At 39.6% G+C, this 72,089-nt stretch overlaps 5 long non-coding RNA genes across 5 annotated transcripts; 3 read left to right on the top strand and 2 right to left on the bottom strand.

Annotated features, from left to right (window-relative positions):
- Positions 1-25,872: 25,872 nt before the first annotated feature.
- On the bottom strand, positions 25,873-29,826 carry LOC141547178 (uncharacterized). Its single transcript, XR_012483536.1, has 4 exons — positions 29,238-29,826; positions 28,911-29,034; positions 27,445-27,606; positions 25,873-26,189 (listed from the first exon to the last, which is right to left on the bottom strand). It is a non-coding gene; the product is annotated as an uncharacterized LOC141547178 (long non-coding RNA).
- Positions 29,827-29,832: 6 nt separating this feature from the next.
- On the top strand, positions 29,833-34,167 carry LOC141547180 (uncharacterized). Its single transcript, XR_012483538.1, has 3 exons — positions 29,833-29,865; positions 32,812-32,919; positions 33,626-34,167. It is a non-coding gene; the product is annotated as an uncharacterized LOC141547180 (long non-coding RNA).
- A 1,827-nt stretch (positions 34,168-35,994) lies between these two features.
- Positions 35,995-62,933, top strand: LOC141547181 (uncharacterized). The gene is made up of 4 exons (XR_012483539.1): positions 35,995-36,032; positions 38,932-39,039; positions 39,743-40,174; positions 62,825-62,933. It is a non-coding gene; the product is annotated as an uncharacterized LOC141547181 (long non-coding RNA).
- On the bottom strand, positions 38,139-42,004 carry LOC141547183 (uncharacterized). The gene is made up of 4 exons (XR_012483541.1): positions 41,476-42,004; positions 41,149-41,272; positions 39,706-39,866; positions 38,139-38,455 (listed from the first exon to the last, which is right to left on the bottom strand). It is a non-coding gene; the product is annotated as an uncharacterized LOC141547183 (long non-coding RNA).
- On the top strand, positions 42,071-46,405 carry LOC141547179 (uncharacterized). The gene is made up of 3 exons (XR_012483537.1): positions 42,071-42,103; positions 45,050-45,157; positions 45,864-46,405. It is a non-coding gene; the product is annotated as an uncharacterized LOC141547179 (long non-coding RNA).
- Positions 62,934-72,089: the final 9,156 nt, after the last annotated feature.

Raw genomic sequence — 72,089 nt, 5'->3', positions numbered from 1 at the left:
GAGAAGGTGCTGTCAGAGAGCAATCCAGACCTCCTCCTCTTCCACCCCCTGGGAGGATTCCCAAGGCCAAGCTAAGGACTAGCTCTGGAAGCCGGCTTGACTGGCTTGTCCAGGGTCTTCTGGGGCCCTTCAGCCAATTAAGGCTGCATCCTGCTTGGGAGTTAGTTTGGTTTCATTTTCTTGCCAGAGCCTGTACATCAATTCCCAAGAGGTATTGTTCCAGCTTTATCAATCAGTGCAAACATCTTTTGTGGCTAACCTGACCTTTGCCACTATCTATGGAATCAAATCAGACGGGGTTTTCCCATCTCCAATCTTGCCGTCTCCAGAGCACCCATTTGCTTTTCTAGCACTCTTACTATCCCCCTTCTTCATCCAGGGGATTTAGGTTCCCAGCTTCTGAAGAAAGGTTAGATTTTCAGAAACCGAAGTTTGACATTTCAGTCATATAGATTATAATGAGCACAAGTCAGGCAGAAGAAACTTCAAAGGGGGAATGGGGGGCTCTAGCACAAGCCTGTGGGGACACCAATTATTTTCTGGCTCAGCCTTCCCCTAGAGCTGAGGGGAAGCACCTGGATGCAAATCTCTAAGCCAGTCCCTTGTCATTCTGAATTGCCCTTCTGGTGTAGAATGGCTGCTCTGCTCCTCCAGGAAGATCCAAAAGACTTCAGCAGGGCCAGTTCCGAGCTTCTCTGGAACTTCTCTGGCTAGAACACAACAGCCCTGCTGCTTGTTAACCCCCACTACCTCTTTGCTCCCAGACTTTCAGACGGTCCCCAGCCTCTGATGGCAAAGGGCCTGCTTACAGTTTTTTCACAATCTCAAAGAAGAACAAATCTGCCTCCCTCTCTTATTCCCAAACCCAGATAGGATAGCCAGCTTTACCCATCAGCAGTATGGGCTAGCTGCAAATAAGGGAAAAATGTTGTTTACCCAATAAGTTTGCCAACAAGTATTTCTTTAGGATTAACCAGCTGGCAAATATAATCATCAGATAGTAAAGAAGAACCTGGGAAATATCACTAATCATGTGGGAGCTGAAAGAATGACAACTTGAAACTTTTGGAAACAGAAAAAAAAAACATTTTTTATTTTTAAAAACACATCAAACTCAGAAACATCATCTCTCCCCTTCCCCCCACCAGTACAATAAACTCCAAAGTATAGATATCAAAACTCCCCAACAATCAAACTCAGAAACATCATCTCTCCCCTTCCCCCCACCAGTACAATAAACTCCAAAGTATATATATCAAAACTCCCCAACAATCAAACTCAGAAACATCCTCTCTCCCCTTCCCCCCACCAGTGCAATAAACTCCAAAGTATAGATCAAAACTCCCCAACAACAATCTAAATCCCGTTTCAAGTAGATTTCCAAAGACATGTTTTCAATATCGCCAGAATCTGGTCACTCTGGCTTCAGTATCTCCTTTGCTTCAGTATTGGCTTATAGGTTGCCTGAAAAGATAAAATGTTAAAGCATAAGTGAAAGATATGTGTCCATTTGATATACTGGAAAAACCATCCACGAACTGCAATATTTGGGGGGGGGGTTGTATGTATATTTTAATCCAGCTATTCATTCTCTTCTGCCTATAAATCTCTTTTCTACTTCTAAATCCCTTTTTTTAATCTAAATATCTCTTTTCTACCTATAAATGGCTTTTCTTCCTATAGAGCTGTTTGCTACCTATAAATCACTTTTCTTCCTATAAATCACTTTTCTACCTATAAACTTTTCTACTATAAATCTATCTTTTCACTTATCTATCCATCATTATCTTTTTAACTATGCATTAAGTGTATCTATTCAATCTATTTGTTTATCTTCTCTATCCCATTCATCCATCACCAGGAATCTATGTATCTAGTCTATCAGTCTATTAGTCCACTCATCCATTCTTCTATTCACATACTACTCCCTTTGCTGTCAGGATCCAACTTGGTTGTTGGGAAGAGAACATCACCTTGAAGTCAGAAAACTTTGGGTGTTCTCCGGCATGTCACAATGAGCATCACACAATGAGGTCTCCATGGCCAAGGTAAGCAAGTCAACTGCTCATCTGATGAGGATTGTGCTCAGGCTTTATGCGCAAGTCTTCTTTTAACAATATTTTTTAGGAAACCTCTTTATTTAGAAAACATATGGACTTCCGGACAAAGGAGTAGTGGCAGTAGTAGGAGGTGGATGCGTAGAAGAAGTAGGAGTAGTATGAGTAGTAACAGTAATAGGAAGAGGAATAAAAGTAGTGATAGAAGTAGTAAAAAGAGTAGTAATGATAAAAGTAATAGTAATGGTAGTAGTACTAATAATAATAGGAGTAGGAATAATAGTAGTAGAAGAAGTAGTAATAGCAACAGTAATAATGATAGGAATAGGAGTGACACTAGTAGGAGTAGGAGTAGCAGTAGCAGTAGGAGTAATAGTAATAGTAAAAGTGGTAGTAGAAATAATAGTAGTAGTGGTAGTAAAAGGAGTATTAATAGGAATAGGAGCAATGATAGTACTAGTAGCAGGAGGAAGAGATCTAGAAGGAATAATAACAATAATAAGAGTGGCAGTAATTGTAGTAGTTGGTGGAAGAGTAATAGTAGTAATCATAGGAGTAATACTAATAGGAGTAGGAAGAGGAGTAATAGTAGAAATAGTAGTAATAATAATAGGGGTAAGAGTACAAGTAATAATAGTAGTAGTAAGAGAATTATCTGACCTTTACACAGTGCTTCACCATCTCCCGAATTCTATAGATCATCTCCTCAAATGCTACCCCTAAGGCTCAGACCAAGTCTTGTGGGAACAGCCAGACTCTCCCATCCTTGGGCCAGGGAGATGCATGTCCTGTTATTTCGGGTTCGGTACCTGTGTTCCAGGCTTCAGGGAAGAAACGAGATCTTTCAACATTTTGGCTTCTGATATTGTCACCCCACCAACCACAAAGAGGATCTGGAGTGGATGGTCACCGGGATGAGGGCGGCTCACCTCTAACAGTCACCACAACAAGGATGGGGTCAGCCCTCAGAAAAGAATGCCAGGTTAATGTTGCTACAAATGAAGTATATAAAATCCAAGAGAAAATATATGACTCATTAATGATCAAATACAGATCTTACATTAGGACACAATGTTGCTAGATTTTCACTGTGGAATCACAATTTTAGAACTGGAAATGTAGTTTCCTAGTGGTCATGGAGCTCAACTATCTCATTTAACATGTGAGGAAACTGAGGCTCAGGGAGTTTAAAGTGATAATATAAAGTCATGAAAGTAAGAAATAAACAGCAGAGCAAAATACCACTTGTTTAATGTTACTTTATTACAGTGTCTTTCCCCTACCCCATCCCACCACTTTTTTTTTTTTAAGAGTAAATATGTTTAGTTATAGGTTAGAAGATTGGATTATGGAAATATACACACACATATATGGACACCCATACACCCATATATAATGAACACTTAGAGGTAACACGATAGTATTAACAGGATCTGTTTGAATCTTGTCTCTGCCACTTACAACTTGTATGCGCTTGAACAATATATTAACTATACTAAACCTCCTTGTGTCTCAGTGACTTTCTTTGTAAAATATGGAAGTAGAAACCCTGAAATATTGCTGCCAGCTCAAAATCCACGATGCTGTGACTCTACTTGAAAACAAATACTTCTCAGAGGCTTATCCTCTGTGGAGCAAACATGATTGTATCATTCCCAATTTACAGAGGAGGAAATTGAGGCAAACACAGATTAAGTGACATGCCCAGAGTCCTACAGCTGGTGTTTGAAATCAGTTGCTGATTCAAGGGAGGTCCAACAGTGTTATCCACTGAACCAGCCAGCTGCCTATAATTTTAGAAAAAGTCTTCATCTATATGTAATTGAATTTAACAAGCATTTATGAAACCTCTAATATGAGCAAGTCATCTTTTTTCTGGGAACCAGCCATAGGATGAGGAAAAAGAAAATAGTTTCCGAACTAAAAGAATTTGCTTTTGTTTGTTTGTTTGCTTTTAAGTGTAGGCTCTCTATTTCCCAGATTATTTGTACTTCTAGTATATATATATAGGGCTAGTCAGCAACCAGGCCCTACCTTGATCTCCTATTAACACTGACTGCAGGAGGGAAGCTGCAGGTACATTATCTCTATGTAGATGCTTTACCTTCATGAACAGGTTAAATCCCGTTTTAAGTCGATCCCGAGGCTTAAGATGCGTTCAATATCGCCAGCATCTGGTCACAACTGGTTCAGTATCTCCTCTGCTTCAGCAGTGGCTTATAGGATGCCTGAAAAGGTAAAATGTTACAGCATAAGTGAAAGATATGTGTCCAATTGATCTACTAGAATAACCATCCACAAAATGCAATTTTGGGGGGGCGTGGGGGAAGAGGGGAAGAAAGAGAAGTCAACAATTTCCCAAGCCAGATAGAAAGCAACCATTTTAGCTTCTATAATATTGAAGAATAAAATATAATAGTTTAATACTGACGTGAAGGCAGTCTCAATCTATGACAGCAGCCCTTGGTATCATGCTGATGAGGGCCCAAATGGATCTCTCTCTCCAGTAATTTATTTACTGATTTACCTAACCCTCCATTGACTCCTTCATTATCTATGTATAATTTAAGGCAGCTATTCATTCTCTTCTGCCTATAAAACTCTTTTCTACCTATAAATCTCGTTTCTTCTCCTAAATCACTTTTTTAACTATATATATCTCTTTTCTACCTATGTATCGCTTTTTTCATATAAATCTCTTTTCTAACTATAAATCACTTTTTTTTCCTATAAATATCTTTTCTACCTATAAACTTTTCTACTATAAATCTATCTTTTCACTTATCTACCCATCATTATCTATTTAACTATGCATCAAGTGTATCTATTGAATCTATTTGTTTACCCTATCTATCCCATCTATCTATCAGCACTTATCTATGTATCTAGTCTATTAGTCTATTTGTCCACTCATCTATTCTTCTATTCACATACTACCCCCTTGGCTGTCAGGATCCAACTGGGTTGTTGGGGAGAGAACATCCCCTTTAAGTCAGAAAACCTTGGGTGTTCTCAGGCGTGTCACAATGGGCATGACACAATGAGGTCTCCATGGAGAAGGTAAGCAAAGCAAATGCTCATCAGATGAGGGTAGTGCTCACCTGGTATGTGGGTTTTTTTTCTTTTTAAAAATTGTTTGAGGAAAGCTTTTTATTTACAAAACATATGAAGGGGTAAGTTTTTAACACTGACCCTTGCAAAACCTTCTCTTCCAACTTTTCCCCTCCTTCCTTCCACCTCTTCCCCTAGATGACAGGGAAGATGACAGGGGATTCACATGTTAAATATATGAAAATATATGCTTAATCCAATGTATGTAAAAATATTTATACAATTATCTTGCTTATGCATAGATTGTCTTCCTAGTTCTTTTTGTTGACATCATTTTCCCCAATAGAATATAAACTTTGCGGGCAAGACCATTTTGTTTTTACCTTTATGTCTCCAGGGTCTAGTGAAATATACGACCCCTAGTAAGTATGTAATATATGTTTGCTCCTTGTTTAATTGAGCTTTGCTGATTGAGTAGTCTAAGGAAGATGGATGAGGTGGGCTACCAGATGAATGATATGGTCACAAAGGACACAGGGACCAGAAACTGGGGACATGAGTAGAAGCACCAGCGGGAAAGGGAGCCAAGCCCACATATTGCTCTTGGGATGGAGCCTAGGGTTTGGCTGCAAAGCAGAAGGAGCTAGGGGCACGGTTAAGACCCCAGACCGCTTCATGCGGTACCTTTCATCATGTAGAATTTGGAAAACACCCCATTGAACGCTGCAGATCTAGAATCCCCTTGTTAATTAGGCCAGGGTTGTCTGTACAAGACAAGATCTGTTTCAATCTCGCCTCTATTTTGCTGACCTGTTGCCTCAGTTTCTTTAACTGAGAGAGTGGATATTAGCACCTACCTCCCAGTGATGTTCAGGAGAGAATATGTGTAAAGTGCTTAGCACAGTGCTTGGTACATAGGAGTTTAATAAATGCTTGTTTCCTTAATAAATATTGGTAAATCGGAAGTGATTCGAAGTGGAAAAATGGCAGAGCTACCAAGGAAAAACTCCAACAGTTCTTGCCCTCAAGAAGGTGGTTTTCTGTAGATGAGACCCTCCAAGCCCAAGCCCAGAAGTGGAAAGCCCAAGATGGAGGATGAGAAGGTGCTGTCAGAGAGCAATCCAGACCTCCTCCTCTTCCACCCCCTGGGAGGATTCCCAAGGCCAAGCTAAGGACTAGCTCTGGAAGCCGGCTTGACTGGCTTGTCCAGGGTCTTCTGGGGCCCTTCAGCCAATTAAGGCTGCATCCTGCTTGGGAGTTAGTTTGGTTTCATTTTCTTGCCAGAGCCTGTACATCAATTCCCAAGAGGTATTGTTCCAGCTTTATCAATCAGTGCAAACATCTTTTGTGGCTAACCTGACCTTTGCCACTATCTATGGAATCAAATCAGACGGGGTTTTCCCATCTCCAATCTTGCCGTCTCCAGAGCACCCATTTGCTTTTCTAGCACTCTTACTATCCCCCTTCTTCATCCAGGGGATTTAGGTTCCCAGCTTCTGAAGAAAGGTTAGATTTTCAGAAACAGAAGTTTGACATTTCAGTCATATAGATTATAATGAGCACAAGTCAGGCAGAAGAAACTTCAAAGGGGGAATGGGGGGCTCTAGCACAAGCCTGTGGGGACACCAATTATTTTCTGGCTCAGCCTTCCCCTAGAGCTGAGGGGAAGCACCTGGATGCAAATCTCTAAGCCAGTCCCTTGTCATTCTGAATTGCCCTTCTGGTGTAGAATGGCTGCTCTGCTCCTCCAGGAAGATCCAAAAGACTTCAGCAGGGCCAGTTCCGAGCTTCTCTGGAACTTCTCTGGCTAGAACACAACAGCCCTGCTGCTTGTTAACCCCCACTACCTCTTTGCTCCCAGACTTTCAGACGGTCCCCAGCCTCTGATGGCAAAGGGCCTGCTTACAGTTTTTTCACAATCTCAAAGAAGAACAAATCTGCCTCCCTCTCTTATTCCCAAACCCAGATAGGATAGACAGCTTTACCCATCAGCAGTATGGGCTAGCTGCAAATAAGGGAAAAATGTTGTTTACCCAATAAGTTTGCCAACAAGTATTTCTTTAGGATTAACCAGCTGGCAAATATAATCATCAGATAGTAAAGAAGAAACTGGGAAATATCACTAATCATGTGGGAGCTGAAAGAATGACAACTTGAAACTTTTGGAAACAGAAAAAAAACATTTTTTATTTTTAAAAACACATCAAACTCAGAAACATCATCTCTCCCCTTCCCCCCACCAGTACAATAAACTCCAAAGTATAGATATCAAAACTCCCCAACAATCAAACTCAGAAACATCCTCTCTCCCCTTCCCCCCACCAGTGCAATAAACTCCAAAGTATAGATCAAAACTCCCCAACAACAATCTAAATCCCGTTTCAAGTAGATTTCCAAAGACATGTTTTCAATATCGCCAGAATCTGGTCACTCTGGCTTCAGTATCTCCTTTGCTTCAATATTGGCTTATAGGTTGCCTGAAAAGATAAAATGTTAAAGCATAAGTGAAAGATATGTGTCCATTTGATATACTGGAAAAACCATCCACAAACTGCAATATTTTTTGGGGGGGTTGTATGTATATTTTAATCCAGCTATTCATTCTCTTCTGCCTATAAATCTCTTTTCTACTTCTAAATCCCTTTTTTTAATCTAAAAATCTCTTTTCTACCTATAAATGGCTTTTCTTCCTATAGAGCTGTTTGCTACCTATAAATCACTTTTCTTCCTATAAATCACTTTTCTACCTATAAACATTTCTACTATAAATCTATCTTTTCACTTATCTATCCATCATTATCTTTTTAACTATGCATTAAGTGTATCTATTCAATCTATTTGTTTATCTTCTCTATCCCATTCATCCATCACCAGGAATCTATGTATCTAGTCTATCAGTCTATTAGTCCACTCATCCATTCTTCTATTCACATACTACTCCCTTTGCTGTCAGGATCCAACTGGGTTGTTGGGAAGAGAACATCACCTTGAAGTCAGAAAACTTTGGGTGTTCTCTGGCATGTCACAATGAGCATCACACAATGAGGTCTCCATGGCCAAGGTAAGCAAGTCAACTGCTCATCTGATGAGGATTGTGCTCAGGCTTTATGCGCAAGTCTTCTTTTAACAATATTTTTTAGGAAACCTCTTTATTTAGAAAACATATGGACTTCCGGACAAAGGAGTAGTGGCAGTAGTAGGACGTGGAGGCGTAGAAGAAGTAGGAGTAGTATGAATAGTAACAGTAATAGGAAGAGGAATAAAAGTAGTGATAGAAGTAGTAAAAAGAGTAGTAATGATAAAAGTAATAGTAATGGTAGTAGTATTAATAATAATAGGAGTAAGAATAATAGTAGTAGAAGAAGTAGGAATAGCAACAGTAATAATGATAGGAATAGGAGTGACACTAGTAGGAGTAGGAGTAGGAGTAGCAGTACTAGTAGGAGTAATAGAAATAGTAAAACTGGTAGTAGAAATAATAGTAGTAGTGGTAGTAAAAGGAGTATTAATAGTAATAGGTGCAATGATAGTACTAGTAGCAGGAGGAAGAGATCTAGAAGGAATAATAACAATAATAAGAGTGGTAGTAATTGTAGTAGTTGGTGGAAGAGTAATAGTAGTAATCGTAGGAGTAATACTAATAGGAGTAGGAAGAGGAGTAATAGTAGAAATAGTAGTAAGAATAATAGGCGTAAGAGTACAAGTAATAATAGTAGTAGTAAGAGAATTATCTGACCTTTACACAGTGCTTCACCATCTCCCGAATTCTATAGATCATCTCCTCAAATGCTACCCCTAAGGCTCAGACCAAGTCTTGTGGGAACAGCCAGACTCTCCCATCCTTGGGCCAGGGAGATGCATGTCCTGTTATTTCGGGTTCGGTACCTGTGTTCCAGGCTTCAGGGAAGAAACGAGATCTTTCAACATTTTGGCTTCTGATATTGTCACCCCACCAACCACAAAGAGGATCTGGAGTGGATGGTCACCGGGATGAGGGCGGCTCACCACTAACAGTCACCACAACAAGGATGGGGTCAGCCCTCAGAAAAGAATGCCAGGTTAATGTTGCTACAAATGAACTATATAAAATCCAAGAGAAAATATATGACTCATTAATGATCAAATACAGATCTTACATTAGGACACAATGTTGCTAGATTTTCACTGTGGAATCACAATTTTAGAACTGGAAATGTAGTTTCCTAGTGGTCATGGAGCTCAACTATCTCATTTAACATGTGAGGAAACTGAGGCTCAGGGAGTTTAAAGTGATAATATAAAGTCATGAAAGTAAGAAATAAACAGCAGAGCAAAATACCACTTGTTTAATGTTACTTTATTACAGTGTCTTTCCCCTACCCCATCCCACCACTTTTTTTTTTTTTAAGAGTAAATATGTTTAGTTATAGGTTAGAAGATTGGAGTATGGAAATATACACACACATATATGGACACCCATACACCCATATATAATGAACACTTAGAGGCAACACGATAGTATTAACAGGATCTGTTTGAATCTTGTCTCTGCCACTTACAACTTGTATGCGCTTGAACAATATATTAACTATACTAAACCTCCTTGTGTCTCAGTGACTTTCTTTGTAAAATATGGAAGTAGAAACCCTGAAATATTGCTGCCATCTCAAAATCCACGATGCTGTGACTCTACTTGAAAACAAATAGTTCTCAGAGGCTTATCCTCTGTGGAGCAAACATGATTGTATCATTCCCAATTTACAGAGGAGGAAATTGAGGCAAACACAGATTAAGTGACTTGCCCAGAGTCCTACAGCTGGTGTTTGAAATCACTTGCTGATTCAAGGGAGGTCCAACAGTGTTATCCACTGAACCAGCCAGCTGCCTATAATTTTAGAAAAAGTCTTCATCTATATGTAATTGAATTTAACAAGCATTTATGAAACCTCTAATATGAGCAAGTCATCTTTTTTCTGGGAACCAGCCATAGGATGAGGAAAAAGAAAATATTTTCCGAACCAAAAGAATTTGCTTTTGTTTGTTTGTTTGCTTTTAAGTGTAGGCTCTCTATTTCCCAGATTATTTGTACTTCTAGTATATATATAGGGCTAGTCAGCAACCAGGCCCTACCTTCATCTCCTATTAACACTGACTGCAGGAGGGAAGCTGCAGGTACATTATCTCTATGTAGATGCTTTACCTTCAAGAACAGGTTAAATCCCGTTTTAAGTCGATCCCGAGGCTTAAGATGCGTTCAATATCGCCAGCATCTGGTCACAACTGGTTCAGTATCTCCTCTGCTTCAGCAGTGGCTTATAGGATGCCTGAAAAGGTAAAATGTTACAGCATAAGTGAAAGATATGTGTCCAATTGATCTACTAGAATAACCATCCACAAAATGCAATTTTGGGGTGGGCGTGGGGGAAGAGGGGAAGAAAGAGAAGTCAACAATTTCCCAAGCCAGATAGAAAGCAACCATTTTAGCTTCTATAATATTGAAGAATAAAATATAATAGTTTAATACTGACGTGAAGGCAGTCTCAATCTATGACAGCAGCCCTTGGTATCATGCTGATGAGGGCCCAAATGGATCTCTCTCTCCAGTAATTTATTTACTGATTTACCTAACCCTCCATTGACTCCTTCATTATCTATGTATAATTTAAGGCAGCTATTCATTCTCTTCTGCCTATAAATCTCTTTTCTACCTATAAATCTCGTTTCTTCTCCTAAATCACTTTTTTAACTATATATATCTCTTTTCTACCTATGTATCGCTTTTTTCATATAAATCTCTTTTCTAACTATAAATCACTTTTTTTTCCTATAAATATCTTTTCTACCTATAAACTTTTCTACTATAAATCTATCTTTTCACTTATCTACCCATCATTATCTATTTAACTATGCATCAAGTGTATCTATTGAATCTATTTGTTTACCCTATCTATCCCATCTATCTATCAGCACTTATCTATGTATCTAGTCTATTAGTCTATTTGTCCACTCATCTATTCTTCTATTCACATACTACTCCCTTGGCTGTCAGGATCCAACTGGGTTGTTGGGGAGAGAACATCACCTTTAAGTCAGAAAACCTTGGGTGTTCTCAGGCGTGTCACAATGGGCATGACACAATGAGGTCTCCATGGAGAAGGTAAGCAAAGCAAATGCTCATCAGATGAGGGTAGTGCTCACCTGGTATGTGGGTTTTTTTCTTTTTAAAAATTGTTTGAGGAAAGCTTTTTATTTACAAAACATATGAAGGGGTAAGTTTTTAACACTGACCCTTGCAAAACCTTCTCTTCCAACTTTTCCCCTCCTTCCTTCCACCTCTTCCCCTAGATGACAGGGAAGATGACAGGGGATTCACATGTTAAATATATGAAAATATATGCTTAATCCAATGTATGTAAAAATATTTATACAATTATCTTGCTTATGCATAGATTTTCTTCCTAGTTCTTTTTGTTGACATCATTTTCTGCATCGAGCTATCATCTCCAGAAGCTGCTGGATCGCTCTCTGGGAAGAGATCTGTTGTGTCTACTCAAATCTCTCAGACAGATTCTTCTTCCTGTAACGAACCGTTGTCTCCAGGCAGTTGCTGTTAACTCTTGTCCAAAGAAGTGACTTCCCTTCCTGCAGAGAGCCCCGTCAAGCCTGATGCAATTGAGAGTCTTCTTCTTGAATCCTGGCTCTGAATCTCCTCCAGCTCTTATCCTTCTCCAGGCCGATCTGCTCTCTGGGCCCAGTGCTGTCTCTTTTATCCTCCCAGAGAATGGGCATGGGATAATGCAAGGGCTTCTGGGAAGAACCACCTCAGCCAATGAGCCTGCTCCTTCCATCAAGTCAACCTGAGTTCTCACCTTGTAATTGTCCAACCTGAATTCTCACCTTGTCACTATCCAGACAACCCGAGTTCTCACCTAGTAATCCCAACATCTCCCCCTTTCTTTTGATTTAGAACATAGGACAGTCATGATCTTGAAACATAAATCCATCAATATGGGAAGTATTACACATAATTACATAAATTACATAAGCACATAGTAACATAGTAACATAATACATGCTAGAAGTATATGACAAATAACATAATCAAATAATCATAAATTGAAAATTTTTAAATGTCCATAAGTCCATTGTCCATTAGTCTCATCTTGTGTGAGGAAGTCCAATGATTCCTGCTGGTTTTTAAAATTCTTTAACAGTCTTCTTATTATCCATGCTCTTTCAGTGTCAGATGTTTCTTAGATCTTCTCCTTTATTTTGAGGTCTTTCTCTTTTTCTGTCTCTCTCTGATGGACAAGGCGAATATGACTCGTTGGCACCCATCTGATTCCTTCTCCTGGTGAAGAAATACAAGCAAACCCTCTCCCCCAGGCAGTTAACCTATCTGGTCCCTTCCATTCACCACTTTCTGGATCTCTCCACATCACCTGGCGATTATCTAAGGACAGTGGAGCTGCTCGCACTGGACACTGCCCTTCTGGTGGGTTATAAAACCTGTCTGCCGGAGCCAGTGCATCTTTGTCAAAAATTAGAAAATTAATGGTATAGAGAACTAAATTTAGAAGTTCTCTAGGGTTACCTGTGGCTCCCCCTTTCTTTTGTTTTTGGAGGAGTGTCTTAATATCTCTGTTTCTTCTCTCTACTATTGCCTGCCCTTGAGGATTAAAGGGTATGCCCGTGGTATGTAAAATCTTATACTGTGCACAAAAGTGTGTAAAATGTTTGGACGTATATGCAGGTCCATTGTCTGTTTTTATTGCTTGTGGCACACCCATAATTGCAAAAGCTTGTATAAGGAATTCAGTGACCACTCGGGCTGTCTCTTTTGCTGCTGGCATTGCAAATGTGAATCCTGAAAAGGTGTCTACCACGACATGGATAAAAGATAGACGACCAAAACATTTATAATGGGTCACATCCATTTGCCAGATTTCATTGGGTCTCACACCACGAGGATTCTTCCCTGGAGGGAGTGTAGGATCATGGAAAGGAAGACAAGCTGTACAGCTTTTTACTATGCTCCTAGCTTCCTTTCTTGTGATTCCAAATTGTAAACGTAAAGCTCGAGCAGCCTGATGATATTTAGAATGAGATTCTTGTGCTTCCTGAAATAAAGGACTACTGGCTAACATGGTTAGAAGGCTATCTGCCTTTGAATTTCCATCAAAAATGGGACCTGGAAGTCCACTATGTGAGTGGACATGCAAGATATAAATCTTGCCTGGATGTTTTCTCACTTGCTCTTGAAGTTCCTTAAAGAGCTGATAAATATTAGAGGCTGCAAATTTTATTTGGGCTGTGGCAATTCTTTGTACTACACCTACTGAATAGGCTGAATCAGTAATTATATTTACGTCTCCTGTGTAATAATTAAGAGCTAGCATGATAGCAAATAATTCATTCTGTTGAGTGGATTGAAAAGGAGTCCTGATTACTCTCTTTATGGTTAAATCATGAGAGTATATAGCACAAATATTTTCTTTGGAGGCGTCTGTAAAGATTGTTGGTCCTTTAAGAGGAACCTTAGAAACCTTTTCTTCAAAGATCCATCGCCAATTATGTAGTAGCCGGGTAATCTTTAATGGAGATCCATGTGCAAAATTTGGAGCGGTGGCCAATAAAATTTTCCATTCTGGGATGGTCTCACAGCATACATTAATTTGTGCGTTAGTATAGAATGTGTATTTTTTTTCAGGACTTATTCCAGATAATTGTGTTACTCTCTTAATAGCCTTTAATAAAATCCTAGCCACAAGCACTGGGTAAGGTGTAAGGCTTTGTTCTGGTTGTGCTGGGAGGTTCACCCACTCAATCACTCTGTCTCCTTGATGAAGGACTGCTGTGGGTGCCTCTTTTGTAGCAAAAACTGATATTTCCAAGGGCTTTTGAGTGACTCTTTCAACCACATTGGATAAAGCCAGTTCAACTTCTCTCAAAGCCTTTTGTGCTTCTTTTGTAAGCTGGCGTGGTGAATTTAAAGCACTGTCTCCCCTTAAAATGTCATATAGAGGTTGTAGTTGATTGGTAGTTAAGCCTAACACTGGACCCATCCATTGGATATCTCCTATTAATTTTTGAAAGTCATTTAAGGTGTTCAACTTCTCTGTTCTTAAAGAAAGCTTTTGTACTGTGAGTGTCTTAGGATATACTTCATATCCTAAATATTGAAAAGGAGCATGTCTTTGAATTTTTTCTGTAGCTATATGCAGTTTGTAGTACTTTAATGTTTCCATGGTCCTTTGTAGACATGCTTCTAACATTTGTTCCTCAGGTGCACATCCCAAAATATCATCCATATAATGTAACAATATTACTTTTGGAAAGGCTTTTCTTACTGGAGCAAGAGCAGCTGCAACATACATTTGGCACATAGTAGGGCTGTTTTTCATTCCCTGTGGCAAAACTGTCCATTCATATCTTTTATAAGGCTCGGCCAAATTAACACTAGGCACTGAAAAAGCACATCTTTTCATATCCTCCTTATCTAGAGGAATAGAATAGAAACAATCCTTAATGTCTATAACCCATAGAGGCCATTCTCTTGGCAACTGAGTAGGAGATGGAAGTCCAGGCTGAAGAGTTCCCATAGTTTCCATCTGTTCATTTACTCTTCTTAGATCAGTTATCATCCTCCATTTTCCAGATTTCTTTTTCACCACAAATACTGGGGAATTCCAAGGACTTAGAGAAGGCCGCAAGTGTCCTTGGTCAAGTTGTTCTTGCACTATGTCTAATAAGGCCTGAATTTTATCACTTCTTAAGGGCCACTGTTCTACCCACACTGGTGAATCAGTCTTCCACTGAATAGGAACTGGTGAAAGTGCAGGTAGGCCTTCAACAGCAGCCCTGCCTAAAAAGCCGAAGTGCTTATTTGTAATGCTATCTGCTGTAAAATGTCTCTTCCCCACAGATTGATGGGGATTTTTTCAACCACAAAAGGAGTAAAAGCTCCTGTTTCTCCTTCAAATACCCATCTCAAAGGCCTAGCACTAACTTCTGCTGCTATTGATCCTCCCACCCCAGCCATATAGGTGTCTCCTTTAATCTTTGGCCAGTGACCGGGCCAATTGGCACCTCTAATAACTGTACGATCTGCACCCGTGTCTACCAATCCTTCAAATGGTATTCCGTTTATATAAATAGTAAGCATAGGTCGGTCAGCTGTCACAGCTGCTGTCCAATATATTCCTGGATTTTGTTCATTGGAGTCAAAATCTAGGCGACTATCACTAGGTTGCTTATTAGGGGTCCGTAACAATAAGCCTGATGCTACTACTTCTCCTGGTTGATAAATCACACGTTGTCTGCCTGTGTTAGTGACTGGGATATTAGATACACGTTCTCCAGTTTCCCACATCAGTGTATGGATGGACACTGTTTTGTAGGCACTCTCAGAAGGTGAAATGGTCAAGCCTACTGTGCCTGGAGGCAAAGGATCCATAGGCTCAACAGGAACAGATTTCACTTCTCCAGGGAGTATCTCGGTAGTCTCTACTGCACACAACTCTATTTTTCCTAATTTCAATCCCTTTCTTCCATCTGATTGCCTTTTGGCTGATTGATCATGTCTTAAAATTCTCTGGATGTAACCTCGTCTGCCTTCATGCCCCACTTTGGGGGCTGAAGCTGGGCCCCATCTGTCATTTCCCTGTGTCAATCTACATTTGGAGGCCCAGTGGAGGCCCTTGTGACATTTTGGACATGGAGTTTTAGGTCTTCTCTCACCCTGTCTTCTCACTGTATCTCCATATCTACACTGAGCTCTTAGATGCCCAATTTTTCCACATTGAAAACATCGCCGAGTTTCTCTAGAAGGCCCTTGCCAGGAGGGACCCTGTCTTTCCACATTCATCATTGTCCGGGTGTAAAAAGCATTTGTTCCCACTGTAGCACAGCGTCTTCTGATCTCCTCTAATCCCCATATAATTCTTTTGCAAATCTCATTGGCATTTTCCTTAGCCAGATGTCTGGTCATTATTTCTGTAGCTGAATTTTCTCCAATAGTTCTTTTGACAGCAGTTTGCAAACGTCCCACAAAATCTGCAAAAGGTTCATTGGGACCTTGCTGTATTTTAGTGAAAGCCTCTCCACGATCTTTCTGTCCAGGAAGGACACCCCAAGCTTTTATTGCAGCCTTAGCAATTTGCTCATATATTGTCATGGTATAATTAATCTGTTCCGAATTCTCTCCATACTGACCTTCACCAGCTAAGTGCTCAAAAGTGAATTGTGTGTTAACTCCTATTTCCAAATTGCATCTGACTTGAATTTTACATAATTCATCAAATTCCGCAAGCCATAATAACTTTTCTCCAGGTTCCATACATATCCTTGCTATGGATTTCCAATCATTCGGGGTTAGGACTTCATAAGACAAACCATCTAGTAACATTTTGACATAAGCTGATGTAGCCCCATAAAGGGTACAACCTTTTTTTCAAATCCTTAATTTTATTCAAATCTAAAGGTGCATATCTTCTCCTTTTTTTACCTACAGAGTCAATCTCTTCAATCACAGGATATGCATGTATAAAATCACGTATATCCTGTCCTTCTCTCTTAGCTTTAACCAATGCTTTTTCTAATCTTGTCATAAGCTTAGGCTTCTTCACAGGCAATTCTGTTTGTGTTTCTGCCTCTTCCCCTCTTTCTTCCTCCATCTCTGAAGGTGGGGTTGATGTGGGCCTGTCAATAATCTGTTCTCTAGGCAGGGTTGAAGCTTCTTCAAGAGAATCATACCATAATTCCTCATTTAAATCCTCTTGCTCTAGGGAAAGAACTTGATCTTTCCTTTTTTCCTCACACTTCCTCCTCTGTTTATTTTTAGAACTTTTCCTTCTCCTACAACTTGTTTGATAGTTTAAGGCTAATTGAACTATGTTGTAGATATAAAATACTTCTGCAGAAATTGAACGAGGCCCATTTTTTTGCTTGAAATGCTTTCATTTCATATCCCACTAGCTTCCATTTATCTACATCTATCTTTTCTTCCTCTAAGAACCAAGGGGATGTGCGTCTTAATGCAGCCAAGAGTTTAGCAATCTGTACCCAGGTTACAAGTAAACTCTGCTCCTCAATTATGTTGATTATACTCTCTATAGTACCACTCCTGAATGGGGGTGGAGCTGAGGTTGCTTCTGGGGCTGGGGATGAGTCGGCTGAGGTCCAGGGATTGAATATAGCTAACATCTGCCCCATTTCAGCTATAAGAGATTCCTGGTTTAGCCCTTAACAAGTTAAGTTCCTTATTTATCTATTAGCACGCTCACTTAATCTTTAACAAAGTTTCCTCGTTACTCACGGTTCTGGGTCAGAGAGACTGAGATCTAGATCGGAAGCTTTTCCACTGGAATCAGGACCGTGTCTGTCCCTGTCCGGGCACCAAATATATCGAGCTGTCGTCTCCAGAAGCTGCTGGATCGCTCTCTGGGAAGAGATCTGCTGTGTCTACTCAAATCTCTCAGACAGATTCTTCTTCCTGTAACGAACCGTTGTCTCCAGGCAGTTGCTGTTAACTCTTGTCCAAAGAAGTGACTTCCCTTCCTGCAGAGAGCCCCGTCAAGCCTGATGCAATTGAGAGTCTTCTTCTTGAATCCTGGCTCTGAATCTCCTCCAGCTCTTATCCTTCTCCAGGCCGATCTGCTCTCTGGGCCCAGTGCTGTCTCTTTTATCCTCCCAGAGAATGGGCGTGGGATAATGCAAGGGCTTCTGGGAAGAACCACCTCAGCCAATGAGCCTGCTCCTTCCATCAAGTCAACCTGAGTTCTCACCTTGTAATTGTCCAACCTGAATTCTCACCTTGTCACTATCCAGACAACCCGAGTTCTCACCTAGTAATCCCAACAATTTTCCCCAATAGAATATAAACTTTGCGGGCAAGACCATTTTGTTTTTACCTTTATGTCTCTAGGGTCTAGTGAAATATATGACCCCTAGTGAGTATGTAATATATGTTTGCTCCTTGTTTAATTGAGCTTTGCTGATTGAGTAGTCTAAGGAAGATGGATGAGGTGGGCTACCAGATGAATGATATGGTCACAAAAGACACAGGGACCAGAAACTGGGGACATGAGTAGAAGCACCAGCGGGAAAGGGAGCCAAGCCCACATATTGCTCTTGGGATGGAGCCTAGGGTTTGGCTGCAAAGCAGAAGGAGCTAGGGGCACGGTTAAGACCCCAGACCGCTTCATGCGGTACCTTTCATCATGTAGAATTTGGAAAACACCCCATTGAACGCTGCAGATCTAGAATCCCCTTGTTAATTAGGCCAGGGTTGTCTGTACAAGACAAGATCTGTTTCAATCTCGCCTCTATTTTGCTGACCTGTTGCCTCAGTTTCTTTATCTGAGAGAGTGGATAATAGCATCTACCTCCCAGTGATGTTCAGGAGAGAATATGTGTTAAGTGCTTAGCACAGTGCTTGGTACATAGGAGTTTAATAAATGCTTGTTTCCTTAATAAATATTGGTAAATCGGAAGTGATTCGAAGTGGAAAAATGGCAGAGCTACCAAGGAAAAACTCCAACAGTTCTTGCCCTCAAGAAGGTGGTTTTCTGTAGATGAGACCCTCCAAGCCCAAGCCCAGAAGTGGAAAGCCCAAGATGGAGGATGAGAAGGTGCTGTCAGAGAGCAATCCAGACCTCCTCCTCTTCCACCCCCTGGGAGGATTCCCAAGGCCAAGCTAAGGACTAGCTCTGGAAGCCGGCTTGACTGGCTTGTCCAGGGTCTTCTGGGGCCCTTCAGCCAATTAAGGCTGCATCCTGCTTGGGAGTTAGTTTGGTTTCATTTTCTTGCCAGAGCCTGTACATCAATTCCCAAGAGGTATTGTTCCAGCTTTATCAATCAGTGCAAACATCTTTTGTGGCTAACCTGACGTTTGCCACTATCTATGGAATCAAATCAGACGGGGTTTTCCCATCTCCAATCTTGCTGTCTCCAGAGCACCCATTTGCTTTTCTAGCACTCTTACTATCCCCCTTCTTCATCCAGGGGATTTAGGTTCCCAGCTTCTGAAGAAAGGTTAGATTTTCAGAAACCGAAGTTTGACATTTCAGTCATATAGATTATAATGAGCACAAGTCAGGCAGAAGAAACTTCAAAGGGGGAATGGGGGGCTCTAGCACAAGCCTGTGGGGACACCAATTATTTTCTGGCTCAGCCTTCCCCTAGAGCTGAGGGGAAGCACCTGGATGCAAATCTCTAAGCCAGTCCCTTGTCATTCTGAATTGCCCTTCTGGTGTAGAATGGCTGCTCTGCTCCTCCAGGAAGATCCAAAAGACTTCAGCAGGGCCAGTTCCGAGCTTCTCTAGAACTTCTCTGGCTAGAACACAACAACCCTGCTGCTTGTTAACCCCCACTACCTCTTTGCTCCCAGATTTTCAGACGGTCCCCAGCCTCTGATGGCAAAGGGCCTGCTTACAGTTTTTTCACAATCTCAAAGAACAACAAATCTGCCTCCCTCTCTTATTCCCAAACCCAGATAGGATAGCCAGCTTTACCCATCAGCAGTATGGGCTAGCTGCAAATAAGGGAAAAATGTTGTTTACCCAATAAGTTTGCCAACAAGTATTTCTTTAGGATTAACCAGCTGGCAAATATAATCATCAGATAGTAAAGAAGAAACTGGGAAATATCACTAATCATGTGGGAGCTGAAAGAATGACAACTTGAAACTTTTGGAAACAGAAAAAAAACATTTTTTATTTTTCAAACACATCAAACTCAGAAACATCATCTCTCCCCTTCCCCCCACCAGGACAATAAACTCCAAAGTATAGGTATCAAAACTCCCCAACAATCAAACTCAGAAACATCCTCTCTCCCCTTCCCCCCACCAGTGCAATAAACTCCAAAGTATAGATCAAAACTCCCCAACAACAATCTAAATCCCGTTTTAAGTAGATTTCCAAAGACATGTTTTCAATATCGCCAGAATCTGGTCACTCTGGCTTCAGTATCTCCTTTGCTTCAGTATTGGCTTATAGGTTGCCTGAAAAGATAAAATGTTAAAGCATAAGTGAAAGATATGTGTCCATTTGACACATCCACAAACTGCAATATTTTGGGAGGGGTTGTATGTATATTTTAATCCAGCTATTCATTCTCTTCTGCCTATAAATCTCTTTTCTACTTCTAAATCCCTTTTTTTAATCTAAAAATCTCTTTTCTACCTATAAATGGCTTTTCTTCCTATAGAGCTGTTTGCTACCTATAAATCACTTTTCTACCTATAAACTTTTCTACTATAAATCTATCTTTTCACTTATCTATCCATCATTATCTTTTTAACTATGCATTAAGTGTATCTATTCAATCTATTTGTTTATCTTCTCTATCCCATTCATCCATCACCAGGAATCTATGTATCTAGTCTATCAGTCTATTAGTCCACTCATGCATTCTTTTATTCACATACTACTCCCTTTGCTGTCAGGATCCAACTGGGTTGCTGGGAAGAGAACATCACCTTTAAGTCAGAAAAACTTTGGGTGTTCTCCGGCATGTCACAATGAGCATCACACAATGAGGTCTCCATGGCCAAGGTAAGCAAGTCAACTGCTCATCTGATGAGGATTGTGCTCAGGCTTTATGCGCAAGTCTTCTTTTAACAATATTTTTTAGGAAACCTCTTTATTTAGAAAACATATGGACTTCCGGACAAAGGAGTAGTGGCAGTAGTAGGAGGTGGAGGCTCAGAAGAAGTAGGAGTAGTATGAGTAGTAACAGTAATAGGAAGAGGAATAAAAGTAGTGATAGAAGTAGTAAAAAGAGTAGTAATGATAAAAGTAATAGTAATGGTAGTAGTACTAATAATAATAGGAGTAGGAATAATAGTAGTAGAAGAAGTATTAATAGCAACAGTAATAATGATAGGAATACGAGTGACACTAGTAGGAGTAGGAGTAGGAGTAGCAGTAGGAGTAATAGTAATAGTAAAAGTGGTAGTAGAAATAATAGTAGTAGTGGTAGTAAAAGGAGTATTAATAGTAATAGGAGCAATGATAGTACTAGTAGCAGGAGGAAGAGATCTAGAAGGAATAATAACAGTAATAAGAGTGGCAGTAATTGTAGTAGTTGGTGGAAGAGTAATAGTAGTAATCGTAGGAGTAATACTAATAGGAGTAGGAAGAGGAGTAATAGTAGAAATAGTAGTAATAATAATAGGGGTAAGAGTACAAGTAATAATAGTAGTAGTAAGAGAATTATCTGACCTTTACACAGTGCTTCACCATCTCCCGAATTCTATAGATCATCTCCTCAAATGCTACCCCTAAGGCTCAGACCAAGTCTTGTGGGAACAGCCAGACTCTCCCATCCTTGGGCCAGGGAGATGCATGTCCTTTTATTTCGGGTTCGGTACCTGTGTTCCAGGCTTCAGGGAAGAAACGAGATCTTTCAACATTTTGGCTTCTGATATTGTCACCCCACCAACCACAAAGAGGATCTGGAGTGGATGGTCACCGGGATGAGGGCGGCTCACCTCTAACAGTCACCACAACAAGGATGGGGTCAGCCCTCAGAAAAGAATGCCAGGTTAATGTTGCTACAAATGAACTATATAAAATCCAAGAGAAAATATATGACTCATTAATGATCAAATACAGATCTTACATTAGGACACAATGTTGCTAGATTTTCACTGTGGAATCACAATTTTAGAACTGGAAATGGAGTTTCCTAGTGGTCATGGAGCTCAACTATCTCATTTAACATGTGAGGAAACTGAGGCTCAGGGAGTTTAAAGTGATAATATAAAGTCATGAAAGTAAGAAATAAACAGCAGAGCAAAATACCACTTGTTTAATGTTACTTTATTACAGTGTCTTTCCCCTACCCCATCCCAGCACCTTTTTTTTTTTTTTTTTAAGAGTTAATATGTTTAGTTATAGCTTAGAAGATTGGAGTATGGAAATATACACACACATATATGGACACCCATACACCCATATATAATGAACACTTAGAGGTAACACGATAGTATTAACAGGATCTGTTTGAATCTTGTCTCTGCCATTTACAACTTGTATGCGCTTGAACAATATATTAACTATACTAAACCTCCTTGTGTCTCAGTGACTTTCTCTGTAAAATATGGAAGTAGAAACCCTGAAATATTGCTGCCAGCTCAAAATCCACGATGCTGTGACTCTACTTGAAAACAAATAGTTCTCAGAGGCTTATCCTCTGTGGAGCAAACATGATTGTATCATTCCCAATTTACAGAGGAGGAAATTGAGGCAAACACAGATTAAGTGACTTGCCCAGAGTCCTACAGCTGGTGTTTGAAATCAGTTGCTGATTCAAGGGAGGTCCAACAGTGTTATGCACTGAACCAGCCAGCTGCCTATAATTTTAGAAAAAGTCTTCATCTATATGTAATTGAATTTAACAAGCATTTATGAAACCTCTAATATGAGCAAGTCATCTTTTTTCTGGGAACCAGCCATAGGATGAGGAAAAAGAAAATAGTTTCCGAACTAAAAGAATTTGCTTTTGTTTGTTTGTTTGCTTTTAAGTGTAGGCTCTCTATTTCCCAGATTATTTGTACTTCTAGTTTATATATAGGGCTAGTCAGCAACCAGGCCCTACCTTGATCTCCTATTAACACTGACTGCAGGAGGGAAGTTGCAGGTACATTATCTCTATGTAGATGCTTTACCTTCATGAACAGGTTAAATCCCGTTTTAAGTCGATCCCGAGGCTTAAGATGCGTTCAATATCGCCAGCATCTGGTCACAACTGGTTCAGTATCTCCTCTGCTTCAGCAGTGGCTTATAGGATGCCTGAAAAGGTAAAATGTTACAGCATAAGTGAAAGATATGTGTCCAATTGATCTACTAGAATAACCATCCACAAAATGCAATTTTGGGGGGGCGTGGGGGAAGAGGGGAAGAAAGAGAAGTCAACAATTTCCCAAGCCAGATAGAAAGCAACCATTTTAGCTTCTATAATATTGAAGACTAAAATATAATAGTTTAATACTGACGTGAAGGCAGTCTCAATCTATGACAGCAGCCCTTGGTATCATGCTGATGAGGGCCCAAATGGATCTCTCTCTCCAGTAATTTATTTACTGATTTACCTAACCCTCCATTGACTCCTTCATTATCTATGTATAATTTAAGGCAGCTATTCATTCTCTTCTGCCTATACATCTCTTTTCTACCTATAAATCTCGTTTCTTCTCCTAAATCACTTTTTTAACTATATATATCTCTTTTCTACCTATGTATCGCTTTTTTCATATAAATCTCTTTTCTAACTATAAATCACTTTTTTTTCCTATAAATATCTTTTCTACCTATAAACTTTTCTACTATAAATCTATCTTTTCACTTATCTACCGATCATTATCTATTTAACTATGCATCAAGTGTATCTATTGAATCTATTTGTTTACCCTATCTATCCCATCTATCTATCAGCACTTATCTATGTATCTAGTCTATTAGTCTATTTGTCCACTCATCTATTCTTCTATTCACATACTACTCCCTTGGCTGTCAGGATCCAACTGGGTTGTTGGGGAGAGAACATCCCCTTTAAGTCAGAAAACCTTGGGTGTTCTCAGGCGTGTCACAATGGGCATGACACAATGAGGTCTCCATGGAGAAGGTAAGCAAAGCAAATGCTCATCAGATGAGGGTAGTGCTCACCTGGTATGTGGGTTTTTTTTTTCTTTTTAAAAATTGTTTGAGGAAAGCTTTTTATTTACAAAACATATGAAGGGGTAAGTTTTTTAACACTGACCCTTGCAAAACCTTCTCTTCCAACTTTTCCCCTCCTTCCTTCCACCTCTTCCCCTAGATGACAGGGAAGATGACAGGGGATTCACATGTTAAATATATGAAAATATATGCTTAATCCAATGTATGTAAAAATATTTATACAATTATCTTGCTTATGCATAGATTGTCTTCCTAGTTCTTTTTGTTGACATCATTTTCCCCAATAGAATATAAACTTTGCGGGCAAGACCATTTTGTTTTTACCTTTATGTCTCCAGGGTCTAGTGAAATATACGACCCCTAGTAAGTATGTAATATATGTTTGCTCCTTGTTTAATTGAGCTTTGCTGATTGAGTAGTCTAAGGAAGATGGATGAGGTGGGCTACCAGATGAATGATATGGTCACAAAGGACACAGGGACCAGAAACTGGGGACATGAGTAGAAGCACCAGCGGGAAAGGGAGCCAAGCCCACATATTGCTCTTGGGATGGAGCCTAGGGTTTGGCTGCAAAGCAGAAGGAGCTAGGGCCACGGTTAAGACCCCAGACCGCTTCATCCGGTACCTTTCATCATGTAGAATTTGGAAAACACCCCATTGAACGCTGCAGATCTAGAATCCCCTTGTTAATTAGGCCAGGGTTGTCTGTACAAGACAAGATCTGTTTCAATCTCGCCTCTATTTTGCTGACCTGTTGCCTCAGTTTCTTTAACTGAGAGAGTGGATATTAGCACCTACCTCCCAGTGATGTTCAGGAGAGAATATGTGTAAAGTGCTTAGCACAGTGCTTGGTACATAGGAGTTTAATAAATGCTTGTTTCCTTAATAAATATTGGTAAATCGGAAGTGATTCGAAGTGGAAAAATGGCAGAGCTACCAAGGAAAAACTCCAACAGTTCTTGCCCTCAAGAAGGTGGTTTTCTGTAGATGAGACCCTCCAAGCCCAAGCCCAGAAGTGGAAAGCCCAAGATGGAGGATGAGAAGGTGCTGTCAGAGAGCAATCCAGACCTCCTCCTCTTCCACCCCCTGGGAGGATTCCCAAGGCCAAGCTAAGGACTAGCTCTGGAAGCCGGCTTGACTGGCTTGTCCAGGGTCTTCTGGGGCCCTTCAGCCAATTAAGGCTGCATCCTGCTTGGGAGTTAGTTTGGTTTCATTTTCTTGCCAGAGCCTGTACATCAATTCCCAAGAGGTATTGTTCCAGCTTTATCAATCAGTGCAAACATCTTTTGTGGCTAACCTGACGTTTGCCACTATCTATGGAATCAAATCAGACGGGGTTTTCCCATCTCCAATCTTGCCGTCTCCAGAGCACCCATTTGCTTTTCTAGCACTCTTACTATCCCCCTTCTTCATCCAGGGGATTTAGGTTCCCAGCTTCTGAAGAAAGGTTAGATTTTCAGAAACCGAAGTTTGACATTTCAGTCATATAGATTATAATGAGCACAAGTCAGGCAGAAGAAACTTCAAAGGGGGAATGGGGGGCTCTAGCACAAGCCTGTGGGGACACCAATTATTTTCTGGCTCAGCCTTCCCCTAGAGCTGAGGGGAAGCACCTGGATGCAAATCTCTAAGCCAGTCCCTTGTCATTCTGAATTGCCCTTCTGGTGTAGAATGGCTGCTCTGCTCCTCCAGGAAGATCCAAAAGACTTCAGCAGGGCCAGTTCCGAGCTTCTCTGGAACTTCTCGGGCTAGAACACAACAGCCCTGCTGCTTGTTAACCCCCACTACCTCTTTGCTCCCAGATTTTCAGACGGTCCCCAGCCTCTGATGGCAAAGGGCCTGCTTACAGTTTTTTCACAATCTCAAAGAAGAACAAATCTGCCTCCCTCTCTTATTCCCAAACCCAGATAGGATAGCCAGCTTTACCCATCAGCAGTATGGGCTAGCTGCAAATAAGGGAAAAATGTTGTTTACCCAATAAGTTTGCCAACAAGTATTTCTTTAGGATTAACCAGCTGGAAAATATAATCATCTGATAGTAAAGAAGAAACTGGGAAAATATCACTAATCATGTGGGAGCTGAAAGAATGACAACTTGAAACTTTTGGAAACAGAAAAAAAACATTTTTTATTTTTAAAAACACATCAAACTCAGAAACATCATCTCTCCCCTTCCCCCCACCAGTACAATAAACTCCAAAGTATAGATATCAAAACTCCCCAACAATCAAACTCAGAAACATCCTCTCTCCCCTTCCCCCCACCAGTGCAATAAACTCCAAAGTATAGATCAAAACTCCCCAACAACAATCTAAATCCCGTTTCAAGTAGATTTCCAAAGACATGTTTTCAATATCGCCAGAATCTGGTCACTCTGGCTTCAGTATCTCCTTTGCTTCAGTACTGGCTTATAGGTTGCCTGAAAAGATAAAATGTTAAAGCATAAGTGAAAGATATGTGTCCATTTGATATACTGGAAAAACCATCCACAAACTGCAATATTTTGGGGGGGGTTGTATGTATATTTTTAATCCAGCTATTCATTCTCTTCTGCCTATAAATCTCTTTTCTACTTCTAAATCCCTTTTTTTAATCTAAAAATCTCTTTTCTACCTATAAATGGCTTTTCTTCCTATAGAGCTGTTTGCTACCTATAAATCACTTTTCTTCCTATAAATCACTTTTCTACCTATAAACTTTTCTACTATAAATCTATCTTTTCACTTATCTATCCATCATTATCTTTTTAACTATGCATTAAGTGTATCTATTCAATCTATTTGTTTATCTTCTCTATCCCATTCATCCATCACCAGGAATCTATGTATCTAGTCTATCAGTCTATTAGTCCACTCATGCATTCTTCTATTCACATACTACTCCCTTTTCCTGTCAGGATCCAACTGGGTTGTTGGGAAGAGAACATCACCTTGAAGTCAGAAAAACTTTGGGTGTTCTCCGGCATGTCACAATGAGCATCACACAATGAGGTCTCCATGGCCAAGGTAAGCAAGTCAACTGCTCATCTGATGAGGATTGTGCTCAGGCTTTATGCGCAAGTCTTCTTTTAACAATATTTTTTAGGAAACCTCTTTATTTAGAAAACATATGGACTTCCGGACAAAGGAGTAGTGGCAGTAGTAGGAGGTGGAGGCGTAGAAGAAGTAGGAGTAGTATGAGTAGTAACAGTAATAGGAAGAGGAATAAAAGTAGTGATAGAAGTAGTAAAAAGAGTAGTAATGATAAAAGTAATAGTAATGGTAGTAGTACTAATAATAATAGGAGTAGGAATAATAGTAATAGAAGAAGTAGTAATAGCAACAGTAATAATGATAGGAATAGGAGTGACACTAGTAGGAGTAGGAGTAGCAGTAGCAGTAGGAGTAATAGTAATAGTAAAAGTGGTAGTAGAAATAATAGTAGTAGTGGTAGTAAAAGGAGTATTAATAGGAATAGGAGCAATGATAGTACTAGTAGCAGGAGGAAGAGATCTAGAAGGAATAATAACAATAATAAGAGTGGCAGTAATTGTAGTAGTTGGTGGAAGAGTAATAGTAGTAATCGTAGGAGTAATACTAATAGGAGTAGGAAGAGGAGTAATAGTAGAAATAGTAGTAATAATAATAGGGGTAAGAGTACAAGTAATAATAGTAGTAGTAAGAGAATTATCTGACCTTTACACAGTGCTTCACCATCTCCCGAATTCTATAGATCATCTCCTCAAATGCTACCCCTAAGGCTCAGACCAAGTCTTGTGGGAACAGCCAGACTCTCCCATCCTTGGGCCAGGGAGATGCATGTCCTGTTATTTCGGGTTCGGTACCTGTGTTTCCAGGCTTCAGGGAAGAAACGAGATCTTTCAACATTTTGGCTTCTGATATCGTCACCCCCACCAACCACAAAGAGGATCTGGAGTGGATGGTCCACCGGGATGAGGGCGGCCCCACCTCTAACAGTCACCACAAACAAGGATGGGGTCAGCCCTCAGAAGGGAATGCCAGGTTAATGTTGCTACAAATGAACTATATAAAAATCCAAGAGAAAAATATATGACTCATTAATGATCAAATACAGATCTTACATTAGGACACAATGTTTGCTAGATTTTTCACTGTGGAATCACAATTTTTAGAACTGGAAAATGTAGTTTTCCTAGTGGTCATGGAGCTCAACTATCTCATTTAACATGTGAGGAAACTGAGGCTCAGGGAGTTTAAAGTGATAATATAAAGTCATGAAAGTAAGAAATAAAACAGCAGAGCAAAATACCACTTGTTTAATGTTACTTTATTACAGTGTCTTTCCCCTACCCCCATCCCACCACTTTTTTTTTTTAAGAGTAAATATGTTTAGTTATAGGTTAGAAGATTGGAGTATGGAAATATACACACACATATATGGACACCCATACACCCATATATAATGAAACACTTAGAGGTAACACGATAGTATTAAACAGGATCTGTTTGAATCTTGTCTCTGCCACTTACAACTTGTATGCGCTTGAACAATATATTAACTATACTAAACCTCCTTGTGTCTCAGTGACTTTCTTTGTAAAAATATGGAAGTAGAAACCCTGAAAATATTGCTGCCAGCTCAAAATCCACGATGCTGTGACTCTACTTGAAAAACAAATAGTTTCTCAGAGGCTTATCCTCTGTGGAGCAAAACATGATTGTATCATTCCCAATTTACAGAGGAGGAAATTGAGGCAAACACAGATTAAGTGACTTGCCCAGAGTCCTACAGCTGGTGTTTTGAAATCAGTTGCTGATTCAAGGGAGGTCCAACAGTGTTATCCACTGAAACCAGCCAGCTGCCTATAATTTTAGAAAAAGTCTTCATCTATATGTAATTGAATTTAACAAGCATTTATGAAACCTCTAATATGAGCTAGTCATCTTTTTTCTGGGAACCAGCCATAGGATGAGGAAAAAGAAAAGAGTTTCCGAACTAAAAGAATTTGCTTTTGTTTGTTTGTTTGCTTTTAAGTGTAGGCTCTCTATTTCCCAGATTATTTGTACTTCTAGTATATATATATAGGGCTAGTCAGCAACCAGGCCCTACCTTGATCTCCTATTAACACTGACTGCAGGAGGGAAGCTGCAGGTACATTATCTCTATGTAGATGCTTTACCTTCATGAACAGGTTAAATCCCGTTTTAAGTCGATCCCGAGGCTTAAGATGCGTTCAATATCGCCAGCATCTGGTCACAACTGGTTCAGTATCTCCTCTGCTTCAGCAGTGGCTTATAGGATGCCTGAAAAGGTAAAATGTTACAGCATAAGTGAAAGATATGTGTCCAATTGATCTACTAGAATAACCATCCACAAAATGCAATTTTGGGGGGGCGTGGGGGAAGAGGGGAAGAAAGAGAAGTCAACAATTTCCCAAGCCAGATAGAAAGCAACCATTTTAGCTTCTATAATATTGAAGACTAAAATATAATAGTTTAATACTGACGTGAAGGCAGTCTCAATCTATGACAGCAGCCCTTGGTATCATGCTGATGAGGGCCCAAATGGATCTCTCTCTCCAGTAATTTATTTACTGATTTACCTAACCCTCCATTGACTCCTTCATTATCTATGTATAATTTAAGGCAGCTATTCATTCTCTTCTGCCTATACATCTCTTTTCTACCTATAAATCTCGTTTCTTCTCCTAAATCACTTTTTTAACTATATATATCTCTTTTCTACCTATGTATCGCTTTTTTCATATAAATCTCTTTTCTAACTATAAATCACTTTTTTTCCTATAAATATCTTTTCTACCTATAAACTTTTCTACTATAAATCTATCTTTTCACTTATCTACCGATCATTATCTATTTAACTATGCATCAAGTGTATCTATTGAATCTATTTGTTTACCCTATCTATCCCATCTATCTATCAGCACTTATCTATGTATCTAGTCTATTAGTCTATTTGTCCACTCATCTATTCTTCTATTCACATACTACTCCCTTGGCTGTCAGGATCCAACTGGGTTGTTGGGGAGAGAACATCCCCTTTAAGTCAGAAAACCTTGGGTGTTCTCAGGCGTGTCACAATGGGCATGACACAATGAGGTCTCCATGGAGAAGGTAAGCAAAGCAAATGCTCATCAGATGAGGGTAGTGCTCACCTGGTATGTGGGTTTTTTTTTCTTTTTAAAAATTGTTTGAGGAAAGCTTTTTATTTACAAAACATATGAAGGGGTAAGTTTTTAACACTGACCCTTGCAAAACCTTCTCTTCCAACTTTTCCCCTCCTTCCTTCCACCTCTTCCCCTAGATGACAGGGAAGATGACAGGGGATTCACATGTTAAATATATGAAAATATATGCTTAATCCAATGTATGTAAAAATATTTATACAATTATCTTGCTTATGCATAGATTGTCTTCCTAGTTCTTTTTGTTGACATCATTTTCCCCAATAGAATATAAACTTTGCGGGCAAGACCATTTTGTTTTTACCTTTATGTCTCCAGGGTCTAGTGAAATATACGACCCCTAGTAAGTATGTAATATATGTTTGCTCCTTGTTTAATTGAGCTTTGCTGATTGAGTAGTCTAAGGAAGATGGATGAGGTGGGCTACCAGATGAATGATATGGTCACAAAGGACACAGGGACCAGAAACTGGGGACATGAGTAGAAGCACCAGCGGGAAAGGGAGCCAAGCCCACATATTGCTCTTGGGATGGAGCCTAGGGTTTGGCTGCAAAGCAGAAGGAGCTAGGGCCACGGTTAAGACCCCAGACCGCTTCATCCGGTACCTTTCATCATGTAGAATTTGGAAAACACCCCATTGAACGCTGCAGATCTAGAATCCCCTTGTTAATTAGGCCAGGGTTGTCTATACAAGACAAGATCTGTTTCAATCTCGCCTCTATTTTGCTGACCTGTTGCCTCAGTTTCTTTAACTGAGAGAGTGGATATTAGCACCTACCTCCCAGTGATGTTCAGGAGAGAATATGTGTAAAGTGCTTAGCACAGTGCTTGGTACATAGGAGTTTAATAAATGCTTGTTTCCTTAATAAATATTGGTAAATCGGAAGTGATTCGAAGTGGAAAAATGGCAGAGCTACCAAGGAAAAACTCCAACAGTTCTTGCCCTCAAGAAGGTGGTTTTCTGTAGATGAGACCCTCCAAGCCCAAGCCCAGAAGTGGAAAGCCCAAGATGGAGGATGAGAAGGTGCTGTCAGAGAGCAATCCAGACCTCCTTCTCTTCCACCCCCTGGGAGGATTCCCAAGGCCAAGCTAAGGACTAGCTCTGGAAGCCGGCTTGACTGGCTTGTCCAGGGTCTTCTGGGGCCCTTCAGCCAATTAAGGCTGCATCCTGCTTGGGAGTTAGTTTGGTTTCATTTTCTTGCCAGAGCCTGTACATCAATTCCCAAGAGGTATTGTTCCAGCTTTATCAATCAGTGCAAACATCTTTTGTGGCTAACCTGACGTTTGCCACTATCTATGGAATCAAATCAGACGGGGTTTTCCCATCTCCAATCTTGCCGTCTCCAGAGCACCCATTTGCTTTTCTAGCACTCTTACTATCCCCCTTCTTCATCCAGGGGATTTAGGTTCCCAGCTTCTGAAGAAAGGTTAGATTTTCAGAAACCGAAGTTTGACATTTCAGTCATATAGATTATAATGAGCACAAGTCAGGCAGAAGAAACTTCAAAGGGGGAATGGGGGGCTCTAGCACAAGCCTGTGGGGACACCAATTATTTTCTGGCTCAGCCTTCCCCTAGAGCTGAGGGGAAGCACCTGGATGCAAATCTCTAAGCCAGTCCCTTGTCATTCTGAATTGCCCTTCTGGTGTAGAATGGCTGCTCTGCTCCTCCAGGAAGATCCAAAAGACTTCAGCAGGGCCAGTTCCGAGCTTCTCTGGAACTTCTCGGGCTAGAACACAACAGCCCTGCTGCTTGTTAACCCCCACTACCTCTTTGCTCCCAGATTTTCAGACGGTCCCCAGCCTCTGATGGCAAAGGGCCTGCTTACAGTTTTTTCACAATCTCAAAGAAGAACAAATCTGCCTCCCTCTCTTATTCCCAAACCCAGATAGGATAGCCAGCTTTACCCATCAGCAGTATGGGCTAGCTGCAAATAAGGGAAAAATGTTGTTTACCCAATAAGTTTGCCAACAAGTATTTCTTTAGGATTAACCAGCTGGCAAATATAATCATCTGATAGTAAAGAAGAAACTGGGAAATATCACTAATCATGTGGGAGCTGAAAGAATGACAACTTGAAACTTTTGGAAACAGAAAAAAAACATTTTTTATTTTTAAAAACACATCAAACTCAGAAACATCATCTCTCCCCTTCCCCCCACCAGTACAATAAACTCCAAAGTATAGATATCAAAACTCCCCAACAATCAAACTCAGAAACATCCTCTCTCCCCTTCCCCCCACCAGTGCAATAAACTCCAAAGTATAGATCAAAACTCCCCAACAACAATCTAAATCCCGTTTCAAGTAGATTTCCAAAGACATGTTTTCAATATCGCCAGAATCTGGTCACTCTGGCTTCAGTATCTCCTTTGCTTCAGTACTGGCTTATAGGTTGCCTGAAAAGATAAAATGTTAAAGCATAAGTGAAAGATATGTGTCCATTTGATATACTGGAAAAACCATCCACAAACTGCAATATTTTGGGTGGGGGTTGTATGTATATTTTAATCCAGCTATTCATTCTCTTCTGCCTATAAATCTCTTTTCTACTTCTAAATCCCTTTTTTTAATCTAAAAATCTCTTTTCTACCTATAAATGGCTTTTCTTCCTATAGAGCTGTTTGCTACCTATAAATCACTTTTCTTCCTATAAATCACTTTTCTACCTATAAACTTTTCTACTATAAATCTATCTTTTCACTTATGTATCCATCATTATCTTTTTAACTATGCATCAAGTGTATCTATTCAATCTATTTGTTTATCTTCTCTATCCCATTCATCCATCACCAGGAATCTATGTATCTAGTCTATCAGTCTATTAGTCCACTCATGCATTCTTCTATTCACATACTACTCCCTTTTTCTGTCAGGATCCAACTGGGTTGTTGGGAAGAGAACATCACCTTGAAGTCAGAAAACTTTGGGTGTTCTCCGGCATGTCACAATGAGCATCACACAATGAGGTCTCCATGGCCAAGGTAAGCAAGTCAACTGCTCATCTGATGAGGATTGTGCTCAGGCTTTATGCGCAAGTCTTCTTTTAACAATATGTTTTAGGAAACCTCTTTATTTAGAAAACATATGGACTTCCGGACAAAGGAGTAGTGGCAGTAGTAGGAGGTGGAGGCGTAGAAGAAGTAGGAGTAGTATGAGTAGTAACAGTAATAGGAAGAGGAATAAAATTAGTGATAGAAGTAGTAAAAAGAGTAGTAATGATAAAAGTAATAGTAATGGTAGTAGTACTAATAATAATAGGAGTAGGAATAATAGTAGTAGAAGAAGTAGTAATAGCAACAGTAATAATGATAGGAATAGGAGTGACACTAGTAGGAGTAGGAGTAGCAGTAGCAGTAGGAGTAATAGTAATAGTAAAAGTGGTAGTAGAAATAATAGTAGTAGTGGTAGTAAAAGGAGTATTAATAGGAATAGGAGCAATGATAGTACTAGTAGCAGGAGGAAGAGATCTAGAAGGAATAATAACAATAATAAGAGTGGCAGTAATTGTAGTAGTTGGTGGAAGAGTAATAGTAGTAATCGTAGGAGTAATACTAATAGGAGTAGGAAGAGGAGTAATAGTAGAAATAGTAGTAATAATAATAGGGGTAAGAGTACAAGTAATAATAGTAGTAGTAAGAGAATTATCTGACCTTTACACAGTGCTTCACCATCTCCTGAATTCTATAGATCATCTCCTCAAATGCTACCCCTAAGGCTCAGACCAAGTCTTGTGGGAACAGCCAGACTCTCCCATCCTTGGGCCAGGGAGATGCATGTCCTGTTATTTCGGGTTCGGTACCTGTGTTCCAGGCTTCAGGGAAGAAACGAGATCTTTCAACATTTTGGCTTCTGATATTGTCACCCCACCAACCACAAAGAGGATCTGGAGTGGATGGTCACCGGGATGAGGGCGGCCCACCTCTAACAGTCACCACAACAAGGATGGGGTCAGCCCTCAGAAGGGAATGCCAGGTTAATGTTGCTACAAATGAACTATATAAAATCCAAGAGAAAATATATGACTCATTAATGATCAAATACAGATCTTACATTAGGACACAATGTTGCTAGATTTTCACTGTGGAATCACAATTTTAGAACTGGAAATGTAGTTTCCTAGTGGTCATGGAGCTCAACTATCTCATTTAACATGTGAGGAAACTGAGGCTCAGGGAGTTTAAAGTGATAATATAAAGTCATGAAAGTAAGAAATAAACAGCAGAGCAAAATACCACTTGTTTAATGTTACTTTATTACAGTGTCTTTCCCCTACCCCATCCCACCACTTTTTTTTTTTTTAAGAGTAAATATGTTTAGTTATAGGTTAGAAGATTGGAGTATGGAAATATACACACACATATATGGACACCCATACACCCATATATATTGAACACTTAGAGGTAACACGATAGTATTAACAGGATCTGTTTGAATCTTGTCTCTGCCACTTACAACTTGTATGCGCTTGAACAATATATTAACTATACTAAACCTCCTTGTGTCTCAGTGACTTTCTTTGTAAAATATGGAAGTAGAAACCCTGAAATATTGCTGCCAGCTCAAAATCAACGATGCTGTGACTCTACTTGAAAACAAATAGTTCTCAGAGGCTTATCCTCTGTGGAGCAAACATGATTGTATCATTCCCAATTTACAGAGGAGGAAATTGAGGCAAACACAGATTAAGTGACTTGCCCAGAGTCCTACAGCTGGTGTTTGAAATCAGTTGCTGATTCAAGGGAGGTCCAACAGTGTTATCCACTGAACCAGCCAGCTGCCTATAATTTTAGAAAAAGTCTTCATCTATATGTAATTGAATTTAACAAGCATTTATGAAACCTCTAATATGAGCAAGTCATCTTTTTTCTGGGAACCAGCCATAGGATGAGGAAAAAGAAAAGAGTTTCCGAACTAAAAGAATTTGCTTTTGTTTGTTTGTTTGCTTTTAAGTGTAGGCTCTCTATTTCCCAGATTATTTGTACTTCTAGTATATATATATAGGGCTAGTCAGCAACCAGGCCCTACCTTGATCTCCTATTAACACTGACTGCAGGAGGGAAGCTGCAGGTACATTATCTCTATGTAGATGCTTTACCTTCATGAACAGGTTAAATCCCGTTTTAAGTCGATCCCGAGGCTTAAGATGCGTTCAATATCGCCAGCATCTGGTCACAACTGGTTCAGTATCTCCTCTGCTTCAGCAGTGGCTTATAGGATGCCTGAAAAGGTAAAATGTTACAGCATAAGTGAAAGATATGTGTCCAATTGATCTACTAGAATAACCATCCACAAAATGCAATTTTGGGGGGGCGTGGGGGAAGAGGGGAAGAAAGAGAAGTCAACAATTTCCCAAGCCAGATAGAAAGCAACCATTTTAGCTTCTATAATATTGAAGACTAAAATATAATAGTTTAATACTGACGTGAAGGCAGTCTCAATCTATGACAGCAGCCCTTGGTATCATGCTGATGAGGGCCCAAATGGATCTCTCTCTCCAGTAATTTATTTACTGATTTACCTAACCCTCCATTGACTCCTTCATTATCTATGTATAATTTAAGGCAGCTATTCATTCTCTTCTGCCTATACATCTTTTTTCTACCTATAAATCTCGTTTCTTCTCCTAAATCACTTTTTTAACTATATATATCTCTTTTCTACCTATGTATCGCTTTTTTCATATAAATCTCTTTTCTAACTATAAATCACTTTTTTTCCTATAAATATCTTTTCTACCTATAAACTTTTCTACTATAAATCTATCTTTTCACTTATCTACCGATCATTATCTATTTAACTATGCATCAAGTGTATCTATTGAATCTATTTGTTTACCCTATCTATCCCATCTATCTATCAGCACTTATCTATGTATCTAGTCTATTAGTCTATTTGTCAACTCATCTATTCTTCTATTCACATACTACTCCCTTGGCTGTCAGGATCCAACTGGGTTGTTGGGGAGAGAACATCCCCTTTAAGTCAGAAAACCTTGGGTGTTCTCAGGCGTGTCACAATGGGTATGACACAATGAGGTCTCCATGGAGAAGGTAAGCAAAGCAAATGCTCATCAGATGAGGGTAGTGCTCACCTGGTATGTGGGTTTTTTTTCTTTTTAAAAATTGTTTGAGGAAAGTTTTTTATTTACAAAACATATGAAGGGGTAAGTTTTTAACACTGACCCTTGCAAAACCTTCTCTTCCAACTTTTCCCCTCCTTCCTTCCACCTCTTCCCCTAGATGACAGGGAAGATGACAGGGGATTCACATGTTAAATATATGAAAATATATGCTTAATCCAATGTATGTAAAAATATTTATACAATTATCTTGCTTATGCATAGATTGTCTTCCTAGTTCTTTTTGTTGACATCATTTTCCCCAATAGAATATAAACTTTGCGGGCAAGACCATTTTGTTTTTACCTTTATGTCTCCAGGGTCTAGTGAAATATACGACCCCTAGTAAGTATGTAATATATGTTTGCTCCTTGTTTAATTGAGCTTTGCTGATTGAGTAGTCTAAGGAAGATGGATGAGGTGGGCTACCAGATGAATGATATGGTCACAAAGGACACAGGGACCAGAAACTGGGGACATGAGTAGAAGCACCAGCGGGAAAGGGAGCCAAGCCCACATATTGCTCTTGGGATGGAGCCTAGGGTTTGGCTGCAAAGCAGAAGGAGCTAGGGCCACGGTTAAGACCCCAGACCGCTTCATCCGGTACCTTTCATCATGTAGAATTTGGAAAACACCCCATTGAACGCTGCAGATCTAGAATCCCCTTGTTAATTAGGCCAGGGTTGTCTGTACAAGACAAGATCTGTTTCAATCTCGCCTCTATTTTGCTGACCTGTTGCCTCAGTTTCTTTAACTGAGAGAGTGGATATTAGCACCTACCTCCCAGTGATGTTCAGGAGAGAATATGTGTAAAGTGCTTAGCACAGTGCTTGGTACATAGGAGTTTAATAAATGCTTGTTTCCTTAATAAATATTGGTAAATCGGAAGTGATTCGAAGTGGAAAAATGGCAGAGCTACCAAGGAAAAACTCCAACAGTTCTTGCCCTCAAGAAGGTGGTTTTCTGTAGATGAGACCCTCCAAGCCCAAGCCCAGAAGTGGAAAGCCCAAGATGGAGGATGAGAAGGTGCTGTCAGAGAGCAATCCAGACCTCCTCCTCTTCCACCCCCTGGGAGGATTCCCAAGGCCAAGCTAAGGACTAGCTCTGGAAGCCGGCTTGACTGGCTTGTCCAGGGTCTTCTGGGGCCCTTCAGCCAATTAAGGCTGCATCCTGCTTGGGAGTTAGTTTGGTTTCATTTTCTTGCCAGAGCCTGTACATCAATTCCCAAGAGGTATTGTTCCAGCTTTATCAATCAGTGCAAACATCTTTTGTGGCTAACCTGACGTTTGCCACTATCTATGGAATCAAATCAGACGGGGTTTTCCCATCTCCAATCTTGCCGTCTCCAGAGCACCCATTTGCTTTTCTAGCACTCTTACTATCCCCCTTCTTCATCCAGGGGATTTAGGTTCCCAGCTTCTGAAGAAAGGTTAGATTTTCAGAAACAGAAGTTTGACATTTCAGTCATATAGATTATAATGAGCACAAGTCAGGCAGAAGAAACTTCAAAGGGGGAATGGGGGGCTCTAGCACAAGCCTGTGGGGACACCAATTATTTTCTGGCTCAGCTTCCCCTAGAGGTGAGGGGAAGCACCTGGATGCAAATCTCTAAGCCAGTCCCTTGTCATTCTGAATTGCCCTTCTGGTGTAGAATGGCTGCTCTGCTCCTCCAGGAAGATCCAAAAGACTTCAGCAGGGCCAGTTCCGAGCTTCTCTGGAACTTCTCTGGCTAGAACACAACAGCCCTGCTGCTTGTTAACCCCCACTACCTCTTTGCTCCCAGATTTTCAGACGGTCCCCAGCCTCTGATGGCAAAGGGCCTGCTTACAGTTTTTTCACAATCTCAAAGAAGAACAAATCTGCCTCCCTCTCTTATTCCCAAACCCAGATAGGATAGCCAGCTTTACCCATCAGCAGTATGGGCTAGCTGCAAATAAGGGAAAAATGTTGTTTACCCAATAAGTTTGCCAACAAGTATTGCTTTAGGATTAACCAGCTGGCAAATATAATCATCAGATAGTAAAGAAGAAACTGGGAAATATCACTAATCATGTGGGAGCTGAAAGAATGACAACTTGAAACTTTTGGAAACAGAAAAAAAACATTTTTTATTTTTAAAAACACATCAAACTCAGAAACATCATCTCTCCCCTTCCCCCCACCAGTACAATAAACTCCAAAGTATAGATATCAAAACTCCCCAACAATCAAACTCAGAAACATCCTCTCTCCCCTTCCCCCCACCAGTGCAATAAACTCCAAAGTATAGATCAAAACTCCCCAACAACAATCTAAATCCCGTTTCAAGTAGATTTCCAAAGACATGTTTTCAATATCGCCAGAATCTGGTCACTCTGGCTTCAGTATCTCCTTTGCTTCAGTATTGGCTTATAGGTTGCCTGAAAAGATAAAATGTTAAAGCATAAGTGAAAGATATGTGTCCATTTGAAATACTGGAAAAACCATCCACGAACTGCAATATTTTGGGGGGGGGTTGTATGTATATTTTAATCCAGCTATTCATTCTCTTCTGCCTATAAATCTCTTTTCTACTTCTAAATCCCTTTTTTTAATCTAAAAATCTCTTTTCTACCTATAAATGGCTTTTCTTCCTATAGAGCTGTTTGCTACCTATAAATCACTTTTCTTCCTATAAATCACTTTTCTACCTATAAACTTTTCTACTATAAATCTATCTTTTCACTTATCTATCCATCATTATCTTTTTAACTATGCATTAAGTGTATCTATTCAATCTATTTGTTTATCTTCTCTATCCCATTCATCCATCACCAGGAATCTATGTATCTAGTCTATCAGTCTATTAGTCCACTCATGCATTCTTCTATTCACATACTACTCCCTTTGCTGTCAGGATCCAACTGGGTTGTTGGGAAGAGAACATCACCTTTAAGTCAGAAAACTTTGGGTGTTCTCCGGCATGTCACAATGAGCATCACACAATGAGGTCTCCATGGCCAAGGTAAGCAAGTCAACTGCTCATCTGATGAGGATTGTGCTCAGGCTTTATGCGCAAGTCTTCTTTTAACAATATTTTTTAGGAAACCTCTTTATTTAGAAAACATATGGACTTCCGGACAAAGGAGTAGTGGCAGTAGTAGGAGGTGGAGGGGTAGAAGAAGTAGGAGTAGTATGAGTAGTAACAGTAATAGGAAGAGGAATAAAAGTAGTGATAGAAGTAGTAAAAAGAGTAGTAATGATACAAGTAATAGTAATGGTAGTAGTACTAATAATAATAGGAGTAGGAATAATAGTAGTAGAAGAAGTAGTAATAGCAACAGTAATAATGATAGGAATAGGAGTGACACTAGTAGGAGTAGGAGTAGCAGTAGCAGTAGGAGTAATAGTAATAGTAAAAGTGGTAGTAGAAATAATAGTAGTAGTGGTAGTAAAAGGAGTATTCATAGTAATAGGAGCAATGATAGTACTAGTAGCAAGAGGAAGAGATCTAGAAGGAATAATAACAATAAGAGTGGCAGTAATTGTAGTAGTTGGTGGAAGAGTAATAGTAGTAATCGTAGGAGTAATACTAATAGGAGTAGGAAGAGGAGTAATAGTAGAAATAGTAGTAATAATAATAGGGGTAAGAGTACAAGTAATAATAGTAGTAGTAAGAGAATTATCTGACCTTTACACAGTGCTTCACCATCTCCCGAATTCTATAGATCATCTCCTCAAATGCTACCCCTAAGGCTCAGACCAAGTCTTGTGGGAACAGCCAGACTCTCCCATCCTTGGGCCAGGGAGATGCATGTCCTGTTATTTTGGGTTCGGTACCTGTGTTCCAGGCTTCAGGGAAGAAACGAGATCTTTCAACATTTTGGCTTCTGATATCGTCACCCCACCAACCACAAAGAGGATCTGGAGTGGATGGTCACCGGGATGAGGGCGGCCCACCTCTAACAGTCACCACAACAAGGATGGGGTCAGCCCTCAGAAGGGAATGCCAGGTTAATGTTGCTACAAATGAACTATATAAAATCCAAGAGAAAATATATGACTCATTAATGATCAAATACAGATCTTACATTAGGACACAATGTTGCTAGATTTTCACTGTGGAATCACAATTTTAGAACTGGAAATGTAGTTTCCTAGTGGTCATGGAGCTCAACTATCTCATTTAACATGTGAGGAAACTGAGGCTCAGGGAGTTTAAAGTGATAATATAAAGTCATGAAAGTAAGAAATAAACAGCAGAGCAAAATACCACTTGTTTAATGTTACTTTATTACAGTGTCTTTCCCCTACCCCATCCCACCACTTTTTTTTTTTAAGAGTAAATATGTTTAGTTATAGGTTAGAAGATTGGAGTATGGAAATATACACACACATATATGGACACCCATACACCCATATATAATGAACACTTAGAGGTAACACGATAGTATTAACAGGATCTGTTTGAATCTTGTCTCTGCCACTTACAACTTGTATGCGCTTGAACAATATATTAACTATACTAAACCTCCTTGTGTCTCAGTGACTTTCTTTGTAAAATATGGAAGTAGAAACCCTGAAATATTGCTGCCAGCTCAAAATCCACGATGCTGTGACTCTACTTGAAAACAAATAGTTCTCAGAGGCTTATCCTCTGTGGAGCAAACATGATTGTATCATTCCCAATTTACAGAGGAGGAAATTGAGGCAAACACAGATTAAGTGACTTGCCCAGAGTCCTACAGCTGGTGTTTGAAATCAGTTGCTGATTCAAGGGAGGTCCAACAGTGTTATCCACTGAACCAGCCAGCTGCCTATAATTTTAGAAAAAGTCTTCATCTATATGTAATTGAATTTAACAAGCATTTATGAAACCTCTAATATGAGCTAGTCATCTTTTTTCTGGGAACCAGCCATAGGATGAGGAAAAAGAAAAGAGTTTCCGAACTAAAAGAATTTGCTTTTGTTTGTTTGTTTGCTTTTAAGTGTAGGCTCTCTATTTCCCAGATTATTTGTACTTCTAGTATATATATATAGGGCTAGTCAGCAACCAGGCCCTACCTTGATCTCCTATTAACACTGACTGCAGGAGGGAAGCTGCAGGTACATTATCTCTATGTAGATGCTTTACCTTCATGAACAGGTTAAATCCCGTTTTAAGTCGATCCCGAGGCTTAAGATGCGTTCAATATCGCCAGCATCTGGTCACAACTGGTTCAGTATCTCCTCTGCTTCAGCAGTGGCTTATAGGATGCCTGAAAAGGTAAAATGTTACAGCATAAGTGAAAGATATGTGTCCAATTGATCTACTAGAATAACCATCCACAAAATGCAATTTTGGGGGGGCGTGGGGGAAGAGGGGAAGAAAGAGAAGTCAACAATTTCCCAAGCCAGATAGAAAGCAACCATTTTAGCTTCTATAATATTGAAGACTAAAATATAATAGTTTAATACTGACGTGAAGGCAGTCTCAATCTATGACAGCAGCCCTTGGTATCATGCTGATGAGGGCCCAAATGGATCTCTCTCTCCAGTAATTTATTTACTGATTTACCTAACCCTCCATTGACTCCTTCATTATCTATGTATAATTTAAGGCAGCTATTCATTCTCTTCTGCCTATACATCTCTTTTCTACCTATAAATCTCGTTTCTTCTCCTAAATCACTTTTTTAACTATATATATCTCTTTTCTACCTATGTATCGCTTTTTTCATATAAATCTCTTTTCTAACTATAAATCACTTTTTTTCCTATAAATATCTTTTCTACCTATAAACTTTTCTACTATAAATCTATCTTTTCACTTATCTACCGATCATTATCTATTTAACTATGCATCAAGTGTATCTATTGAATCTATTTGTTTACCCTATCTATCCCATCTATCTATCAGCACTTATCTATGTATCTAGTCTATTAGTCTATTTGTCCACTCATCTATTCTTCTATTCACATACTACTCCCTTGGCTGTCAGGATCCAACTGGGTTGTTGGGGAGAGAACATCCCCTTTAAGTCAGAAAACCTTGGGTGTTCTCAGGCGTGTCACAATGGGCATGACACAATGAGGTCTCCATGGAGAAGGTAAGCAAAGCAAATGCTCATCAGATGAGGGTAGTGCTCACCTGGTATGTGGGTTTTTTTTTCTTTTTAAAAATTGTTTGAGGAAAGCTTTTTATTTACAAAACATATGAAGGGGTAAGTTTTTAACACTGACCCTTGCAAAACCTTCTCTTCCAACTTTTCCCCTCCTTCCTTCCACCTCTTCCCCTAGATGACAGGGAAGATGACAGGGGATTCACATGTTAAATATATGAAAATATATGCTTAATCCAATGTATGTAAAAATATTTATACAATTATCTTGCTTATGCATAGATTGTCTTCCTAGTTCTTTTTGTTGACATCATTTTCCCCAATAGAATATAAACTTTGCGGGCAAGACCATTTTGTTTTTACCTTTATGTCTCCAGGGTCTAGTGAAATATACGACCCCTAGTAAGTATGTAATATATGTTTGCTCCTTGTTTAATTGAGCTTTGCTGATTGAGTAGTCTAAGGAAGATGGATGAGGTGGGCTACCAGATGAATGATATGGTCACAAAGGACACAGGGACCAGAAACTGGGGACATGAGTAGAAGCACCAGCGGGAAAGGGAGCCAAGCCCACATATTGCTCTTGGGATGGAGCCTAGGGTTTGGCTGCAAAGCAGAAGGAGCTAGGGCCACGGTTAAGACCCCAGACCGCTTCATCCGGTACCTTTCATCATGTAGAATTTGGAAAACACCCCATTGAACGCTGCAGATCTAGAATCCCCTTGTTAATTAGGCCAGGGTTGTCTATACAAGACAAGATCTGTTTCAATCTCGCCTCTATTTTGCTGACCTGTTGCCTCAGTTTCTTTAACTGAGAGAGTGGATATTAGCACCTACCTCCCAGTGATGTTCAGGAGAGAATATGTGTAAAGTGCTTAGCACAGTGCTTGGTACATAGGAGTTTAATAAATGCTTGTTTCCTTAATAAATATTGGTAAATCGGAAGTGATTCGAAGTGGAAAAATGGCAGAGCTACCAAGGAAAAACTCCAACAGTTCTTGCCCTCAAGAAGGTGGTTTTCTGTAGATGAGACCCTCCAAGCCCAAGCCCAGAAGTGGAAAGCCCAAGATGGAGGATGAGAAGGTGCTGTCAGAGAGCAATCCAGACCTCCTTCTCTTCCACCCCCTGGGAGGATTCCCAAGGCCAAGCTAAGGACTAGCTCTGGAAGCCGGCTTGACTGGCTTGTCCAGGGTCTTCTGGGGCCCTTCAGCCAATTAAGGCTGCATCCTGCTTGGGAGTTAGTTTGGTTTCATTTTCTTGCCAGAGCCTGTACATCAATTCCCAAGAGGTATTGTTCCAGCTTTATCAATCAGTGCAAACATCTTTTGTGGCTAACCTGACGTTTGCCACTATCTATGGAATCAAATCAGACGGGGTTTTCCCATCTCCAATCTTGCCGTCTCCAGAGCACCCATTTGCTTTTCTAGCACTCTTACTATCCCCCTTCTTCATCCAGGGGATTTAGGTTCCCAGCTTCTGAAGAAAGGTTAGATTTTCAGAAACCGAAGTTTGACATTTCAGTCATATAGATTATAATGAGCACAAGTCAGGCAGAAGAAACTTCAAAGGGGGAATGGGGGGCTCTAGCACAAGCCTGTGGGGACACCAATTATTTTCTGGCTCAGCCTTCCCCTAGAGCTGAGGGGAAGCACCTGGATGCAAATCTCTAAGCCAGTCCCTTGTCATTCTGAATTGCCCTTCTGGTGTAGAATGGCTGCTCTGCTCCTCCAGGAAGATCCAAAAGACTTCAGCAGGGCCAGTTCCGAGCTTCTCTGGAACTTCTCGGGCTAGAACACAACAGCCCTGCTGCTTGTTAACCCCCACTACCTCTTTGCTCCCAGATTTTCAGACGGTCCCCAGCCTCTGATGGCAAAGGGCCTGCTTACAGTTTTTTCACAATCTCAAAGAAGAACAAATCTGCCTCCCTCTCTTATTCCCAAACCCAGATAGGATAGCCAGCTTTACCCATCAGCAGTATGGGCTAGCTGCAAATAAGGGAAAAATGTTGTTTACCCAATAAGTTTGCCAACAAGTATTTCTTTAGGATTAACCAGCTGGCAAATATAATCATCTGATAGTAAAGAAGAAACTGGGAAATATCACTAATCATGTGGGAGCTGAAAGAATGACAACTTGAAACTTTTGGAAACAGAAAAAAAACATTTTTTATTTTTAAAAACACATCAAACTCAGAAACATCATCTCTCCCCTTCCCCCCACCAGTACAATAAACTCCAAAGTATAGATATCAAAACTCCCCAACAATCAAACTCAGAAACATCCTCTCTCCCCTTCCCCCCACCAGTGCAATAAACTCCAAAGTATAGATCAAAACTCCCCAACAACAATCTAAATCCCGTTTCAAGTAGATTTCCAAAGACATGTTTTCAATATCGCCAGAATCTGGTCACTCTGGCTTCAGTATCTCCTTTGCTTCAGTACTGGCTTATAGGTTGCCTGAAAAGATAAAATGTTAAAGCATAAGTGAAAGATATGTGTCCATTTGATATACTGGAAAAACCATCCACAAACTGCAATATTTTGGGTGGGGGTTGTATGTATATTTTAATCCAGCTATTCATTCTCTTCTGCCTATAAATCTCTTTTCTACTTCTAAATCCCTTTTTTTAATCTAAAAATCTCTTTTCTACCTATAAATGGCTTTTCTTCCTATAGAGCTGTTTGCTACCTATAAATCACTTTTCTTCCTATAAATCACTTTTCTACCTATAAACTTTTCTACTATAAATCTATCTTTTCACTTATGTATCCATCATTATCTTTTTAACTATGCATCAAGTGTATCTATTCAATCTATTTGTTTATCTTCTCTATCCCATTCATCCATCACCAGGAATCTATGTATCTAGTCTATCAGTCTATTAGTCCACTCATGCATTCTTCTATTCACATACTACTCCCTTTTTCTGTCAGGATCCAACTGGGTTGTTGGGAAGAGAACATCACCTTGAAGTCAGAAAACTTTGGGTGTTCTCCGGCATGTCACAATGAGCATCACACAATGAGGTCTCCATGGCCAAGGTAAGCAAGTCAACTGCTCATCTGATGAGGATTGTGCTCAGGCTTTATGCGCAAGTCTTCTTTTAACAATATGTTTTAGGAAACCTCTTTATTTAGAAAACATATGGACTTCCGGACAAAGGAGTAGTGGCAGTAGTAGGAGGTGGAGGCGTAGAAGAAGTAGGAGTAGTATGAGTAGTAACAGTAATAGGAAGAGGAATAAAATTAGTGATAGAAGTAGTAAAAAGAGTAGTAATGATAAAAGTAATAGTAATGGTAGTAGTACTAATAATAATAGGAGTAGGAATAATAGTAGTAGAAGAAGTAGTAATAGCAACAGTAATAATGATAGGAATAGGAGTGACACTAGTAGGAGTAGGAGTAGCAGTAGCAGTAGGAGTAATAGTAATAGTAAAAGTGGTAGTAGAAATAATAGTAGTAGTGGTAGTAAAAGGAGTATTAATAGGAATAGGAGCAATGATAGTACTAGTAGCAGGAGGAAGAGATCTAGAAGGAATAATAACAATAATAAGAGTGGCAGTAATTGTAGTAGTTGGTGGAAGAGTAATAGTAGTAATCGTAGGAGTAATACTAATAGGAGTAGGAAGAGGAGTAATAGTAGAAATAGTAGTAATAATAATAGGGGTAAGAGTACAAGTAATAATAGTAGTAGTAAGAGAATTATCTGACCTTTACACAGTGCTTCACCATCTCCTGAATTCTATAGATCATCTCCTCAAATGCTACCCCTAAGGCTCAGACCAAGTCTTGTGGGAACAGCCAGACTCTCCCATCCTTGGGCCAGGGAGATGCATGTCCTGTTATTTCGGGTTCGGTACCTGTGTTCCAGGCTTCAGGGAAGAAACGAGATCTTTCAACATTTTGGCTTCTGATATTGTCACCCCACCAACCACAAAGAGGATCTGGAGTGGATGGTCACCGGGATGAGGGCGGCCCACCTCTAACAGTCACCACAACAAGGATGGGGTCAGCCCTCAGAAGGGAATGCCAGGTTAATGTTGCTACAAATGAACTATATAAAATCCAAGAGAAAATATATGACTCATTAATGATCAAATACAGATCTTACATTAGGACACAATGTTGCTAGATTTTCACTGTGGAATCACAATTTTAGAACTGGAAATGTAGTTTCCTAGTGGTCATGGAGCTCAACTATCTCATTTAACATGTGAGGAAACTGAGGCTCAGGGAGTTTAAAGTGATAATATAAAGTCATGAAAGTAAGAAATAAACAGCAGAGCAAAATACCACTTGTTTAATGTTACTTTATTACAGTGTCTTTCCCCTACCCCATCCCACCACTTTTTTTTTTTTTAAGAGTAAATATGTTTAGTTATAGGTTAGAAGATTGGAGTATGGAAATATACACACACATATATGGACACCCATACACCCATATATAATGAACACTTAGAGGTAACACGATAGTATTAACAGGATCTGTTTGAATCTTGTCTCTGCCACTTACAACTTGTATGCGCTTGAACAATATATTAACTATACTAAACCTCCTTGTGTCTCAGTGACTTTCTTTGTAAAATATGGAAGTAGAAACCCTGAAATATTGCTGCCAGCTCAAAATCAACGATGCTGTGACTCTACTTGAAAACAAATAGTTCTCAGAGGCTTATCCTCTGTGGAGCAAACATGATTGTATCATTCCCAATTTACAGAGGAGGAAATTGAGGCAAACACAGATTAAGTGACTTGCCCAGAGTCCTACAGCTGGTGTTTGAAATCAGTTGCTGATTCAAGGGAGGTCCAACAGTGTTATCCACTGAACCAGCCAGCTGCCTATAATTTTAGAAAAAGTCTTCATCTATATGTAATTGAATTTAACAAGCATTTATGAAACCTCTAATATGAGCAAGTCATCTTTTTTCTGGGAACCAGCCATAGGATGAGGAAAAAGAAAAGAGTTTCCGAACTAAAAGAATTTGCTTTTGTTTGTTTGTTTGCTTTTAAGTGTAGGCTCTCTATTTCCCAGATTATTTGTACTTCTAGTATATATATATAGGGCTAGTCAGCAACCAGGCCCTACCTTGATCTCCTATTAACACTGACTGCAGGAGGGAAGCTGCAGGTACATTATCTCTATGTAGATGCTTTACCTTCATGAACAGGTTAAATCCCGTTTTAAGTCGATCCCGAGGCTTAAGATGCGTTCAATATCGCCAGCATCTGGTCACAACTGGTTCAGTATCTCCTCTGCTTCAGCAGTGGCTTATAGGATGCCTGAAAAGGTAAAATGTTACAGCATAAGTGAAAGATATGTGTCCAATTGATCTACTAGAATAACCATCCACAAAATGCAATTTTGGGGGGGCGTGGGGGAAGAGGGGAAGAAAGAGAAGTCAACAATTTCCCAAGCCAGATAGAAAGCAACCATTTTAGCTTCTATAATATTGAAGACTAAAATATAATAGTTTAATACTGACGTGAAGGCAGTCTCAATCTATGACAGCAGCCCTTGGTATCATGCTGATGAGGGCCCAAATGGATCTCTCTCTCCAGTAATTTATTTACTGATTTACCTAACCCTCCATTGACTCCTTCATTATCTATGTATAATTTAAGGCAGCTATTCATTCTCTTCTGCCTATACATCTTTTTTCTACCTATAAATCTCGTTTCTTCTCCTAAATCACTTTTTTAACTATATATATCTCTTTTCTACCTATGTATCGCTTTTTTCATATAAATCTCTTTTCTAACTATAAATCACTTTTTTTCCTATAAATATCTTTTCTACCTATAAACTTTTCTACTATAAATCTATCTTTTCACTTATCTACCGATCATTATCTATTTAACTATGCATCAAGTGTATCTATTGAATCTATTTGTTTACCCTATCTATCCCATCTATCTATCAGCACTTATCTATGTATCTAGTCTATTAGTCTATTTGTCAACTCATCTATTCTTCTATTCACATACTACTCCCTTGGCTGTCAGGATCCAACTGGGTTGTTGGGGAGAGAACATCCCCTTTAAGTCAGAAAACCTTGGGTGTTCTCAGGCGTGTCACAATGGGTATGACACAATGAGGTCTCCATGGAGAAGGTAAGCAAAGCAAATGCTCATCAGATGAGGGTAGTGCTCACCTGGTATGTGGGTTTTTTTTCTTTTTAAAAATTGTTTGAGGAAAGTTTTTTATTTACAAAACATATGAAGGGGTAAGTTTTTAACACTGACCCTTGCAAAACCTTCTCTTCCAACTTTTCCCCTCCTTCCTTCCACCTCTTCCCCTAGATGACAGGGAAGATGACAGGGGATTCACATGTTAAATATATGAAAATATATGCTTAATCCAATGTATGTAAAAATATTTATACAATTATCTTGCTTATGCATAGATTGTCTTCCTAGTTCTTTTTGTTGACATCATTTTCCCCAATAGAATATAAACTTTGCGGGCAAGACCATTTTGTTTTTACCTTTATGTCTCCAGGGTCTAGTGAAATATACGACCCCTAGTAAGTATGTAATATATGTTTGCTCCTTGTTTAATTGAGCTTTGCTGATTGAGTAGTCTAAGGAAGATGGATGAGGTGGGCTACCAGATGAATGATATGGTCACAAAGGACACAGGGACCAGAAACTGGGGACATGAGTAGAAGCACCAGCGGGAAAGGGAGCCAAGCCCACATATTGCTCTTGGGATGGAGCCTAGGGTTTGGCTGCAAAGCAGAAGGAGCTAGGGCCACGGTTAAGACCCCAGACCGCTTCATCCGGTACCTTTCATCATGTAGAATTTGGAAAACACCCCATTGAACGCTGCAGATCTAGAATCCCCTTGTTAATTAGGCCAGGGTTGTCTGTACAAGACAAGATCTGTTTCAATCTCGCCTCTATTTTGCTGACCTGTTGCCTCAGTTTCTTTAACTGAGAGAGTGGATATTAGCACCTACCTCCCAGTGATGTTCAGGAGAGAATATGTGTAAAGTGCTTAGCACAGTGCTTGGTACATAGGAGTTTAATAAATGCTTGTTTCCTTAATAAATATTGGTAAATCGGAAGTGATTCGAAGTGGAAAAATGGCAGAGCTACCAAGGAAAAACTCCAACAGTTCTTGCCCTCAAGAAGGTGGTTTTCTGTAGATGAGACCCTCCAAGCCCAAGCCCAGAAGTGGAAAGCCCAAGATGGAGGATGAGAAGGTGCTGTCAGAGAGCAATCCAGACCTCCTCCTCTTCCACCCCCTGGGAGGATTCCCAAGGCCAAGCTAAGGACTAGCTCTGGAAGCCGGCTTGACTGGCTTGTCCAGGGTCTTCTGGGGCCCTTCAGCCAATTAAGGCTGCATCCTGCTTGGGAGTTAGTTTGGTTTCATTTTCTTGCCAGAGCCTGTACATCAATTCCCAAGAGGTATTGTTCCAGCTTTATCAATCAGTGCAAACATCTTTTGTGGCTAACCTGACGTTTGCCACTATCTATGGAATCAAATCAGACGGGGTTTTCCCATCTCCAATCTTGCCGTCTCCAGAGCACCCATTTGCTTTTCTAGCACTCTTACTATCCCCCTTCTTCATCCAGGGGATTTAGGTTCCCAGCTTCTGAAGAAAGGTTAGATTTTCAGAAACAGAAGTTTGACATTTCAGTCATATAGATTATAATGAGCACAAGTCAGGCAGAAGAAACTTCAAAGGGGGAATGGGGGGCTCTAGCACAAGCCTGTGGGGACACCAATTATTTTCTGGCTCAGCTTCCCCTAGAGGTGAGGGGAAGCACCTGGATGCAAATCTCTAAGCCAGTCCCTTGTCATTCTGAATTGCCCTTCTGGTGTAGAATGGCTGCTCTGCTCCTCCAGGAAGATCCAAAAGACTTCAGCAGGGCCAGTTCCGAGCTTCTCTGGAACTTCTCTGGCTAGAACACAACAGCCCTGCTGCTTGTTAACCCCCACTACCTCTTTGCTCCCAGATTTTCAGACGGTCCCCAGCCTCTGATGGCAAAGGGCCTGCTTACAGTTTTTTCACAATCTCAAAGAAGAACAAATCTGCCTCCCTCTCTTATTCCCAAACCCAGATAGGATAGCCAGCTTTACCCATCAGCAGTATGGGCTAGCTGCAAATAAGGGAAAAATGTTGTTTACCCAATAAGTTTGCCAACAAGTATTGCTTTAGGATTAACCAGCTGGCAAATATAATCATCAGATAGTAAAGAAGAAACTGGGAAATATCACTAATCATGTGGGAGCTGAAAGAATGACAACTTGAAACTTTTGGAAACAGAAAAAAAACATTTTTTATTTTTAAAAACACATCAAACTCAGAAACATCATCTCTCCCCTTCCCCCCACCAGTACAATAAACTCCAAAGTATAGATATCAAAACTCCCCAACAATCAAACTCAGAAACATCCTCTCTCCCCTTCCCCCCACCAGTGCAATAAACTCCAAAGTATAGATCAAAACTCCCCAACAACAATCTAAATCCCGTTTCAAGTAGATTTCCAAAGACATGTTTTCAATATCGCCAGAATCTGGTCACTCTGGCTTCAGTATCTCCTTTGCTTCAGTATTGGCTTATAGGTTGCCTGAAAAGATAAAATGTTAAAGCATAAGTGAAAGATATGTGTCCATTTGAAATACTGGAAAAACCATCCACGAACTGCAATATTTTGGGGGGGGGTTGTATGTATATTTTAATCCAGCTATTCATTCTCTTCTGCCTATAAATCTCTTTTCTACTTCTAAATCCCTTTTTTTAATCTAAAAATCTCTTTTCTACCTATAAATGGCTTTTCTTCCTATAGAGCTGTTTGCTACCTATAAATCACTTTTCTTCCTATAAATCACTTTTCTACCTATAAACTTTTCTACTATAAATCTATCTTTTCACTTATCTATCCATCATTATCTTTTTAACTATGCATTAAGTGTATCTATTCAATCTATTTGTTTATCTTCTCTATCCCATTCATCCATCACCAGGAATCTATGTATCTAGTCTATCAGTCTATTAGTCCACTCATGCATTCTTCTATTCACATACTACTCCCTTTGCTGTCAGGATCCAACTGGGTTGTTGGGAAGAGAACATCACCTTTAAGTCAGAAAACTTTGGGTGTTCTCCGGCATGTCACAATGAGCATCACACAATGAGGTCTCCATGGCCAAGGTAAGCAAGTCAACTGCTCATCTGATGAGGATTGTGCTCAGGCTTTATGCGCAAGTCTTCTTTTAACAATATTTTTTAGGAAACCTCTTTATTTAGAAAACATATGGACTTCCGGACAAAGGAGTAGTGGCAGTAGTAGGAGGTGGAGGGGTAGAAGAAGTAGGAGTAGTATGAGTAGTAACAGTAATAGGAAGAGGAATAAAAGTAGTGATAGAAGTAGTAAAAAGAGTAGTAATGATACAAGTAATAGTAATGGTAGTAGTACTAATAATAATAGGAGTAGGAATAATAGTAGTAGAAGAAGTAGTAATAGCAACAGTAATAATGATAGGAATAGGAGTGACACTAGTAGGAGTAGGAGTAGCAGTAGCAGTAGGAGTAATAGTAATAGTAAAAGTGGTAGTAGAAATAATAGTAGTAGTGGTAGTAAAAGGAGTATTCATAGTAATAGGAGCAATGATAGTACTAGTAGCAAGAGGAAGAGATCTAGAAGGAATAATAACAATAAGAGTGGCAGTAATTGTAGTAGTTGGTGGAAGAGTAATAGTAGTAATCGTAGGAGTAATACTAATAGGAGTAGGAAGAGGAGTAATAGTAGAAATAGTAGTAATAATAATAGGGGTAAGAGTACAAGTAATAATAGTAGTAGTAAGAGAATTATCTGACCTTTACACAGTGCTTCACCATCTCCCGAATTCTATAGATCATCTCCTCAAATGCTACCCCTAAGGCTCAGACCAAGTCTTGTGGGAACAGCCAGACTCTCCCATCCTTGGGCCAGGGAGATGCATGTCCTGTTATTTCGGGTTCGGTACCTGTGTTCCATGCTTCAGGGAAGAAACGAGATCTTTCAACATTTTGGCTTCTGATATTGTCACCCCACCAACCACAAAGAGGATCTGGAGTGGATGGTCACCGGGATGAGGGCGGCCCACCTCTAACAGTCACCACAACAAGGATGGGGTCAGCCCTCAGAAGGGAATGCCAGGTTAATGTTGCTACAAATGAACTATATAAAATCCAAGAGAAAATATATGACTCATTAATGATCAAATACAGATCTTACATTAGGACACAATGTTGCTAGATTTTCACTGTGGAATCACAATTTTAGAACTGGAAATGTAGTTTCCTAGTGGTCATGGAGCTCAACTATCTCATTTAACATGTGAGGAAACTGAGGCTCAGGGAGTTTAAAGTGATAATATAAAGTCATGAAAGTAAGAAATAAACAGCAGAGCAAAATACCACTTGTTTAATGTTACTTTATTACAGTGTCTTTCCCCTACCCCATCCCACCACTTTTTTTTTTTAAGAGTAAATATGTTTAGTTATAGGTTAGAAGATTGGAGTATGGAAATATACACACACATATATGGACACCCATACACCCATATATAATGAACACTTAGAGGTAACACGATAGTATTAACAGGATCTGTTTGAATCTTGTCTCTGCCACTTACAACTTGTATGCGCTTGAACAATATATTAACTATACTAAACCTCCTTGTGTCTCAGTGACTTTCTTTGTAAAATATGGAAGTAGAAACCCTGAAATATTGCTGCCAGCTCAAAATCCACGATGCTGTGACTCTACTTGAAAACAAATAGTTCTCACATTCTTATCCTCTGTGGAGCAAACATGATTGTATCATTCCCAATTTACAGAGGAGGAAATTGAGAAATTATTTTCTGGCTCAGCCTTCCCCTAGAGTTGAGGGGAAGCACCTCAATGCAAATCTCTAAGCCAGTCCCTTGTCATTCTGAATTGCCCTCCTGGTGGAGAATAGCTGCTCTGCTCCTCCAGGAAGATCCAAAAGACTTCAGCAGGGCCAGTTCCAAGCTTCTCTGGAACTTCTCTGGCTAGAACACAACAGCCCTGCTGCTTGTTAACCCCCACTACCTCTTTGCTCCCAGACTTTCAGACGGTCCCCAGCCTCTGATGGCAAAGGGCCTGCTTACAGTTTTTTCACAATCTCAAAGAAGAACAAATCTGCCTCCCTCTCTGATTCCCAAACCCAGATAGGATAGCCAGCTTTACCTTTACCCATCAGCAGTATGGGCTAGCTGCAAATAAGGGAAAAATGTAGTTTACCCAATAAGTTTGCCAACAAGTATTTCTTTAGGATTAACCAGCTGGCAAATATAATCATCAGATAGTAAAGAAGAAACTGGGAAATATCACTAATCATGTGGGAGCTGAAAGAATGACAACTTGAAACTTTTGGAAACAGAAAAAAAACATTTTTTATTTTTAAAAACACATCAAACTCAGAAACATCATCTCTCTCCTTCCCCCCACCAGTACAATAAACTCCAAAGTATAGATATCAAAACTCCCCAACAATCAAACTCAGAAACATCCTCTCTCCCCTTCCCCCCACCAGTGCAATAAACTCCAAAGTATAGATCAAAACTCCCCAACAACAATCTAAATCCCGTTTCAAGTAGATTTCCAAAGACATGTTTTCAATATCGCCAGAATCTGGTCACTCTGGCTTCAGTATCTCCTTTGCTTCAGTATTGGCTTATAGGTTGCCTGAAAAGATAAAATGTTAAAGCATAAGTGAAAGATATGTGTCCATTTGACACATCCACAAACTGCAATATTTTGGGTGGGGGTTGTATGTATATTTTAATCCAGCTATTCATTCTCTTCTGCCTATAAATCTCTTTTCTACTTCTAAATCCCCTTTTTTAATCTAAAAATCTCTTTTCTACCTATAAATGGCTTTTCTTCCTATAGAGCTGTTTGCTACCTATAAATCACTTTTCTTCCTATAAATCACTTTTCTACCTATAAACTTTTCTACTATAAATCTATCTTTTCACTTATCTATCCATCATTATCTTTTTAACTATGCATTAAGTGTATCTATTCAATCTATTTGTTTATCTTCTCTATCCCATTCATCCATCACCAGGAATCTATGTATCTAGTCTATCAGTCTATTAGTCCACTCATCCATTCTTCTATTCACATACTACTCCCTTTGCTGTCAGGATGCAACTGGGTTGTTGGGAAGAGAACATCACCTTGAAGTCAGAAAACTTTGGGTGTTCTCCGGCATGTCACAATGAGCATCACACAATGAGGTCTCCATGGCCAAGGTAAGCAAGTCAACTGCTCATCTGATGAGGATTGTGCTCAGGCTTTATGCGGAAGTCTTCTTTTAACAATATTTCTTAGGAAACCTCTTTATGTAGAAAATATACACAGGAACAAGTTTTCAACACTGAACCTTGCGAAACCTCCTGTTCCAACATTCCCCCTCCTTCTTTCCACCTCCTTCCCTAAATGACCAGTCATTACATGTTATATATGTGAAAATATATGATAAATCCAATGTATATGAAAATATTTATGCAATTATCTTGCTTATGCAGAGATTTTCTTCCTATTTTTTTTTTTGTTGACATCATTTTCCGCAATAATATATAAACTTTGAGGGCAAGACCATTTTGTTTTTATCTTTATGTCTCCAGGGTCTAGTGTAATATCTGACCCCTAGTAAGTATGTAATATATGTTTTGCTCCTTGTTTAATTGTGCTTTGCTGATTGAGTAGTCTAAGGCCTGATGGATGAGGTGTACTACCAAATGAATGATACGGTCACAAAAGACACAGGGACCAGAATGTGAAGACATGAGTAGAAGCAGCCAGGGGGAAAGGGAGCCAAGCCCACATATTGCTCTTGGGATGGAGCCTATGGCCATGGTTAAGTCCCTGGACCTCTTCATCAGGTACCTTTCATCTTGGACAATTTGGAAAACAGCCCTTTGAAAGACGCAAATCTTGGATCCCTTTGTTAATTAGGCCAGGGTTGTCTGTACAAGACACATCCAATCTTAGGCCAAGGTTATCATGTTAGATCCATAGGATAGTAAGTCTGGAAGAGGTCACGAGCAACATGCCCTGAGAACAACATCTGCTTAATACACCAATAAATCTAATGTTGCAACAACTGGGGGAAGAGATTGAAGCTCACATTAAACAGAAGCATTTGCTTTGAGAAATTGTAGGGTAAAGACCCTTTTCAATGAAATAAAACGATGTGTTCCAATCGTCAAGCAGCCGAGTTCCCTGAATAAATCCAACCAATTTAAATCCAAGGCTAGGAACAGGCCAGGATGTCTGCTAAACTTTGCATGTATCCCAATTGGATCCTCCTCTCAAACCTGGAAGTGGAGGTATTCTTTTTTTCCCCCTTTCAAAAATGAGCTAGCTGGGCCCCCTCTCCCTTGGTGACAAGGCCAGTGAGCCTGAGGCCACATCTGGCTTCAGGCCTGGGATCTGTCTGCTGCACTGGGCATTTGATGAATGCTTGGTGACTAAAACCCAAGAACATTACCATTGCCTCACTGGCTCAGACCTCCAACTTACCCCTCCCCTCAGTAACCTGTCTCTGCCCCGTGAAGCCCAAGAGTGTGCCATGAACACTGGAGCGGCTACATCTCCTTGTAAGCAATGCACAATGAAGGAAAAGCACTCAGCGCCCTCCCATGCTAGTATCCCGGCAGCCGGGGAGCTCCTTCTCTGATCAGTGAGCATGGGTAAGATTTAGAGCCTTCCAGGTTGAGGAAGGGGCTCTAAGCTGTTTGCAGATACCCTCCTTAAAGGGTGCCAGGGTGACTCCCTACAATTATTGACCATTCTTTTATGCTTCATGATTGTCCTGAGTAATGGAATTTTTGAGTTTGCAGACTAAGAGGGATTAGAGCTTGGTGCTGTGGGATGCAAGGCCTCCCTTTGTTTGTCTGTGTGTGCCTTACATCCCAGGAAGTGCATTCGGTGGATCTATGAGAAATTATTCTGTCTGTATTAATAAATACACCCAGGCTTTTAAAGAAGTAATTGGCAACAGAGAAGCAACAAGTGCCTCTGGCATTGCCCACAGAAATAGAACTGGTTCTTCACCAGCTCCAAGGTGGAGGCTGATAGTTCTGTATGGGTTCCTCACAGAACCACAGTTCAAGTAACCAAGGAGTAGGCCTGGGGAGACTCAGCCAGGTCTATTCCTCCTTCAGTTTCCCAAGGAATTCAGAGCAACTTCAGCTTGGAACAGAGTGTCCTCATAAAGAATGGAGACATTTCCAGGAGTGGAGAGAGGGGGAAAATTCCAAGTTCCTAGTGCACAGGTTCTCAACCTGGGATATATCACGTTTATTTTCAAAACTAATTTTAATAATGAATGTCGAAAACTGTCTTTACCTGTATTTGGAAAAAATAAAACACTATTGAGAAAAAAACATTTTAAAACAGCATTTCAGTAATAGTGATTCCCTCGTTATCCTGTTCCTTTGTTTTAAGCATTTAAAAACGTCTATTCCTAGAAGAGGCATTCAGCAGTAAGTCAAAAAAGTCCATGATCCAAAAAAGTTAAGAAAGAAAAGATGATTAAAAGAAGTCAGGACTCGACTTTAGACTCTGTCTACTACTGTGTGCCTGTAGTTGTCTGTATTTGAAACAAAAATTGTTAGTCTTAAAAATGAAAAGGGAGAACTCACCCCTAATGAAGAGGAAATTAGAACAATAGTTAGGAGCTACTTTGCCCAACTTTACGGCAATAAATTCGATAACTTAAATGAATTGGAAGAATACCTTCAAAAATAAGCTTGCCCAGACTAACAGAGGAAGAAGGAAATAGTCTGAAAAAGCAATAGAAGAAGCTATTAACCAACTCCCTAAGAAAAAATAATCCCCAGCACCAGATGGATTTACATGTGAATTCTACCAAAAATTTAAAAAAACAACTCCAATGTTATAGAAACTATTTGAAAAAATAGGGATTGAAGGAGTCCTACCAAATTCCTTTTATGACACAGACATGGTACTGATACCTAAACCAGGTAGGCTGAAAACAGAGAAACAAAATTATAGACCAATCTCCCTAATGATGCTAAAATCTTAAATAAAATATTATCCAAAAGACTACAGAAAACCCTCCCCAGGATGATAAACTATGGCCAAGTGGGATTTATACCAGGAATGCAGGGCTGGTTCAATATTAGGAACACTATTTGTATAATCAACTATATCAATAACCAAATTAACAAAAACCATATGATCATCTCAATAGATGAAGAAAAAGCATTTCATAAAATCCAACATCCATTCCTACTACAAACCTTTGAGAGTACAGGAATAAATGGACTATTCCTTAAAATCATGATTATATATTTAAAACTGTCAGTAAACATCATATGTAATGGTGATACACTGGAACCTTTCCCAGTAAGATAAGGAGTGAAACAACGGTTGCTCACTATCACCATTACTATTCCATATTGTATTAGAAATGCTAGCCTGGGCAATAAGAGCCCAGAGAGATTCCAGGAATTAGAGTAGCTAATGAGGAAATCAAACTATCACTCTTTGCAGATGACATGATGGTATACTTAGAGAACCCCTAAGACTCTGCTAAAAAGCTATTAGAATTAATTCAGAACTTTAGCAAAGTTTCAAGATACAAAATAAATCCACCTAAATCCTCAGCATTTTTACATATTACCAACACAATCCAACAGCAAGAGATACAAAGAGAAATTCCATTCCAAACAAATGTTGAGAGTATAAAGTATTTGGGAATCCATCTACCAAAGAATAGTCAGGAATTATATGAGAAAAATTACAAAACACTTGCCACAAAAATGAAGTCAGATTTAAGTAATTGGAAAGACATTCAGTGCTCTTGGATAAGCAGAGCGAATATTATCAAGATGACAATACTCTCTAAATTAATCTATTTATTTAGTGCTACACCAATCAGAAACTATTTTAATGACCTAGAAAAAATAACAACAACATTCATAGGAAAGAACAAAAGGTTGAGAATTGCAAGGGAAGTAATGAGAAAAAAAAATAATCAAATGAAGGTAGCCTAGCTGTACCTGATCTAAAGTATATTATAAAGCAGCAGTCACCAAAACCATTGGGTGTTGACTAATAAATAGGCTAGTTGATCAGTGGAGTAGGTTAGCTTCACAGGGCAAGATATTGAATAAAAATAACAATCTAGTTTTTGACAAACCCAAAGATCCCAAATTTTGGAATAAGCATTCATTATTTGACAGAAACTGCTGGGAAAACTGGGAATTATTATGGCAGAAACTAGGCATGGACCCACACTTAACAGCAAATAGTGAGAAAAGATCAAAATGGGTCCATGAGTTAGGAATAAAGAATGAGATCATAAATAAATTAGAGGAACAAAGGATAGTTTATCTCTCAGACTTGTGGAGGAAATATAACTTGCGCAGATTAACAGAGGAAGAAGTAAGAAGTCTAAATAGTCCCATTTCGGAAAAAGAAATAGAACAATTTATTAACCAACACCCTAAGAAAAAATCCTCAGGAAGTGATGGATTGACATGTGAATTCTACCACACATTTAAAGAACAACTAACTCTAATACTATATAAACTATTTGAAAAAAAAATGAATTGAAGGAGGCCTACCAAATTCCTTTTATGCCCCAGACATGGTACTGATACCTAAAACCAGGTAGATTGTAAACAGAGAAAGAAAACTAAAGACCATTTTCCTTCTTGAATATTGATGCTAAAATCTTAAATAAGATATTAGCAAAAAGACTTCAGAGAATCATCCCCAGGATAATACACTACGATCAAGGAGGATTTATACCAGCAGTGCTGGGTTGGTTTAATATTAGGAAAACTATTAGTATAATTGTCCATATTAATAATCAAATTACTAAAAAACATATGGTCTTCTCAATAGATGCAGAAAAAGCATTTGATAAAATCCAACATCCATTCCTACAAAAAACACTTGAGAGTATAGGAATAAATGGACTATTCCTTAAAATAATAAGGAACCTCTATTCAAAACCGTCAGCAAATATCTTATGGAACCTTTCCCTGTAAGATAAGGAGTGAAACAAGGTTTCCCACTATCACCATTACTATTCAATATAGTACTAGAAACGCTAGCCTCGGCAAAAAGAGCCGAGAAAGAGATTCAAGGAATTGAGAGTAGGAAATGAGGAAATCAAACTATCACTCTTTGCAGATGACATAATGGTATACTTAGAGAACCCCAAAGACTCTGCTAAAAAGCTATTAGAAACAATTCAGAACTTTAGCAAAATTGCAGGATACAAAATAAATCCACAGAAATCCTCAGCATTTTTATACCTTACCAACACAATCCAACAGCAAGAGATACAAAGAGAAATTCCATTCAAAATAACTGTCGATAGTACAAAATATTTGGGAATATATCTAACAAAGGAAAGTCAGGAGCAAAATTACGAAACACTTGGCACAAAAATGAAGTCAGATTTAAATAATTAGAAAGACGTTCAGTGCTTTTGGATAGGCCAAGAGAATATAATGAAGATGACAATACTCCCTAAACTAATCTATTTATTTAGTGCTATACCAATCTGACTTCCAAGGAACTTCTTTAAAGACCTAGAAAAAATAACAACAGGATTCATATGGAACAACAGAAGTTCAAGAATTTCAAGGTAAGTAATGAAAACAAAAAGGAAGGTGGTCTAGCTGTCTAGCTGTACCTGATATAGAACTATATTATAAAGCAACAGTCACCAAAACCATTTGGTATTGCTTAAGAAATAGACTAGTTGTTCAGTGGAGTAGGATAGGTTCACAGGGCAAGATAGGTGAATAAAAATAGCAATCTAGTGTTTGACAAACCCAGAGATCCCAACTTTTGCCATAAGAATTCATTATTTGACAAAAACTGCTGGAAAAACTGGAAATTAGTATGGGAGAAACTAGGCATGGACCCACACTTAAGATCAAAATGGGTCCATGATTTAGGCATAAAGAACGAGGTCATAAATAAATTAGAGGAACATAGGATAGTTTACCTCTCAGACTTGTGGAGGAGGAAGGATTATGTGACCAAAGGAGACCTAAAGATCATTATTGATCACAAAATAGAAAATTTAGATTACATCCAATTAAAAAGTTTCCACAGGGGGGGAACAAACTAATGCCAAGAAAATGAGAAGGGAAGTAACCAATTGGGAAAACATTTTTACAGTTAAAGGTTCTGAGAAAGGCCTCACCTCCAAGATATAGACAGAATTGATGCTAATTTATAAGAAATCAAGCCATTCTCAAATTGAAAAATGGTGAAAGGATATGAACAGACAATTTTCAGATGATGAAATTAAAACTATTTCCACTCACAAGTTCCAAATCACAAGTGTGAGATACTACTACACACCTGTCACATTCGTTAAGATGACAGGAACAAATAATGATGAATGTTGGAGGGGCTGTGAGAAAATTGAGAAAATGATGCCATGCTGGTGGAGTTGTGAAAGAATCCAACCATTCTGGAGAGCAATCTGGAATTATGCCCCAAAAGTTATCAAAATCTGCCAATCCGTTGACCCAGCAGTGCTACTACGGGGCTTATATCCCAAGGAAATCCTAAAGAAGGGAAAAGGACCTGTATGTGCCAAAATGTTTGTGGCAGCACTTTTTGTAGTGGCTAGAAACTGGACAATGAACGGATGTCCATCAATTGGAGAATGGTTGGGTAAATTATGGTATAAGAATGTTATGCAATATTCTTGTTCTGTAAGAAATGACCAACAGGAGGAAAACAGAGAGGCTTGGAGAGACTTACATCAACTGATGCTGAGTCAAACGAGCAGAACTAGGAGATCATTATACACTTCAACAATGATACTGTATGAGGTTGTGTTCGAATGGAAGTGGATATCTTCAACATAGACAATAGCTAATACAAGTCCACTTGATCAATGATGGAGAGAATCAGCTACACCCAGAACCTGAACACTGGGATATGTAAAGTGAGAGCATTTTGTTTGTTTGCTTTTTATTTTTCTTCACAGATTATTTTTACCTTCCGAATACAATTCTTCCTTTGCAATAACAACAACAATAAAATTTGGTTCTGCACATATATATTGTACCAAGAATATACTATAAGATATTTAAATATGTATGGCAATGCCTGTCGTCTATGGGAGGGCCTAGTGGGGAAGTACGGGAATAATTCAGAACAGAAAGGAGTACAAGGGATAATGTTGTAAAGAAAAATATGCCAGTGTACTGTCAAAAAAAATGTGCTATAATCAAAAATCAATAAAAAATAATGATAACTTGCTGGCATTTGTACTATTTTATAATTATAATCTCATTTGACTCTCACAACAACTTAGGCAATAGAGATTATTGTAAACAACGTTTCACTATTGAGCAAACTGAGAGCAGATGTAAAATGACTTGTTTAAGGTCAAAATATATAGTAAGTTTTGGAAGAAAAATTGGAACTCTAAATCTTCCTGCCTTGAAGCCCCTGCCCTCTATCAGCTGTACAATCTCACTTTCACCCTTTCTGGTGTTGTAATAGTTAAGTTGTCGGCTCCCTTCTAGGAGAAGAAATTGGTCATGGCACTAGAAAAATTTAACAGTACTCACAGTAGGAGTAATAATAGTAATAGAAGTAAGAGTAGCAATAGTAGTAGTAGTAGTAGTAGTAGTAGTAGTAGTAGTAGTAGTAGTAGTAGTAGTGGTGGTAGTAGTAGTACTAGTGGTAGTGCTAGTAGTAATTATAGTAATAGTAGGGACCAAGGAGTAGTTTTAGTAGTAGGAGGTGGAGGAGTAGAAGAAGTAGGAGTAGTATGAGTAGTAACAGGAATAGGAGTAGGAATAATAGTAGTAGAAGTAGTAGTAATAGCAACAGTAATGATGATAGGAATAGGAGTTACACTATAGTAGGAGTAGGAGTAGGAGTAGGAGTAGTAGTAGTAGTAGTAATAGTAATAATAAAAGTGGTAGTAGAAATAATAGTAGTAGTGGTAGTAAAAGGAGTATGAATAGGAATAGGAGCAATGATAGTACTAGTAGCAGGAGGAAGAGATCTACAAGGAATAATAACAGTAATAAGAGTGGCAGTAATTGTAGTAGTTGGTGGAAGAGTAATAGTAGTAATCATAGGAGTAATACTAATAGGAGTAGGAAGAGGAGTAATAGTAGAAATAGTAGTAATAATAATAGGGGTAAGAGTACAAGTAATAATAGTAGTAGTAAGAGAATTATCTGACCTTTACACAGTGCTTCACCATCTCCCGAATTCTATAGATCATCTCCTCAAATGCTACCCCTAAGGCTCAGACCAAGTCTTGTGGGAACAGCCAGACTCTCCCATCCTTGGGCCAGGGAGATGCATGTCCTGTTATTTCGGGTTCGGTACCTGTGTTCCAGGGCTTCAGGGAAGAAATGAGAACTTTCAACATTTTGGCTTCTGATATCGTCACCCCACCAACCACAAAGAGGATCTGGAGTGGATGGTCACCGGGATGAGGGCGGTCCACCTCTAACAGTCACCACAACAAGGATGGGGTCAGCCCTCAGAAGGGAATGCCAGGTTAATGTTGCTACAAATGAACTATATAAAATCCAAGAGAAAATGTATGACTCATTAATGATATAGTACAGATCTTACATTAGGACACAATGTTGCTAGAATTTCAGCTGTGGAATCACAATTTTACAACTGGAAATGGAGTTTCCTAGTGGTCATGGAGCTCAACTCTCTCATTTAACATGTGAGGAAAAGGAGGCTCAGGGAGTTTAAAGTGATAATATAAAGTCATGAAAGTAAGAAATAAACAGCAGAGCAAAATACCACTTGTTTAATGTTACTTTATTACAGTGTCTTTCCCCTCCCCCATCCCACCACTTTTTTTTTTTAAGAGTTAATATGTTTAGTTATAGGTTAGAAGATTGGAGTATGGAAATTCACACAAACATATATGCACACCCATACACCCATATATAATGAACACTTAGAGGTAACACGATAGTATTAACAGGATCTGTTTGAATCTTGTCTCTGCCATTTAAAACTTGTATGTGCTTGAACAATATATTAACTATACTTAACCTCCTTGAGTCTCAGTGCCTTTCTCTGTAAAATATGGAAGTAGAAACCCTGAAATATTCCTCACGGCTCAAAATCCACGATGTTGTGACTCTACTTGAAAGCAAATAGTTCTCAGAGGCTTATCCTCTGTGGAGCAAACATGATTGTATCATTCCCATTTTAAAGAGGAGGAAATTGAGGCAAACACAGATTAAGTGACTTGCCCAGAGTCCTACAGCTGGTGTTTGAAATCAGTTGCTGATTCAAGGGAGGTCCAACAGTGTTATCCACTGAACCAGCCAGCTGCCTATAATTTTAGAAAAAGTCTTCATCTATATGTAATTGAATTTAACAAGCATTTATGAAACCTCTAATATGAGCAAGTCATCTTTTTTCTGGGAACCAGCCATAGGATGAGGAAAAAGAAAATAGTTTCCGAACTAAAAGAATTTGCTTTTGTTTGTTTGTTTGCTTTCAAGTGTAGGCTCTCTATTTCCCAGATTATTTGTACTTCTAGTATATATATAGGGCTAGTCAGCAACCAGGCCCTACCTTGATCTCCTATTAACACTGACTGCAGGAGGGAAGCTGCAGGTACATTATCTCTATGTAGATGCTTTACCTTCATGAACAGGTTAAATCCCGTTTTAAGTCGATCCCGAGGCTTAAGATGCGTTCAATATCGCCAGCATCTGGTCACAACTGGTTCAGTATCTCCTCTGCTTCAGCAGTGGCTTATAGGATGCCTGAAAAGGTAAAATGTTACAGCATAAGTGAAAGATATGTGTCCAATTGATCTACTAGAATAACCATCCACAAAATGCAATTTTGGGGGGGCGTGGGGGAAGAGGGGAAGAAAGAGAAGTCAACAATTTCCCAAGCCAGATAGAAAGCAACCATTTTAGCTTCTATAATATTGAAGAATAAAATACTGACGTGAAGGCAGTCTCAATCTATGACAGCAGCCCTTGGTATCATGCTGATGAGGGCCCAAATGGATCTCTCTCTCCAGTAATTTATTTACTGATTTACCTAACCCTCCATTGACTCCTTCATTATCTATGTATAATTTAAGGGAGCTATTCATTCTCTTCTGCCTATAAATCTCTTTTCTACCTATAAATCTCGTTTCTTCTTCTAAATCACTTTTTTAGCTATATATCTCTTTTCTACCTATGTATCGCTTTTTTCATATAAATCTCTTTTCTAACTATAAATCACTTTTTTTCCTATAAATATCTTTTCTACCTATAAACTTTTCTACTATAAATCTATCTTTTCACTTATCTACCCATCATTATCTATTTAACTATGCATCGAGTGTATCTATTGGATCTATTTGTTTACCCTATCTATCCCATCTATCTATCAGCACTTATCTATGTATCTAGTCTATTAGTCTATTTGTCCACTCATCCATTCTTCTATTCACATACTACTCCCTTGGCTGTCAGGATCCAACTGGGTTGTTGGGGAGAGAACCTCACCTTTAAGTCAGAAAACCTTGGGTGTTCTCAGGCGTGTCACAATGGGCATGACACAATGAGGTCTCCATGGAGAAGGTAAGCAAAGCAAATGCTTATCAGATGAGGATAGTGCTCACCTGGTATTGTTAGGATTACTAGGTGAGAACTCACGTTGTCTGGACAGTGACAAGGTGAGAATTCAGGTTGTCTGGACAATTACAAGGTGAGAACTCAGGTTTACTTTATAGAAGGAGCAAGCTCATTGGATGAAGTGGTTCTTCCCAGAAGCCCTTGCATTATCCCACGCCCATTATCTGGGAGGATAAAGGAGGCAATAGTGGGCCTGGAAAGTCAGTCTGCCTGGAGAAGGATAAGAGCTGCAGGAGATTCAGAGCCAGGATTCAAGGAGAAGACTCTGCACTACATCTGGCTTGATGCAGCTCTCTGCAGGAAGGGAAGTCACTTCTCTGGACAAGAGTTAACAGCAACTCCCTGGAGACAACAGTTCACTACAGGAAGAAGAATCTGTCTGAGAGATTTGAGTAGACACAGCAGATCTCTTCCCAGAGAGCGATCCAGCAGCTTCTGGAGACGACAGCACGCTACATTTGGCGTCCACACGTGGGGCAAGGACTTTTGCTTATCCTGACAAGAGGAGCTAGACCAGACCTTCGCAATTTGGCGCCCGAACAGGGACAGACACGGTCCTGATTCCAGTGGAAAAGCCTCCCATCCAGATCTCAGTCTCTCTGACCCAGAACTGTTAGTAACGAGGAAACTTTGTTAAAGATTAAGTGAGCGTGCTAATAGATAAATAAGGAACTTAACTTGTTAAGGGCTAAACCAGGAATCTCTTATAGCTGAAATGGGGCAGATGTTAGCTATATTCAATCCCTGGACCTCAGCCGACTCATCCCCAGCCCCAGAAGCAACCTCAGCTCCACCCCCATTCAGGAGTGGTACTATAGAGAGTATAATCAAGATAATTGAGGAGCAGAGTTTACTTGTAACATGGGTACAGATTGCTAAACTCTTGGCTGCATTAAGACGCACATCCCCTTGGTTCTTAGAGGAAGAAAAGATAGATGTAGATAAATGGAAGCTAGTGGGATTTGAAATGAAAAAATTTTATGCAAAAAATGGGCCTCGTTCAATTTCTGCAGAAGTATTTTATATCTACAACATAGTTCAATTAACCTTAAACTATCAAGCAAGTTGTTGGAGAAGGAAAAGTTTTAAAAAGGAACAGAGGAGGAAGTGTGAGGAAAAAAGGAAAGATCAAGATCTTGCCTTAGAGCAAGAGGATTTAAATGAGGAATTATGGTATGATTCTCTTGAAGAAGCTTCAACCCTGCCTAGAGAACAGATTATTGGCAGGCCCACATCCACCCCACCTTCAGAGGTGGAGGAAGAAGGAGGGGAAGAGGCAGAAACACAAACAGAATTGCCTGTGAAGCAGCCTAAGCCTATGACAAGATTAGAAAAAGCATTGGTTAAAGCTAAGAGAGAAGGACAGGATATAAGTGATTTTATACATGCATATCCTGTGATTGAAAATATTGACTCTGTAGGTCAAAAAAGGAGAAGATATGCACCTTTAGATTTGAATAAAATTAAAGATTTGAAAAAAGGTTGTACCCTTTATGGGGCTACATCAGCTTATGTTAAAATGTTACTAGATGGTTTGTCTTATGAAGTCCTAACCCCAAATGATTGGAAATCCATAGCAAGGACATGCCTGGAACCTGGAGAAAATTTATTATGGCTTGTGGAATTTCATGAATTATGTAAAATTCAAGACAGATGCAATTTGGAAATAGGAGTTAACACACAATTCACTTTTGAGCACTTGGCTGGTGAAGGTTGGTATGGAGAGAATTCAGAACAGATTAATTATACCATGATAATATATGAGCAAATTGCTAAGGCTGCAATAAAAGCTTGGGGTGTCCTTCCTGGACAGAAAGATCGTGGAGAGGCTTTCACTAAAATACAGCAAGGTCCCAATGAACCTTTTGCAGATTTTGTGGGACATTTGCAAACTGCTGTCAAAAGAACTATTGGAGAAAATTCAGCTACAGAAATAATGACCAGACATCTGGCTAAGGAAAATGCCAATGAGATTTGCAAAAGAATTATATGGGGATTAGACAAAGATGCTCCTTTAGAGGAGATCATAAGACGCTGTGCTACAGTGGGAACAAATGCTTTTTACACCCGGACAATGATGAACGTGGAAAGACAGGGTCCCTCCTGGCAAGGGCCTTCTAGAGAAACTCGGCGATGTTTTCAATGTGGAAAAATTGGGCATCTAAGAGCTCAGTGTAGATATGGAGATACAGTGAGAAGACAGGGTGAGAGAAGACCTAAAACTCCATGTCCAAAATGTCACAAGGGCCTCCACTGGGCCTCCGAATGTAGATTGACACAGGGAAATGACAGGTGGGGCCCAGCTTCAGCCCCCGAAGTGGGGCATGATGGCAGCCGAGGTTACATCCAGAGAATTTTAAGACATGATCAATCAGCCAAAAGGCAATCAGATGGAAGAAAGGGATTGAAATTAGGAAAAATAGACTTGTGTGCAGTAGAGACTACCGAGATACTCCCTGGAGAAGTGAAATCTGTTCCTGTTGAGCCTATGGATCCTTTGCCTCCAGGCACAGTAGGCTTGACCATTTCACCTTCTGAGAGTGCCTACAAAACAGTGTCCATCCATACACTGATGTGGGAAACTGGAGAACGTGTATCTAATATCCCAGTCACTAACACAGGCAGACAACGTGTGATTTATCAACCAGGAGAAGTAGTAGCATCAGGCATATTGTTACGTACCCCTAATAAGCAACCTCGTGATAGTCGCCTAGATTTTGACTCCAATGAACAAAATCCAGGAATATATTGGACAGCAGCTGTGACAGCTGACCGACCTATGCTTACTATTTATATAAACGGAATACCATTTGAAGGATCGGTAGACACGGGTGCAGATCGTACAGTTATTAGAGGTGCCAATTGGCCCGGTCACTGGCCAAAGATTAAAGCAGACATGTCTGCTATATGTCTGGGGTGGGAGGATCAATAGCCCCAGAAGTTAGTGCTAGGCCTTTGAGATAGGTATTTGAAGGAGAAACAGGAGCTTTTACTCCTTTTGTGGTTGAAAAAATCCCCATCAATCTGTGGGGAAGAGACATTTTACAGCAGATAGGATTACAAATAAGCACTTCAGGTTTTTAGGCAGGGCTGCTGTTGAAGGCCTACCTGCACTTTCACCAGTTCCTATTCAGTGGAAGACTGATTCACCAGTGTGGGTAGAACAGTGGCCCTTAAGAAGTGATAAAATTCAGGCCTTATTAGACATAGTGCAAGAACAACTTGACCAAGGACACTTGCGGCCTTCTCTAAGTCCTTGGAATTCCCCAGTATTTGTGGTGAAAAAGAAATCTGAAAAATGGAGGATGTTAACTGATCTAAGAAGAGTAAATGAACAGATGGAAACTATGGGAACTCTTCAGCCTGGACTTCCATCTCCTACTCAGTTGCCAAGAGAATGGCCTCTATGGGTTATAGACATTAAGGATTGTTTCTATTCTATCCCTCTAGATAAGGAGGGTATGAAAAGATGTGCTTTTTCAGTGCCTAGTGTTAATTTGGCCGAGCCTTATAAAAGATATGAATGGACAGTTTTGCCACAGGGAATGAAAAACAGCCCTACTATGTGCCAAATGTATGTTGCTGCTGCTCTTGCTCCAGTAAGAAAAGCCTTTCCAAAAGTAATATTGTTACATTATATGGATGATATTTTGGGATGTGCACCTGAGGAACAAATGTTAGAAGCATGTCTACAAAGGACCATGGAAACATTAAAGTACTACAAACTGCATATAGCTACAGAAAAAATTCAAAGACAGGCTCCTTTTCAATATTTAGGATATCAAGTATATCCTAAGACACTCACAGTACAAAAGCTTTCTTTAAGAACAGAGAAGTTGAACACCTTAAATGACTTTCAAAAATCAATAGGAGATATCCAATGGATGCGTCCAGTGTTAGGCTTAACTACCAATCAACTACAACCTCTATATGACATTTTAAGGGGAGACAGTGCTTTAAATTCACCACGCCAGCTTACAAAAGAAGCACAAAATGTGGTTGAAAGAGTCACTCAAAAACCCTTGGAAATATCAGTTTTTGCTACAAAAGAGGCACCCACAGCAGTCCTTCATCAAGGAGACAGAGTGATTGAGTGGATGAACCTCCCAGCACAACCAGAACAAAGCCTTACACCTTACCCAGTGCTTGTGGCTAGGATTTTATTAAAGGCTATTAAGAGAGTAACACAATTATCTGGAATAAGTCCTGAAAAAATATACACATTCTATACTAACGCACAAATTAATGTATGCTGTGAGACCATCCCAGAATGGCAAATTTTATTGGCCACCGCTCCAAATTTTGCACATGGATCTCCATTAAAGATTACCCGGCTACTACATAATTGGCGTTGGATCTTTGAAGAAAAGGTTTCCAAGGTTCCTCTTAAAGGACCAACAATCTTTACAGACGCCTCCAAAGAAAATATTTGTGCTGTATACTCTCATGATTTAACCATAAAGAGAGTAATCAGGACTCCTTTTCAATCCACTCAACAGAATGAATTATTTGCTATCATGCTAGCTCTTACTTATTACCCAGGAGACGTAAATATAATTACTGATTCAGCTTATTCTGTAGGTGTAGTACAAAGAATTGCCACAGCCCAAATAAAATTTGCAGCCTCTAATATTTATCAGCTCTTTAAGGAACTTCAAGAGCAAGTGAGAAAACATCCAGGCAAGATTTATATCTTGCATGTCCACTCACATAGTGGACTCCCAGGTCCCATTTTTGTTGGAAATTCAAAGGCAGATAGCCTTCTAACCATGTTAGCCAGTAGTCCTTTATTTCAGGAAGCACAAGAATCTCATTCTAAATATCATCAGGCTGCTCGAGCTTTACGTTTACAATTTGGAATCACAAGAGAGGAAGCTAGGAGCATAGTAAAAAGCTGTACACCTTGTCTTCCTTGCCATGCTCCTACACTCCCTCCAGTGAAGAATCCTCGTGGTTTGAGACCCAATGAAATCTGGCAAATGGATGTGACCCATTATAAATCTTTTGGTCGTCTATCTTTTATCCATGTCGTGGTAGACACCTTTTCAGGATTCACATTTGCAGTGCCAGCAGCAAAAGAGACAGCCCGAGTGGTCACTGAATTCCTTATACAAGCATTTGCAATTATGGGTGTGCCACAAGCAATAAAAACAGACAATGGACCTGCATATACGTCCAAACATTTTACACACTTTTGTGCACAGTATAAGATTTTACATACCACGGGCATACCCTTTAATCCTCAAGGGCAGGCAAGAGTAGAGAGAAGAAACAGAGATATTAAGACACTCCTCCAAAAACAAAAGAAAGGGGGAGCCACAGGTAACCCTAGAGAACTTCTAAATTTAGTTCTCTATACCATTAATTTTCTAATTTTTGACAAAGATGCACTGGCTCCGGCAGACAGGTTTTATAACCCACCAGAAGGGCAGTGTCCAGTGCGAGCAGCTCCACTGTCCTTAGATAATCGCCAGGTGATGTGGAGAGATCCAGAAAGTGGTGAATGGAAGGGACCAGGTAGGTTAACTGCCTGGGGGAGAGGGTTTGCTTGTATTTCTTCAGCAGGAGAAGGAATCAGATGGGTGCCAACGAGTCATATTCGCCTTGTCCATCAGAGAGAGACAGAAAAAGAGAAAGACCTCAAAATAAAGGAGAAGATCTAAGAAACATCTTACACCGAAAGAGCATGGCTAATAAAAAGACTGTTAAAGAAGTTTAAAACCAGCAGGAATCATTGGACTTCCTCACACAAGATGAGACTAATGGACAATGGATTTATGGACATTTATAAATTTTCAATTTATGATTATTTGATTATGTTATATACTTCTAGCATGTGTTATGTTACTATGTTACTATGTGCTTATGTAATTTATGTAATTATCTGTAATACTTCCCATATTGATGGCTTTAGGTTTCAAGGTCATGACTGTCCTATGTTCTAAATCAAAAGAAAGGGGGAGATGTTAGGATTACTAGGTGAGAACTCACGTTGTCTGGACAGTGACAAGGTGAGAATTCAGGTTGTCTAGACAATTACAAGGTGAGAACTCAGGATGCCTTGATAGAAGGAGCAAGCTCATTGGCTAAAGTGGTTCTTCCCAGAAGCCCTTGCATTATGCCACGCCCTTTCTCTGGGAGGATAAAAGAGGCAACAGTGGGCCTGGAAAGTCAGTCTGCCTGGAGAAGGATAAGAGCTGGAAGAGATTCAGAGCCAGGATTCAAGGAGAAGACTCTGCACTAAGTCTGGCTTGATGCAGCTCTCTGCAGGAAGGGGAGTCACTTCTCTGGACAAGAGTTAACAGCAACTACCTGGAGACAACAGTTCACTACAGGAAGAAGAATCTGTCTGAGCGATGTGAGTAGACACAGCAGATCTCTTCCCAGAGAGTGATCCAGCAGCTTCTGGAGACGACAACACGCTACATGGTATTATGGAGTTTTTTCTTTTAAAAAATTATTTGAGGAAAGCTTTTTATTTACAAAACATATGAAGGGGTAAGTTTTTAACACTGACCCTTGCAAAACCTTCTCTTCCAACTTTTCCCCTCTTTCCTTCCACCTCTTCCCCTAGATGACAGGTAATTACATGTTAAATATGTGAAAATATATGCTTAATCCAATGTATGTAAAAATATTTGTACAATTATCTTGCTTATGCATAGATTTTCTTCCTAGTTCTTTTTGTTGACATCATATTCCCCAATAGAATATAAACTTTGCGGGCAAGACCATTTTGTTTTTACCTTTATGTCTCCAGGGTCTAGTGAAATATATGACCCCTAGTAAGTATGTAATGTATGTTTGCTCCTTGTTTAATTGAGCTTTGCTGATTGAGTAGTCTAAGGAAGATGGATGAGGTGAGCTACCAGATGAATGATATGGTCACAAAAGACACAGGGACCAGAAACTGGGGACATGAATAGAAGCGCCAGCGGGAAAGGGAGCCAAGCCCACATATTGCTCTTGGGATGGAGCCTAGGGTTTGGCTGAAAAGCAGAAGGAGCTAGGGCCACGGTTAAGGCCCCAGACCGCTTCATCAGGTACCTTTCATCATGTAGAATTTGGAAAACACCCCATTGAACGCTGCAGATCTAGAATCCCCTTGTTAATTAGGCCAGGGTTGTCTGTACAAGACAAGATCTGTTTCAATCTCGCCTCTATTTTGCTGACCTGTTGCCTCAGTTAGCACCTACCTCCCAGTGATGTTAAGGAGAGAATATGTGTAAAGTGCTTAGCACAGTGCTTAGTACAAAAGAGTTTAATAAATGCTTGTTTCCTTAATAAATATTGGTAAATC

Source organism: Sminthopsis crassicaudata, chromosome 6 (genome assembly GCF_048593235.1).
Source record: "Sminthopsis crassicaudata isolate SCR6 chromosome 6, ASM4859323v1, whole genome shotgun sequence".
Lineage (NCBI taxonomy): Eukaryota > Metazoa > Chordata > Mammalia > Dasyuromorphia > Dasyuridae > Sminthopsis > Sminthopsis crassicaudata.
The sequence above is the reverse complement of the archived record's forward strand: the minus strand, read 5'-3'. Positions and strand labels throughout refer to the sequence as shown.